This window comes from Lissotriton helveticus, chromosome 4_1 (genome assembly GCF_964261635.1).
Source record: "Lissotriton helveticus chromosome 4_1, aLisHel1.1, whole genome shotgun sequence".
NCBI classification, from domain to species: domain Eukaryota; kingdom Metazoa; phylum Chordata; class Amphibia; order Caudata; family Salamandridae; genus Lissotriton; species Lissotriton helveticus.
The window spans coordinates 1622357036-1622429124 of record NC_136063.1 but is presented as its reverse complement, the minus strand read 5'-3'; positions in this window follow the sequence as shown (position 1 = coordinate 1622429124).

Sequence of the window (72089 nt, the reverse complement as noted above, 5' to 3'; positions counted from 1 at the left end):
GTTCACATTATTGATTCTACTGAGCACAAAACAGATATGCTGCTACCACTGTGTTTGTGTCACTAACTCCAGGTAAGGACAGTAGTCTTCTTACTTCACAAGGGTAGCGGTTGGTGCACCCTTCCAGGTCTTAGAAAACCACATTCCAGTGAGATAGGCCTAGATCATGCCACACATGCATGATCCATGTTCAACCATGATCAAAAATCAGTACCAGGGAACCAAATATTGATGCAGTTGGGGCACTCAGGGTAGGGGTGCACATCCATCTCCAAGCAGGGGGGATGTTTCCATCCTAACAGGTATGGGCTTCTTTTCCCTGTAGTGCTTGCCTTTCTACCGCTCTGTAGGTATTTAAACACAGAATAGGGTGTGGATGATAAAAAATAACTTCCTCCACAGCTTTACGCTTTACTTTTTGCATGTTGAGAACAAAGAGCATGATTGGAGATCCTGGAGGAATCAGTGCTTCCACCACAAGTCTCCATCCGGTTTCCAGTCATCAGACTGGAAGGCAAAGCACACATCTAATTTAAAGACTGGGCCTCCAAAAGCAGCTAAGTGGGTGGGCAACTGCCTGATATAAGTGCTTCCAAAATGCAGACTGACTGCGCCATCAGGCAGGCCAATAATTTAGCAGGAGCTGGCCTTTGACTTGGAGTTGTTGGGAATGGCACACGAAAGAGTATGGCACCAAACTCTCTCCCTTGGTTGAGGCCACCCAAAGGATTCCATAACAAAGCATGTATGTATGGCAGAGTTGGTGGGAGGGTTGCTCACAGTTCATTAGGCCCCCTAAAGTTCATTAAAGTGGCAGGGCAGTAAAACATCTACTGCCTTCCACCAGTCCTTCTGCTCACCTCTAAAAGAGGCAGACACTGAGGGATAAAATCGATTCTCTATCTTTATCGTAATCTTTTGTGTTAGCATGATGTATCTATATATCTATATATATATAAATGTATATCATAGTGTAGACTAAGCAGTTATGTCAATACAAGAACTCCTTTCCATCCTTGCATTATATTTCTCTGCAACGCAAACTAAGAACCAAACGGACTCCATTTTGTCTGTACATGTATTAGACTTGGACAGTGGTCACGCGCCACCCTCCAGCAGCCGAGAAGCCCGGTTAGTAGAGTTAGACAGACAGTGGAATTCTTACTATTCTTGCCTGTTCTGAGACCCAAGGTCGCATCTGGTTTCAGAGGTGATAAGCGCATTCCTGGAAGCGCCGTACCCGTGCTCCCACGCACCAAGACACAAGGGAGTCACCCCTTCTGACCCTCCCCAATAATAGCAGAAGCAGACTTCTAACGAGCTTTGTGTGCCATATATGGCCTTTCCTTTAAGCTACTGTGCCTACCAGTATTTTTCCATGTACGGTGATCTCATGTAACGCAATTAAAGTATATATGCCATGAATTGAGTGTGAATCGGCAGTCTTCTCAGCGCACTGGCTGGGTGACGTCAGAGAGACTCCTCTATAGAGTATTGGCTGTCTAATAAACGATTGACTTTCCTTCACTGCCAACTGACTGATTATTTGGTAAGACGATAATTGGGGGCTATTGGTAGGTATAGCTCCATAGATCATTTTTGCAATACGACAGACACCTTGTTCAATGATGGCAAGGAGAGAAAGGCAGAGAAGGTACCACCAGTCTGACTCCCATGTCCTGATGTAACTCTATATCTAACTCCAAGAGCAGAGCCTACCGTAGTGAGAGGATACTAAGACATGTTTCTCTCTTTTATCAGAGTTCAGGTGAATGAAATTCTAAAAGTGTGATCATCATCAAGAGCTTCTCTTTCTATCCATATTTAGAATGCCTCATTATAAAACCTTATATATAAAATGTAACCCTCTATAAATGCAGAGCTCATTTGACCTTCCAGTGGGACAAATCCTAGGCTCTATAAGCTGTTATGAGCCTGCTCTACTGAAAAAGGTGAAACCATTCATCCCAGAAGGTAACTTCAGAACTGCAAACAAGCCTTTGCATTCATGCATCAAGAAGGGGACAATGCCCTGCTTCATTTCTTCTCAGACTCCACATTTGCACGTCATAAGGGCATTCTACATGGAGCACCACACCTCATCACACACCATGATGGAACTCACTGAATGCCCTTGCTGGCCCACACTGCTTTCAAAACCACCTGTACAAAACCATCACGAGTGGCTGCCCACCTGGCAAGCTCACCACCATTGATCTAAAATTGAATCTTTGTAGGCATCAGGACTGTTTGAACCCGGCTCTAATTTAGGAAAGATTTGAAGGCACATCTCTTGAAAGAACAGTAAATCTTGACAAAGTAGCAGTCACCGCCACTCTCACAGCCCAATTTCCCCTCCAAATATTAATTGATAACATCTTTGCCTTTGACCATGGCCGCGCTCTGCTGCCTTTTGGCAAGGTTTGTGCTATAGAAATACTCCAAGCATACATAAACACATATCTAATTTCTTACCCCAAAGAACCTTTGAACCGGCGGGGCCGGTATAGGTAAGAGCGGTGGGGCAGTAGGAAGTCAGAATAGGAAGGGATAGGGAAAATAAAATGAATAAATGGAAAAAAAGTACCTTGTGCTCGCCGCAAGGTAAATGGTTTTATTTATTTATTTTATTTCCCCTATCCTGCCGTATGTCGATTTGCCCGCCCTGCCCCGCCCCACCACTCTTACCTGTAACGGCCGCAACTGCCTTTGAATGGGGTTCACCATCTGTTGCATCCACTAAGAAAGCACCATACATGTGTATATATTCAATATTTATTTTCCTGCTGTTTAATTCTCAGTATTATCTATTAAACTGTGATAATGTTACAGCAGAAGAAGAAAATAAGATAAAGGCAATGAAGAATGCAACCCTTCCACAACATTTAAACTTCAATATAATAAAAAGAGATGTGGTACCGTTCTATTTTCATGTATAGCTTTCCAAAGCTCAAAGCTGAATATAGAAAGAGATGGTGGGATTTCGGGAAATAACCTACACAATGCCAAACTATTAAGAGGTAAAAAATGTAATGTCAAAACAAAAACATTCTCAAAGCGTATGAAATTATTAACTTAAAACTAGCATTGGTCAGAATTATCAATATTCAACCCAGGATAAACACAAGCTTAACCATCCTTTAGAGCTTGAGGATTAGGATCTTGTAATGAAGGCTTATTGAAAGTGCTCGTGCCATCATCCTTTATTTCAGCCCATTTCCAGACATAAAAGGTGCCCAACACACTTAAAACAAAATAATTTTTACATACATACAGCCAGGGCCATCTTACTTAAAAACAACAAAAACTTCTAAAATTTCAATACGATTAATGTAAAAACAGAAGACTTAAACGTCCACCTATGACTAGATAAAAAAGTTAACATTTTCATTTCAAGAAACATTTAATGGCACTCAGAATTACCGAGGGACACTAATCATTGGCCCTAATGCTTTCCTCCTTGAAAGCCGAATTGAAGACAAATAGCTTGCAACCACAAATACAACGAGGTCACAGGTGTCTGTCTTACATATCCTTAAAGCACTAGGTCGGTTGTTTAGACCAAAAGAGAAAAATAGTGAACCAATCCAGCGAGAGCGCTGTTTCTTAGACGGCTGGCAGACAAACAATATACGTTCATCATTCTCAATCACCTGGCAGCCCCACGGGCATACTTTGTTGTTTAGACTTCCTTTTTCCACCTGCAAGTAAAGGAAGGTTGGGGATATCGATAATGGTAGAAAGAGTTCAAGATATCTCTATGTGGGTGGAGGTATAAGTTTTGGGGCTACACTGGCTATGATGGCGTCTAGATGACATACGTCAGAGGCTGGGACTTGCTGACATGTTTTATCTTCCCACACAGCCTTTCTTGGGGGCCACAGTACCTTCAAGGTACATCTGGTAGGCTCTTTTCGGAGTTCAGAAATTCTTTGTAGTGGACTCCTGTGCAGGGGTTGTGTGACAAGGTCACATTGTTCTCAGCTGGGCTTCCATATATGTTCTGTGTCATACTTCAGAGTTTATAGAAGAGATGGATTTTCATACTCTATCTTTTCATAGATTGTTTTGTCATTCAAGACATGGGTTGCAAAATGTACTGATTTCAGCCACCTCAGAATCAAATGCTGCTGGTCAATTTCTGTGTTCACCTGGCTGTTAGCAGCACTGACTCTCATGCCAAAAGACACAGACAACAGCTTCTGCCAAATTAGGGGAATATTCATTAGAAAATGACGTGGCACGGCCCTGCAAGCCATCTTGCTGTGCCAAGCTGCGTCATTAGGAAAGTGCAAGGATGTGTCATATTTACAACAATATGACGCATCCCTGTGCTTTCCTCTGCACTGGTGCACAATTGTCTGCCTATCACCAATGCAGGCACCCTTGCACAATGGTGCAAGGGTGACTGCGTTGCAGGTATGATTGTTTTTGTGCAGGCAGGAACACCTGCCTGTGCAACAAATAATAATTTATGGTGTTTTCCTCCTTCTATGTCTGCTACATTCAGCACACATTGAAAGAGAAAAAAACAAAGAGGAATAAAGTTATTTCTCCTTGTTTCATCACTTAAACTCAACTGGGGAGGCATTAAAATCGTACGCATCCCCAGGTTTACAAAACCTTGTAAATCTGGGAATGTGTCCTAATCCATGGGTGTTGAGTGGAACCACCCACAGGAACACCCATGGAATGCCCCTTTCACGCAGAGTAATGCTTGAAAGGGGCCCATATTTACAAGGCCATGAAAGGCCACGCAGGGTGGCTTTGTATTGTAAATATGGCTCAGTATAGTGTGCCACCAGAGCTTCAAAAAAGTGACGCACCAGTGGTGCAGAGGCCTTGTAAATATGCCCCTTAGCGTCCATCTTCATTTCCCAAGCAGCACCCTTAACTGTTGCCTCAAGGTATAAACAAACTTGGAGACAGAAGCTTCTAAAAAAGACACATGACTTAGCTTGACAAAGTCCGTTCTCCATCATGGATGCAAGAGTCAGGTTCCCAAAGAGATATTAGCTACCCTCCTCCAAATTTTCATTCTTGAAGCAGACAGATACAACAAGCCTGCAAATAAGTCATAATGATGTTGGTGACCCATCTGGAGAAACGTCAGTCTTGCATTGGATTCCTGTTACACCATATAAGGCAAAGGTAACTTTGTTGCCAATTAGATATCCAGATTTTAAGAATTTAACGCAACTAGCACATTTAACAGTAAAATCCCACTTTCTCAGACTTGTGTTTTTCTATACACTGAAAGTACCCACAAAGAATCCCTTGAAAGTGCCACAAAGTCTTCTAGAGATGGGAGGTTGATGGGAGGCTGATTATATACCAAAGGAACTTCCTTTTAAATATTGTGGTAGCCAGTTGCAGACACAAATGTCTTTCATTTTGTGGACAGCAGTGTCTCCATACTCTTTTTAAATAAACAATAGGAATCCGCCTAAATGGGTGATGTGTTCCCTACTGTGATGGGGAGCACATAGTTTTTTTTAAAATACCCCTCACACACCAAAAGGACCCTTGGTCTCATGCTTCATCATTGGGGTCTTTGCACCCCTCACGGGATGCGGCGTGCTACAACCTACGACTACGCGGGAGCACTAGATATCAAGACTATGCGTGGTGCATGTGAGGGTTGTGTGTGAGTATGTGGTGGAGAAATTTAATTTAAGTGAGTGAGTTGTTTAAAAAGTGCCTGGCTCGTGGGGATAGTCAATTAACTTTTAATGAACCCCAGGGCTGGTTCTGTTAAAAAAGGTGCAAGTCGAGGTGGTTAAGTGATATTAAGCACAACACCTCTTGGGTGCGTCGACATGTTTCGGAGATCAACTCCTTCTTCAGGACAACGTGAGTAAGTGGGGTGCACCACACCCCACCTTACTCACGTTTTTCTAAATAACTGTGTATTAACAAAAAGAAAAGAAAAGTAATGTAGTGCTACAATGTGCCTACAAATGATATGAAGTTTTTCGCTAATGTGCAAATAACCTAGGAAAAATAAAAAGAGAAAAGGCCACAACTTGTAGTTCTCCGCTTCTCAACCTTTCACAAGGTACATTAACCTGTAAAAAATGTGTATAATACATATATAATATATATATATATATATATATATAGTGTGGGGTCACTAGACAGGAAACGTCCTGCTAATCGTGCAGGTGACCCTGTAAAAAAAGGGGGACAAAGACATTACAGACACACACATAACATAAAACACACTCTCTATGGGATATGTCCTTGTTGTGCCCCTAGGACCTAGCTGTTAGCGTGGGAAAGAAATAAAGTAGTAATGATTTGGTAAACATACTTTATTTTGCAGGTACAAGGCCCCATGAGCCTCCGAACGCCCATCACCGCTAGGAAAACCCTGGCGGTAAGTGGCAGTGGAAACTGTCAAATTTTCCCCTTGTCTTTGGAGTTAGCTCAGATGGCAAAGGCGGCATTTTTGTTTATTTTCAAAAAGAATGCACTGCTTTGGGATTTCCTTTTTGAAATTAAAAAAATAAATGTTTTTTAGCTGATAGCTCTGTCATGTTGAAGGAGCTGTGGGTTAAACTAAAAAAAGAATTGATGGGAACAGTCATGATGGCGGTTCCTGCCAATGCTTCCGAAATGATCGCTTGGTGATAATTTCTAAATTTGGCAGACAGGGGCTTGTCAGGGCGATGGAGTAATTTACACCATCGGCTTGATGTGGTAAACTCAGTCTGTCAAAATTTAAAACACCCCCTATATTAATTAGAAAAATACAAATTTTCTATCCACATTGATTGAACTGAAAATCTTGCACTGTGCATAGACACCTGTAGTATCAGCAATCAAATAAAAATCTAATTTCATTTTCATTTCTATTTCATATATATTTTTTAGTGCGACTGCATCTGCTCTAACCTCTCATTTTCCCTCTCTCTGGGGCCAAAGATACACCTGGCTGTTAAAGCTCTCTTGCTCAGCTAAAACCCTTGAGAGTCATTAAACCCTTCCTTGGAAAAGAAGATTTTGCCCAGATGGTTGTAGCTCCTCTGTTGTAGAGGCTGGCTACTGTAATTCTGTCCATCTACTGCAAGATGCCACTAAGGATTTGATCTCTGGTTCTGCGCAGGGCCATCACGTCACTGGTGTTTCTAATCCTGATACAGATTAGAAAACAAACAATGTATTAGCATCACGACAGCCATTCCAGGTCACTTGAAAGAAACAAGCTAAAGAGAAAAAATGCTAAACACATAAACTTCCAAAGCAATATGTGGAAAGAACAAGATTTGTTGAAATTTGGAAAGGCAGTGAAAAGCTGGCCATATCAGTAAAAGCCCGGAAGCTTGTTTCCTTCCCAGTATAAGAATTGGCTTGGTAGTTTGGTTTGCCCTGTTCCCATCATGCACTGGGACAGGAACAGACTAATTTGCATATAGCCAGGTTCTGAGCTGGGATGGTGCATTGAGCTAAAAAACGGTGATGGATTAAAACCATGATCTCTTGACTTGGTAAGAGTATTCTGCATCATTCAGAAACTCTGTCCATCACCACCCCCCTTTTCCAAAATCGGTTTTATCCACACTATGTGTGGGAGGGTATGCTCAGACGTGAGTCCCTTGCTCATTGCACCATCAGGATTCAAGCAAGCCGGGCCGAAGAAGGCCGTGATGCCAGAAACCGGTAAAAAAAAAAAAAAAAGAAACCTGGAAGCTTGTTTCCTTCCCAGTATAAGAATTGGCTTGGTAGTTTGGTTTGCCCTGTTCCCATCATGCACTGGGACAGGAACAGACTAATTTGCATATAGCCAGGTTCTGAGCTGGGATGGTGCATTGAGCTAAAAAACGGTGATGGATTAAAACCATGATCTCTTGACTTGGTAAGAGTATTCTGCATCATTCAGAAACTCTGTCCATCACCACCCCCCTTTTCCATATCAGTAATAGTCATCAACAGTTATCCTATTTTTTGCTCCTCTCTCTACATGTAGCACCAATAAGCCCATTAGGTCTAAGTCAAGCTCCAGAAAATCAATACAAAAACAATATAAAAATGCAAAAATCAATACCATTTTATCCACGTTAGAAGCGATTAAGAACCTCCGTGATTCCTGGATTTTCCCCTTCAGTGTTCTCTTTCTTTGTATTTCCATATTAGGAATCATATTGATGGTGAGTACAAGGTCCGCCTTCTCAGGATACAAATCATTAAAATAAGATAAATGGTTTAGAGTAAGTATTTATGATGGTTTTTGGCTTTCCTTAGGTTATTTGTACCAGTATGTGACCGAGGCATCGAAATGCATCACCATCTAATGGGCACCAGGGCCGGACTGACTACCGGGCAGTTTGGAATGCTGCCGAGCTGGGGGCTGATTTCACTGTGGTGGGGGCTGATTTTGTTCATGGAGACCTGCGTGTGCTTCGAAATATTTAAAGCAAAACACATTTTGTTTAGCACTCGCAGGTCTCCATGAACAAAATCAGCCCCCAGCTCAGAAGCATTCCAAACTGCCTGGTAGCCAGTCCGGCCCTGACGGGCACAGGTCAACTGCCAGGTAGATCAGTACACAAATTGTTTGCTGCTGAGAAGTACTTCTTGTAGGAGAGTAGGGTCTGCAATCCTATGATCAACCCATTTTTTGCTTTTTGCTTCACTGGTTTTCGACTTAATGTGGCTGTGGGCGTGTTAATCAGACCCACAGCCCTGCTGTTCTCTCTCTAAATTCACAACATGTACTTTAGGTACATCACCAATTGGGATTGGGTCACCTTATGAGCCCCTGTACAGTGTACTATAGGTACCCAGGGCATAGGTGCTTTCAAGGCCTACCAGGGGCTGCAGCATATCTTTTGCCACCCCTGGCTGGTCATCCAAACTGACACAACTGGCTGATCACTCAGCTGGGGCAAGGTCGTGTAATCACCCCTTGCTTGGATATAGTATTCCTATGTCTAACCTTATATCTGGACACATATGCACCTATAAGTCACTCCTATGGCAGGCCTTAACAATCCTGAAGGCAGAGTGCTTGGTTTTATGTGAGATGGTGCTCTAGCATGAGCTGAGCCTGTCTGCAGCTTTCGGAACGCTGTCCTTATAGCTGTTCTAGGATAATGCCATACCATATACTCTTAAGTGCATTATGAACCTCGCGGTTAAATGCTATCTTTGGTTTGGCTTTATCAAAACATGTCGTGTAAGGTGTCATACGCTTTGGAATACTACCCCCTCGCCAGTTCTGGCAACGGGGGTAGAATTCCACCCTTCTAGAGGGAGACGACATGTTATTTCCATTAATCCCGGTTAAAGTTAACCAGAGCCTCAGCATCACAAAATGGATGCTGCTGCCACAGACACAAGTCTGACCTCCTGCTGCTGGGAGCCCTTCCAGCGAGGGAGGCTTGGACAATAGGTTTTCTGTCACAGGGAGGTGCTAGCACGACCCCAGACAAGAGATAGTGGATTGGGGTAGGGAGGGCTGAATGAAACTAGACACTGCCTGGGGCACACAAGGTGTCCTATGCATAGGCCAGTTCAAACCGGTGCTGGGGCACTCCAGCCCCAGCTCTGGCGCGAAACTGGACAAAGGGAAAGGGGTGTAACCACCCCCTTCCTGGGTCCCACCTATAGGAGGGACCTAGCAGGTAATCCAGCCCCTTGATTTGGAATAAAGGTAGGAGCTGTGTCCTTAAACTTTAGATAATCCTGACTGAAACTCTGATACAAAACTCTGGACCCTTCGACATCCTACTCGACGTAGAAGACTGAAGAATCTCCCTTGTGGTCAAGGAGTGACCACCCTGTGCAAGCAGGCACCATCAAGCGCTCAACAGTTTGCTTTATCGTTGCTCCCGCCGGAGCTCGAACAACAGAGCCTGACAAGAACCAGACTTCCAGACATCCAACAGCCCGATCCACAGCCACAGCAAAGCTGAGACCCGTGGAGGCGACGAAAGATGTGGGACCGGCCATCTTGGAAAGCCAGCAAAGTGCTTTCCGTGCAGCTCCTGAGGCACCCTCGAAACTGTGCATTGGGGATTTAGAAGCCCCAGCCCCGAGCATCCTTTGCACTGAAGATCGCCTCTCCACACTCACCGAGTGCTGAGTGGGGTCCTTTTACATTTTCATGCTTGACGCATCTGTCCGGTCACTTGCCCGTTGGCTAGTGGCCTCTGTGATGACAAACCTTTGATTTTCCAACACTGGTCTGGTTGCTCCAGACTGGCCCTTGCTCCCCTGAAAAGGAGCAGTCCATCAGACCTTGCTGGTCTGATCCAGAAGCCATCTTTGATTCCTGCGTGGGTTGCATTTGCCAAGGCCTGTTGACTCCGAATCGAGAACTGACACTGCCGACAGGAAGAGCCTTTGTGGGACAGTCGGTGTCCAGCACCTGGTTGTCGTCGACACCTCCTGGGCCACGTGGCAGCGGAGACCAGCTTCACAACATCACCTGATCGCAACCCGACATCGCCTGGTTCCTTCCTGGTTTCCATCCTGGTCACTGGCTACTGACCCAGACTCTGTCCCCTCTGCTTTCAGGTGCTCTTCATCCTCGATCCATTCTTGGATCCAACCGGACTCTTTTCTCCTGGTCGCCTGCAGCATCTTTTCTCCAAGGCTCCATAGAACTCCACGACGAAACCCGACGCACTTTGACACCTATGCACCCGCTTCCTGTGGGTGAGGTAACGCGAGTACTGCGGTGCTCCTGTGTAGGTTTACTCTCCTAGTACCCTAGTTTCAAGTGGTTTAGTTCTAGTCCAGTCGGAAGACTCTTAACTCTTTAACTTTCTAACTGTACGCACCCATTGACTTCTATAGGTGCACGCGTGTGCATTCAGACACCGCACCCGCATCCTGTGGGCCTCCTGCTCCCTAACTACTGTTAGTCCAGTGTAGCTCCAGCAATTCCCAAGGCCCTAGGCCTTACCATTGTTCGTGAAGTGGTTCTTATACCACTATTTTAGTATATGGTTTTACGGCCCACCAGGGCCTATTCATATTGTGCAACTTATTGTATGTTATATTAAGTTCCTTGTTATACGCTTGTGCTTCTGTGCTCATACAGAGTACAGCGGGTTGTTTAGAAATAAATAATATATATTTTGAATATATAACCTGTGTGGTGTCCTTTCATTTGGTATTAAAAGGTTTGCATATGGTAAAACAGCTGGCTTCACATGCCCTCATGAGTTTAGCCTAAGACTACTTTTGTCCATGCTACCACTAGGATAGCTGGTCTATAAGGTTGACTTTACAACCATCACCATAAGGGTTGTTTGGACTGGTGCAAGGTGTTCAATAGAATAGTGGACATCATATACCAGGCCAACTTCTCACACTTCTAACGGGTGCAAATCCAAGCAACTCTGAATCATCCTTTCATCCTCCTGAGAGAAGTAAAATAAGTGTTACCGCCCTGCAAGGTATATAACAGTATCTCTTGCTGTCTACAGCGCTATGGAATAGTAATATCTGTGGATTTATAAAAGCAAGTATTACTGGTGAAAACAGTGAGTGTGAATGCCGATGCCAACTCAGAAATGTCCAGCAGGAATTTGACCATGCAGCGATTTATTGCAAATTTCTAGTAAATCTGGCCAACAAAAATTAAGGTGATGTTGAGTGTTATGCACAAGGTGAATGTTTATTTATGTTTTGGTAACTCTGACTGTTGTGGTGCGTGGATTATAAGGTGCAAATAGCTTGGAAAACTATGAAGGAAGACATTAATTACCACAGTCTGGTAATGCATGAGACAGGTGGTGAGTGCAGTTTGTGTGTGAGAAGGAGCGACAGAAGCTTTGTTCTTTATGTGGGTTGTTGCATTGACTGATGAACTTCAAGAACATGAGTGTTATTGTGGTAGGGACGTGAGTGGGTGAGGGAGTTCTGTGTGGGAAGTGTTGATGGTGGTATTTGCATAACAATCAACAGTCACCAGCGAGGTCTCATAGAGTAGTTGCAATGACCAATGAACTTCAAGCAAAAGAGTCTGTTTGTGGTATTTGTTTTTGGAAGGTGTTCTTTGTGGGAAGTTTTGGGTGTAGAGCATGAGTTTGAGAGATGTAGTTCAGTTGTGTAACAGTAAACTTGGCCCTTTAGCTCTTCCTCGCATGGACACAGTGTGCCTCGAGATGTATGCTGCTTTGTATAGAAGTATAGGAAGTGTTCACTGTACATGAATGCAGGTGAGAATAATAAGGCCGCAATGGAGAGGCATTTTCCCTTCATGCTATGGACTTGAGGGCTGTGTGATTCAGTCCTAGTGGGGCCAGCGCTTATCTTTAGAAGGTCTCTGGGAGAGTGTTATTGCCAGCTTGAGGACAATCATTTGCAGCAATGGAACTTGTTCATGTTATGTGTTCATAGCGAGGTACAATAATGAAAATACGAATGCTGATATTATTAACACATGTAACATCACATAGCAGCACAATTATCAGTGTCTGTGATCAATCAGGGTACACCAAAATCAAAGATTAGGGAGTAAAGAGGTAGTACTCCTAAGAATACTGTGGTGGATACATCCTCCCAACGAAATTTAATGAAACAAAAGGAACCACCTCAAAGAGGATTATTGTATGTCTAGAAATGTAGTACTCCAGCGTAGTCGCCAGTCGCAGCACGCCCCGTCCCGCAGCGGGGCGGAAGACGCCGATGATGAAGCATGACACCAAGGGCCCTTTTGGTGTGTGAGGGGTATTTTAACAAACATTGTGTATGCCTTACATTTCTAGACATACAATAATCCTCTTCGAGGTGATTCCTTTTGTTTTTTCAATCAGGGTACACCAACTTAGTGGTCTATTAGGGTGGGGGGCCGATGGCCGCCACCGGCCGGCGGTAGCAACCACCAGACCAGCGGTGGACATCCGCTCGTGATCGCAACCCGGAAAACCGCTGGTCCCATTAGCATCTCGGTTACCCCCGCGGCGGTGAGATTTTCCTCCCGCTACTTTTCCACCGGTAGCAGTCCGCACGCCTGCCTAGCAGGAGGAACTGGACCGCCATCATAGTGCCGGTGCAGGGCCAAGCTCTGCCTGCATGATTATGATGCCGGCGGTAGCCAGCCTTTCTGCGGCGGTGGGACCGCCATGGAAAGGCATGTGGAGAATGTCTCTGGGGGCCCATTGCGGGACCCTAATGTGTTGGGGGGGTGTGGGTCCTCTGGAGGGTACCCATGGTACCCCCCTACATGTCCCTGTGCCAAGTGGCAGGCAGTGTGCAGTGCCTGCCACGCAGTGCAGGGACATGCAAGACATGCTGCATTGGACATCGCTGCGATGTTCCTGGCAGCAGCAACCGCCGCAATGTTATTTGCCATGATCCAACAACCGCGGTCGGATCTCGACTGCGGAGCATACTAATTGGACCGGCGGTTTTCCCGTGGTCCTTGCGGGTGGTGTTTTTCCGCTACCGTGGCGGTCGGAGTGATTTCCCGTCCGCCATCCTAATAGACTCCTTAGTGTGTGTAAGATTGTCAGTGTTCCGATCATTAGAGAAGGAACTGACTGGAGAATGGAAGACTGCTTCACGATGTCTAACATTCATAATGCACACCGAAGATAGGCCTCATTCACAACTGTTCCACTCAGCTGAGGAAAAACAACAATTTTCAGGAGTAAATCCCACATCATAATTCGCAGAAGTTGCAAATTGAATTTTCAAATACAGAAAATCTGCTAAAATAGTGACTTGTACATATTTGTGTTGTGAGAAAGTGGATTATTAGTTAGGGTGGATGGTAGTCCACTACAAGTAATAATGTCACTATCTTTTTTAGGCCCTGTAAAGATTTCAGTAGTTTAATACTGAACTCAACCCCTGGTAGACATGCACAAGAGAAAATATGTAAAGCACTTAGAAGTACCAAATCAGTAAAAAACAGTTGAAAGCTAAACACAATTAACACCCCAATCCAATGTATAAAAATAGGGAATAATTTAATAAACAAATGATACCAAAATGACAAAAATCTTAATAAGGGGACCCAAAGCTATGAATTTAAATATGAAAATAGCACAAAAAAGTGTTAAGCACCAACCACGGGCATCTAGTTGCAATAGGCCGGTGCCTTGGTGCAATTAATTGCTGACGCGATGGAGAAAGGGACAGGTACAGTAACTCAGTTCAACCAAGTCGGAAGTTTTAACTTCTGACTCAGTCTTTGAAATGGAAGTCAAAAATCATCTGTGGGGCAAGGTTGCAGGCTGTGGCTGACAAGATCTCCACAAGGTCAGATAGTCATTGGATGAGGTCCTGGTTAAGTCATTGACTTTTGGCAAGGAAAGCTCAGAGCATAAGAGCTTCACAATTCATGCCCAGGAAGGTCCCCTGGATACTTTTGGTGACCTAGCCTGGTGAAGATTTCTATGTTCAGTAACTTTTTTGGAGATCGGATTCCTCCGGTGGGGCAAGGCTGCAAGCTCCATGAGACCAGATAACCTATTGGTGAAGTCCCACTGAAACAGATTTGGAACTGGCAAAAAACTCGGAGAGAAAGCAACCTGAATCTTTGCCCCAACAGCAATGCACCTTCTGCGGATTGAATTTGCAGGTTTGTCCCAGTCCTCCAGAGGTCTTTGGAGCCAAAAAGTTTCTACGTCCCAGGTTTCTCAGAATGTTAGAAGGAGTACACTGTCACACAGCCAAGGGTGACCAGGGCTGGTCCAGTAGGAACATGTCAGCCCTGCTCTTCAGAAAAAAGGGCTTCTTGTAGCTTGTTGTATCCCTGTAGCTCAACAGGGGGTTAGCCACTGATCCTTGGAGTTCACTTCTCAGTCAGGGGTAGTAGTGGGAGCAGGTTCAGCTTTTCAAGTCGCCCCACAGGTCTCAACAGCAGTTACAGCCCTTCTTCTATCTTCCACATGTCCAGTAGTGTTCTGAAGATGGTGCTGAAGGGTGGCACTTTTATGCCTGGCATTACCCCGTGGTGGGGAGACTCCTGGCCTCTCCATAACCAATCTAGAAAAATTTACCAGGGTTAAGTCTACCCACATTTGCAGCACTTTCTATATGTCCTACTGCAAATAATCCCCCAGTGCCCCTCTCTAACTAAAACCAAGATGTCAGAACCCTTCTTGCCCTCTGCAGAGCTCCTGTGCCCACCCAAGAGGAGTGATGATGGAAATAAGTAACCCCTCTCATGTGGTCACTCTAACCGGTTCTAGGTGCAACTCTTCTCACACTGGGGTTAGTGCCTGGCCGACTATGTTGACAAAGGAAGGTTCTGCCTATATGTCAGCTAACATTTGTTTGTGATAGGGTAGTCCTCTTTGAAGTTAATTAAATGGCTCTCTTGTCAGAGAAACAGAGCAACTGTCCACACCCAGAGTCTTTGTCGCAGCTCTGGGAGTAAGTTCACACGTCATCAAGGGGGCTATTCAGCTCCTGGGTGACAGTTGGAAACTCATGCAAATGGGCTTCTAGGGGCTTTATGCACGGAAAGGGTAACTTTCTAAAAGTACGTTTTTCAAAATATTTGTTACAAATTTGATATTAACAGTCCATTGGGCTTATTATAAAGAAATGTGATAGTCAAAAAATAAACTCCGTAGTTGTTTCCTAGATGGAGGTAACATTAATATACTTAATATTGTATCCCAATGGTTTCCTGTGGAATAGCTAAGCATACTACAGTGAAAATAGCTTTTGGGGTCTTGTCACTGTAAGGACGTGTTTAACATTAAATGTTTACATGTTCTACTTCTAAATACCATGCAACTTATGGGCAGTCAGACCTATTTAGGGTAGCCTATTAATATTTGAAAGGAGGGTTTAGGCCTATCAAAAGGGATTATTTGAAATGTTTGAATTTGCAGTTTTAAAACTGCACAAACGGGCTACAGTTGTAGACCTGCAGTCATGTTTGCACTGTTTTTGTAGTGGGTGGTACAATGGGTGCTGCTGCCCACTAGTGATATTTAACTTACCATCCCAGTCCTTGAGTACACTTGGTACCATATACTAAGGGCTTATAGGTATGTTAAATACGCTAACTCTAGATAGGCCATAAATTGCTGGATTGTAATGCCGCTATATTTATGTTTTCTCTGACCGGTAATTTGGTATTGATTTGTAATGTATCTATCTACTTTCCATGTATGTCCTATTAAGCAATGTTTGTAATTGTCTGCAGGCAACAGATTCGCTATCCAAATTGTGGTTAACTGTAGATGAATGAAAAATCGTAAATACATTTTATTTTTAAACGCTAACTTGGAGTATAGCCAATTTGTATATGTTTTTAGGTGGCAAATCAAATGCACTGGGCAGTAGTGTCCCATTGTGCACAGTAAAATAAAGCAATAAACCGCAACTAAAATTGGGAGTTACCACGCAAAAAGGGGGATTTCCTACAGGTGTATTCTTGGTGGATGTTCTTGCAGATTGTAGTGAACACTAATTGACTTGTAGCTTGGGGAAAGTGGGGTACTCCAGATCAGTTTGCTGGTAGTTCCCTCCTTGGAACTAGAACTTGTGAAAACAGGTCTACATGACTTTCACATGTGGTGAAAGGGAGAGAGTACCACAATATTTAAAAACAGTAGTCTGAAAAACATCAATCTGATTTAGCTATCCGAGGACTGATGAACAATCCTTTTAGGACGGATGTATGACATTACAACGCATGCTTTTACCACGCATGCCTTTACAACGCAGTTTTTACAATGCATGCCTTTACAACGCATAGTGCTTTGGGGCGCTGGATAGTGAATAGTTTAATTTACTATTCCAACTCCAGTCCCCGTGGATAGTAGGGAAGGTGATGGATAGTAAATTAAATCTATTCCGTATCCTAGAGCGCCCCCCCAGCGCAATGCGTTGTAATGATTTGCGTTGTAAAAGTTGCGTCGTAAAGGCACTGCGTGGTAAAAGTTGCGTTGTAAAGGATGTTTCCCTTTTAGGACTACTAAACACGTTCTACATGAATTTATGGCTTTGGTGATAGGAGAGGATTAACTTAATAGGTGTTCATTAGGACCTAATAACACACAGTATAGCGTCATTTAAAGTGTTGTTTAGGAAACAAAAATATTTATGTTTATAAATGCATATTTCCTTTAATAAGGAAAAAGATTTGACACCAGGGTAATGTTGCATTGTCGATATCTCACAACAATTGAAAACCCGGATATCAACTATATCTTTAGCACTCAGGTGTCATATATATATTCAAAGTAGATGATAGATCAGAATGACACGTCTACATGTTCTGAAAGAGAAACAATTATCGAGAGAAATAAACCTTGTAACATTCACTGACACCAAAGCCTTTTTGAGCCAAACTAGTAGAATGGAAAAGATACTCCAAGCACAGTAAATGTTCTGCAAAAAACGCCCATACAACTGTAGTTTGGGAAACTCAAATATAGTGCCATGATCACTTGTTTCTACTGGCCTGGGGAAATATTAAAGGAAAAGCCACAGTTGTGTTTTTTATTTCACATAGAAGAGAGTATCTTTGTGGTATACAAGTGGGATTTTTTATTAATCAGAAAAGAGTTCAGTGACCCTCCAAACAAAGCCTTCATCACCTTGGATTTTGCAGGTTGTGTTCCGAGAGATAAGCAGCAGCAGCTCTTCCTTTATGGTGAGGAGCGTCGCCTCCGAGTGGTAGCCAGCCGAGGCAAACAGAAAAAATAAAATGATGATAAAACAATTTTATCATCATTTTATTTTTCACTGAGCCAGAGCCAGCCAAGTCTTAGTGAGGGGTGGGGCCATCCTGACTGAGAGTGAGCAGCAGGGAGGAGGAGTTGTGGGCACCATAAGTGCGCATGTGGGTTTGACCGGCTGTCTAAGGATGGCCAAACCGACTTGTGCACTTAGCATTTCTCCAAGCCCAGCTCTGTTGCACAGTTAGGTGGAGAACAGACACAGGTTCTCAGGCTCTGTCTGAAGGGCCAAGCCAGGACGCTCAGACCAATCCCAGCATTTTTCTTATGCATCTGGGAGCCTGCGCAGTGTGTCCTAGCCCGTGGACTGCTTTCTGGAATTGGGAGAGGAGCAGTGGAGCTAGGTGGCGGCCGGCTGCGGCAGGTAAGTACTGTTTTATATATATTTTTTCATTATTTTGTGTGTGCCCGTACTGCTCACCACTTGGCATTTAAAGTAGCCACACTAGAGAATTCACATCTCCAAAGCTTGGATGTGATTTTACTAGTGAGAAGGAGAAAGAGGGACTCATGCAGTACAGATGTGAACTAATGACATGCTAACCCTTCTTCCCAATAGCCAATTCTTGACCTTGAGCTTTTCAGTTCTAACCTTGAAAAGACGCCAGAAGCAAGGAAGTCTGGTTTGTCTCCTACAGGGAAGAGCAGCACAGCTGTCTAAACTTGCACTGGAAATCCTGCTTGAAATAACTTGTTCCATGAAAGGTGAGAACAGTGTCCTGAATGGTATGGCAACTGAATAGCGACTCAAAACTATTGTTTGACCATAATATCGTAACCACAAATAAATTGTGGACATAATATCGAATGTAGTAGGGGGTAGTGTTTTGTTGTAAAGTTACTTTTTGTTAATTTTAAATGAATTATACACAAATATAATTTAATTATTGAAATTAATGTAATGAAGTAAAATAATATTACATCAAAATATTGTGGCTTATTATTTGGTACTTTTTTACATTTGTTTCAACAGGTTGTGGATTCTATTGAGTGTTTTAAGTGCATAGTGATTTGTGTTAAGAATGACTGCTCATTCGCACAAATATTGGGGGATTAAAGTAGCATTAATGTATGTATATATTAGAAATATTGTGTAGGGCAAACTTAGGCAGCAAGAGCCCGCTGTATATTACAAGGGGGAGGGTTTGCAGACAATCCACAAGATAATGTACATCAAGTGGGGATAATATATTTCACACATGACTTCTCATTTTCAGGTACTCGGAGATTAAATGATTTGCCTAGAATCACACTATGTTCAGCCAAGCGCTTAGGCTGGGTCCCCAGGTTCCAAGAACAGCATCTCTAGCTACTTGGCCATGTCCCCTCTCCTAAAGTATTTGTAAAATGTTTCTTGTGAAATTTTTACAAATATTTTTAGGAATTGAAATTTGGAGTTCAATATTAAAATGGACTTCTCAGTTAAATAGAAGCCATTTTTTAAATAAAAAATATATTGCGGTTTATATCATTTTTGGCTAGAATATCTGTGTATATGTTTACTGTATTTATATTTAACTTACTTATACTTGATATAGGAAATACAAGAATAGATTAAAAAGTTTAATTGTAGTAATGAAAATAAATTGTTGATAAAATAAAATTAAAGATGTTTTTGTTTTTTTAATTTAATATTTTACTGTATAAAATAATAACTGTATTGGAGTTATGATATTTGTTGCTAATTCAATCAATCAATCACGACATTTTTAGAGCGCACTACTCACCCGTAGGGTCTCAAGGCGCTGGGGGGGGGGTGCCGTTACTGCTCGAACAGCCAGGTCTTGAGCTTCTTCCTGAAGGCGAGGTGGTCTTGGGTCAGGCGCAGGTCAGTCGGGAGGGAGTTCCAGGTCTTGGCGGCCAGGTGGGAGAAGGACCTTCCTCCTGTTGTCGCTCTTCGGATGCGGGGGACGGCGGCGAGGGCGAGGCTGGTTGATCTGAGGTGGCGCTTGGGAGCGTAGAAGTTGATTCGGTTGTTGAGGTAGCTGGGGCCTTGGTCGTGTAGGGCTTTGTGTGCGTGGGTGAGGAGACGGAATGTGATTCTTTTCTTGACGGGGAGCCAGTGCAGGTCTCTCAGATGTCCGGAGATGTGGCTGTTTCGTGGGAGGTCGAGGATGAGTCTGGCTGAGGCGTTCTGGACCCGCTGGAGTCTCTTCTGGAGCTTGGCGGTGGTTCCGGCGTAGAGAGCGTTGCCGTAGTCCAGTCGGCTGGTGACGAGGGCCTGGGTGACGGTCTTCCTGGTCTCGGTGGGGATCCACCAGAAGATCTTCCGTAGCATGCGTAGGATGTTGAAGCATGATGAGGAGACGGCGTTGACTTGTCTGGTCATGGAGAGGGAGGAGTCCAGGATGAAGCCCAGGTTACGTGCGTGGTCAGTCGGTTTGGGTGCGGTGCCCAGGGCGGGGGGCCACCAGGAGTCGTCCCAGGCGGAGGGCGAGGAGCCCAGGATGAGGACCTCCGTCTTGTCCGAGTTCAGTTTCAGGCGGCTGGTCGTCATCCACTCGGCTACGTCTCTCATCCCTTCGTGCAGGTTGGTTCTGGCGGCGGCGGGGTTGTTGGTCAGGGAGAGGATCAGCTGGGTGTCGTCGGCGTAGGAGATTATGCTGAGGTTGTGTTTGCGTGCGATGGCCGCGAGGGGGCTCATGTAGACGTTGAAGAGGGTGGGACTCAGCGAGGATCCTTGGGGGACGCCGCAGATGACTTCGGTGGCCTCTGACTTGTACGGTGGTAGGCGGACTCTCTGTGTTCTTCCGTCGAGGAAGGAGGTGATCCATTCCAGTGCCTTCTCCTGGATTCCGATGTTGCCGAGGCGCTGTTTTAGGGTGCGGTGGCAGACAGTGTCGAACGCCGCGGAGAGGTCAAGGAGGATGAGGGCCGCTGTTTCTCCGTTGTCCATCAGGGTTCGGATGTCGTCGGTGGCAGCGATGAGGGCGGTCTCGGTGCTGTGGTTGGCTCGGAAGCCAGACTGTGAGGGGTCGAGGGATCCATTCGTCTTGAGGAAGGCGGCCAGCTGTTTGTTGACGGTCTTTTCGATGACTTTGGCCGGGAACGGGAGGAGCGAGATGGGACGGTAATTCTTGAGTTCGGTGGGGTCCGCTGTGGGTTTCTTGAGTAGAGCGCTGAGTTCTGCGTGCTTCCAGCTCTCCGGGAAGGTGGCGGTGTCGAAGGAGGTGTTGATAATGTCCCGCAGGTGGGGTGCGATGACCGCGTCGGCCTTGTTGAAGACGTGGTGAGGGCAGGGGTCGGTTGGAGATCCGGAGTGGATGGAGTTCATTGTGCGGATGGTGTCTTTGGTGCTGATCGGAGTCCAGGCGCGGAGAGTGGTGGTGGGTGGCGTTGCTGTGGTCGTGGCGTGCGTCGGTTGGGTGCTGAAGCTGTTGTGTATGTCCGCGATCTTGTTGTGGAAGAAGGAGGCGAGGGAGTTGCAGAGGTCTTGCGACGGGGTGATGTCGTTGTTTCCGGCGTTGGGGTTGGAGAGCTCTTTTACGATGCTGAAGAGTTCCTTGCAGTTGTGTGCGTTGTTGTCAAGCCGGTCCTTGTATGCATTTTTCTTGGTGGCGCGGATCAGTTGGTGGTGTTTCCGGGTGGCGAGCTTGAGGGTAGCCATGTTGTCCCTTGTTTGTTCCCTTCTCCACACTTTCTCGAGGGCTCGGCAGTTCTTCTTGGAGCTCTTGAGTTCGTCGGTGAACCATGGGGCTTTTCTGCTGCCGGGTCTGCTGGGCGGGGTCCTCCGAGGGGCGAATTCACAAATAGGTGCACTTTCTATAATGTCTGTGACATTGGAGTTGGAATAGTAAATCTGATCCCTCACCCCACTGTCCTCACCATCCCACATACACACTTTCCCCAAGGTTTGTGGGCTGGAGTTAGTACTCCTCCAGCAATATTTACACTTTTCCCAGTGTCCGTGTGGGGCTTGAATTAGAATAATATATCTGACACCCCGATATATGCACTTTCTTTCCCCATGTTTGTGGGATTGGATTTTAAATCTTCGCTTTGTCGCACCACAGCTGTTTATTGACAGTAACGTGTTCCCTATTGTCCTTTCTCACACATGAGAAATAGGTCTTTCTTTGCACCACAGGCTAAATTAGATTAAACACCCCCATCTGTGAGGTATATTGGAATATCTGCTTTGGAAGGGGATTTCAGGGGCGCATTTTAGACGAACAGAGGGTTACAGAGACCCACTGAAAGGCGATGAGCAACTGTTCCACTGTACCCTCTCTACAATCACATGCATTAAAAGGAAAGAAATACCACCTAGCATTTGTTGAAAGGATAGTGCAAGTCACCCCAGAGTTCTGTGGAAATTGCAAAGATTACCCTTGAGATGCTTTAGCCCACTCGTAAAATTAGTGACATGCAAACTAATATTTTAAAATATTGGTCAATGTAGCCTTTTTAAGTATTGGGTCTAACACAGCAGTAGTCAACTCTATCAATTTAATGACAATACAATGGCAATTGCATTTGCAAACCTGCATTGCCAGGAAAATAGCTAAGTGAGTTTAATATTAACCACAGAAATCACCTCGACAATGGCTCGGATTCAAGCATATCTGACTCAGCTGTTCATCCTTTCAAGGTCCCCAAATTGGGAATGTAATATCAATGCTCTTGTTTTGGGTAATCATATCAAATCAATCAAAGAAGGCTTTATTCGATTGAAAAACAAGCAATCATAAAAGCACAGAATCACAGAATACATTCAAACATTTTGTGCAGTAAAATTATCATATAAATATTACATAAACTTCTATTCAAAGTTAAAACAGTATTACACTTACAGAAGCCCTCATTTTGTTAAAAAAACAATTAAATGAGCATATGTTTCCTTTGACTTAAAACTTTTTTCAGGAACATTATTATCCTAACAACACTGTGCTCATTATCTAGATATTGTAATGCCAAAAAAGCAGGACGGCATTGACGGAGCCCGAACTGTTTAAGATAGGAACTAAGAACAGGCTCCTCACAGGAGATTAAATCTACCAAAGAGAGTGACATGAATCGTGGATTGTGGGGAAGTATTATCGCAAGGGCATGGCTGGAGGTTTTGAGACCAGTCATTCATTGTGGGGAAAGTATAAAAGATCCCCAGCCTAAATCGGGTTATCAAAAACCTATCATAAGCACCAGGTACAATAGTTAAATAGCGTTGGATGTTAAAAGTAGTTAAAACAATCTGCTTGTGACGGAATGTCAGATGTCATTCTATTAGTATCCAAGAGCAGAATACTCTCTTTTCTTAATTCCTTCCTTGTTATTGCCCTGATAGTAGTAGGATCAATAAAATACTCTAAATGGACAAGATGTTTCAAGAAGTTATGGACATACCATAGCCATGGAATCCTCATTACATCTTCCAATTTCAGGATGCCTGTAAGGATATCTCTGTTCAATTTGGCCTCTTCTTTGGTCCTCTTCTCTGGCCTAGAGCCTGTGCCATAATAGCACAGGCTCGAGCCTAATTAGATAAGAGATAAAAGAAAGTCCTAACTCTGCATGACAGATGGATGCTGAGGTACTACCTGGGACAGACAGAATGTATCTTAGGAAATATTTTCTACCCTTTGAATTGGGAGCAAGTCAGCAAACTCCCAGACCCTGCTCCCGTATACTCCCACTGGGATGCACTTCGCCTTGTGCATTTTAATAGGCTCCTCAGAGGGTCTTTTGCCAGTTTTCTGGCAAAAGCAGTTAGAGCAGATGTAGAGCGTAAAAGTGCCCAGGTGTCGTTATGGGCAAAAAGAATACCCAAGTATGAGACTTTTTTGTGGCCCCAATCTTTTGTCCTGCAATAAACAAAGCCTTGTCTTTCTTAATCCCATTACCACAGTACATAATGAAAGTTTTGGAGCAGTTTACCTTTAAACCGGAGATCTTTCATAAAAAGGCAAAAACTGTCCATAACACGCTGAAGGCCTACTTGTGTGTGAGACATCAACACTGCATCGTCTGCACACAGGGGAGCTGGGATTGGGTGGCCGCCAACCTGGGGGAAGTCTTGATTATCTTTGAGGAGGGCTTCTCCCATAGCATTTATATATAAGTTAAATAGGATCGGGGCCAGGACACAACCCTGCCTAACTACGCTCTTAATTGGAAAGGCAGCTGCGCACACGAGCCTTGACATCACTATAAAAACGTTTAAGAAATGAAATAATATTTACATCCACACCCATAGCTTCTAGTATTGACCAGAGTTTAGTGTGGATCACACAGTCGAAAGCGGGTGTGAGATCCATGAATGCTAAAAATAAGTTCCCTTTCTTAGCCCTCGTATACTTCCCCACCAGAATGGACAGATTTAAGCCCTGTTCTACGGTTCCCAGACCGGCCCGGAAGCCATATTGTAAGTCGGACAGAATGAAATTCTCATCAGCCCAGTCCTGAAGGCGTTTCAGAATAATTCTGCCCACTACCTTCGTTATGGCATCCAACAGGGAAATTGGCCTATAACATCCCGGGTCATGTCGATCCCCAAGTAGGTAAAAATCAGTAATTCAATTGGCATTTAGCACCTGTGCCAGTAGGGGCACCCACAAGGAAATATTTGATTTAAACATGTCAATGCAGACCCCATCAGGTCCAGGAGCCTTGCCTCCCTGGCTTCCATGAAGAGCCCGCTCCACTTCCTCTAAAGTGAACATTAATTCCTTGGAATTAGAGGGACAATTTAAGCCATAAACCTCCTGGGCTTGGTTATCCATTGTATCAGAATTTCCCACGCCTTTATATACTTGGGCAAAGTGCTTAATACACTGTTCCTCAGTTATAGCTATCTCAATTGACGGGACACCCTCTTTAGATAGGAATGGTGCTCTGATTGCCTTCCAGAATGCCACGCTATCTTTGGCTACTGAAGCCGAATGTAGTGCCCCCCATGCCTCCTTCTTCAATAAAGCTTTCCTGTCTCTTAGTGCTTGTTTGTATGCCCCCCTAGCCGATCTTATAGCAAGCATATTTCTCTGAGTTTTATGCATCTTCTTCTTTAGCTGGGAATATGCTTGAGTACACCTCGGATCAAACCACCCTTTCTGGGATACGCTACTCTTTTTACGCCTGGTAAGGGACTCTCTTATTACTTTATTTATTACCGAAAAGGAAGCTAAAACTTTATCGGGGGAACCTTTTTGCTCAAACATTTCTCTATTTCCAGTGTACAGTTACCCACCACTGTTTTGATCAGTGCTACCTGATCTACCATAGCCCAACGAAGGGTATACCCATTAGTGCTCCTAATGGCTATATTTTCTAACAACTGTTCTGTTTTGCTATTAGGACTAGGTGTTTTACTGGAGGGTAATGTAATAGCCAGACAGAGGGAAAAATTATCACTAAGTGAATTCTCTGAGACATGTGCATAATTACTTGATATTAAGACGTAGTCAATAGTGGAACAAAGTCTCCTACTGTTAAAGGTCCGAAGGCAAAGGGACAGGTGTTGGGCATAATTCATTCACAAAACCCAAATCAAAACTAAAAATAAGTTCATTTAGCTGCTCCCCTAGGGCAGTATGCCTAAAGTGAGATGAGTATGCTCCTTCTTCTCTTAGAGCTCCGCATAAATTATCCCCAGCGTTCTCACTAGGGCTGGGCGTAGTTTGCAAAGTAACGCTACGCGAAGCTACGCAAAGTGCACTCCGCACTACCGTGAGCTACGCGTAGCACTATGCGAACTGCATAGTACCCTGTTCGCACTGTGGAAGATGCCGTTTTCAATGATTGCACAGTGCGGACAAGCATCCGGCACTGTGCAATCATTGAAAACGGATTCTTGCACAGTGCAAGCTGTAGATTTTTGCCGCTTGAGTAGATTCTTCCACGAGCTGCAGCTTTCTCAATGCGGACTGGTAGTTTCTCATCGCGAGCAGGAGAGAGCATACACGACCACTCGCAATGAGAAACCTGACCTCTCCGCGTTGAGAATCTCACCTGGAGGTTTATTTTCCACTCTTGCGATCGGCAACTTGGTGTTGCTGATCGCGAACGAGGAAAAAGTCTCGCCTGGATGTCATTTTGCTTGCTCGCCGTTGACAACTTGACGTCGAGGACCGCGAGCAAGCAAAAAATGACCACTACACTACGCTACGTGTGTTTGCACTGTGCCGCGTACAGTTTGCGAAGTGCGAAGTAGCGCAAACTACGCAAGCGTAGCGTAGTTCTTTGCCCAGGGTTAGTTCTCACATAACATACAATTAAAATCCCTTGCCAATATTAACATTATATCTTTAGTCTTCCTTTTAATTGCTAATTTCAGTAGTTGCAAGATACTTTTTAGAACAGATCCCACTTTTCCAAGGGGGATATTGTTGTAAAAATTTACCAAAACTATAGTGCAGGTTATGTTTAGATCCAATCTAACTAGTTGATAATAGTCATCACTGGCGAGCATCTTTATCTTCTTAGTGTTCATGCTACTCGATATGTACGTGCACAAACCGCCCTTAGCCCTGTCACTCCGACTCTCAACTGCTGAGGTGTGATAGGTCCTATACCCATTCAGGTGAATCGCTTATTTAGACCAAGTCCCCTGACAACAGAGTATCTCAAATTGCAAAATAAAATACCACCACAGCTGGAAATTTAGCTTAGAGCGGGTCCCAGCAATGTTCCATGAAACAATATTACAAAGGGGGGATTTAACATCAACGGAGCAATTTTGAGGGTGAGTTACGATCCCCGATAAATCCATATTAATGTGTCTGGGTGAGGAATAAGCACTTGGAGTCCCCTGGGGGTCAGCCTGAATCTCCGTCTTCGTGTCTGTAAACCCTCAAACCTCATCTCCATCGCTTCCGAAACAATGTTCAAGGATGGCGTCAGCATTACCCATCAGGATTGACCCATGATTACCCCCATAGTCATGGCTACAGATTACATGGTTTTGATTGGTAAATGTCCCAAAATCCAGTCATACAATATCCTCGAAAGAATTCAAGGCATCAAAACGGTTGTAAACTGGAATGGAATATCTAGACTGCCTAGTTCCCATATAGTTGTCTTCTTCAAAAATAAAACCTTGATGTTTTAAAAGGTTAGGCGGTCGGTAAAAGTATCCCAATGGTAAGAGGTTTATATCATTAGAATTGATGTACTCATTGTTACCCCTCTCAAGGATTGTGTGCATCAAAAGGGGTGACTTAAAGGTTAGTACAACACAGTCTCCGCATAATGATTTAGCAGAGGGACCAACCCACTGAATCCTTCCTACCATTTTAAAATCTGAAAAGAAGGGTTTTTTAGACCAATCCTAGGGTTGACCAGTGTTCAAAAACATTGTGAGGTAAGGGGGGAACATTAGCCAAGACCACCGTATACGGAGTTGCTTCTGGGGGCAAGTTTACGTTTTGTGAGGGAGTGTTAGGCTTGTCTGGTTGTTCCTGTGGATTTATACCTCTCCCTACTTCTTTATTTCCTCCATTAGCCCTAGCAGTCTGAGCTCTTCTTTCTGTGCACACAACATTTTTAGGAGCTGCTATAAAACGGTCATCCTTAGGTGGGTATTGCCCAGTACAAACAGGTACATTGACTGTGTTAGGAGTAGTAATGTCGATGTGGTTACTCCAAAGTTTTGTTTTATTAATGACATTGGAGCTGGAGGATGGTCCGGTTCCCATGGGTACCCACCTGCTAGGCAATGTTCGTTCATTTGAGTTAGTACTATCTGTCAATGTAGCTAGATGTCTGCTGCTAATCAACTCCTCTACCTTAGCCAACCTAGCTTCTACTTTTGTTACCTTCATCATGATGGGTTCCAGGAGAGTAGACATCAAAGTCTCATGTCTACCCCAAACATTTTCATCTTAAATATTATCAGCCAGCTTGTCAGTCTCATTCTGTTTTACACTATTTAATAATCCCTCGTTTTGTTCACCTGTGCTTGTAGCAATTTTTGCCTTCTTGCCATTTATTCTATGAACAGGTGTATTCTGTTTTTGTGTAGTTTTTCCTTTCCTTTGTTTCGGAAAAGGTTCCGTGGTGTGATCTGGCCTACATATAGCCTTTTGCCCTCTGGTAGAAACTTTAGACCTCACGGGACTAAGTTCAGGATCAGAGGAAGGAGAGGAAACAATATTTATTGGAAGCTCTATTACAGCTTGTGCTGAAGTACTAGCCAATGTAGGGGATAGCTCATTATTAATCACCGCATCTAATTCCATGAGAGCGGGCGCCATGGAAAGTCTACTCTGAGAAGGTATTGGTTCTAGGGACAGCCCTCGTTCCATAAGTTTTATTTCGTTTATGAGGCACGATTCCGCCCTTCGAAGAAAAGCGTCTAAAGTCCCTACAACATTCTGCCCTTTACTATATTTTCGCTTGCTCATGTTTTGCAATCAATGACCACCAAGTATAATGTATGTGGAGCAATATCAAGAGGAATACAATTATCAGTATCGAAGCCTAAATCTTGGGGGGATGGCCCAGTCCAGTCTCTTTCTGTCTCTGACGGGCTCAGACGGGCCTGCCCCTGGCCAGGGCTTTGCCCGGGCGTGTCCCGCGCCACAGGGGTAGAGGCAGCTCTTTATACCGCGATGGTCACGCCTCCCCCACGCAGCTGATGACAGTTAGGGAAATGCAATGCACCCTGGGACTACGAGTCCCACCAGGGTACGGCGATGTGACAGGCACAGCAGGGCTCCCTCCGGGCAGTAAAAACCAAGGCAGTTCAGCCCGCAGCCTTAGAAAAAGGAACATTTGAAGAACCATACTATTCAGTAGGACTTCAGGTTCAAAATATTCCAGTAATATTTATTACTGATAAAACCTATTTAAATAGATTTGGAGGTGTTGGAACAAAATGTTCTATTGATTGGATGGTCTTGTCAGTAGAAACGGCCCTAAGATTAAACGAGGAAGAACTAAAAGAGATTGAAACCTTAGAGAGAGACATACTTGGTGATACGACAATTACTGATTCCAAACAACTTCTGGAGTCGCTGGAAAAAACTATTGCCGATTTCACAGTACACAACACCAATTTGAAAACTAACAAAGTAGGAAAAGATATTAAAAATTTCAAATTAGATTAAGTATACCCATATTTAAAGGAAGATTTCTTTGTGAATAACAATCCAAGTGCCTTAAATCTACAGTACAGAGGCAGGTCGAGAAATAAATTCATCACTTTCTCAGAGAGCTCGTCAGACTCAGACCAAGGACCATCTAGTGGCCCGTACCCATATCCTCAATATCCCAGATCCTTTCCACCTTTTTTTAGGCAGAGGCAGGTATTGACCGAGGGGGGGAGGAGGCAGATGGAGAGGGCACAACCAACAGATGGGTTCGTTTCCGCCACAAGGCCAATTTCAACAGAGCGACCAGTATCAAAACCAGCAATCCGAACCATTCAGAACACGCAAGAAAACGTACAGACGTTAAATATGATAGAGAACAGACAGGAAATTGATACTGTCCCTATCTATAATTTATCAAAACATGTACCCACAAAGGCTGAAATCTCCATCCTATCGAAGGGACTTTCACTTGTGCCTACAGCTTTACAAAATCCGATAGAGACTAAAAAAGAAATTCTTTTGTTCCTCAGAAAGGTTAGATTAAAAGCCTTCTTCTTAGAACGTGAATCACAAGAGTCAAAAAATATCAGTGGCCTAAGGAATAAATCGAAATTTATCCCCGAAAGTGTGTTGCTACCTCCTGAAATCCTGGTTTTTGAGGATGTAGTCCTCAGAGAATTGGATGAACTGCAATCCCAAAAAATCTATTTCAATTCGAATTGCGAAAAGATTGAAAAAATAGCCCTAAAGACTTTATCTGATAACCCGTCACTAATAATTAAACCAGCGGACAAGAGAGGGGGAATAGTCCTCTGCGACATAGATAAATATGACCAAGAAGTAATCAGACAATTGTCCAATGTAACACACTATAGAAAATTGGATAATAACCCTACAATGAACTTGAGAGAAAAAATCTTAAACATAACCAAGGAAGGGCTTGAACAAGGTTGGTTATGCCAGAATGAATTTGATTATCTGAATACTGAACAGAATAAAATACCTAATATCTATGTATTGCCTAAAGTGCACAAGTCAACCACAGAACCCCCGGGCAGACTTATAGTGTCGGCTTGTGGCTCAATGTTAGAACCATTAGCTAAATATATAGATTTTTTCTTGATTCCTCTGGTTAAAGAAACTCAATCATATATAAAGGACACTATGGACTTTATATCGAAAATAGAAGAACTGCCTTTCAATTTGGAAAATCAAGTGTTAGTATCTTTTGACATAGAATCACTTTATACTAATATTCCTCAAGATGAGGCTATAGCTGTAATGAGATTTGTTTTGGACTTAAGGGAACGTCCACATCAAGTACCCACCGAGTTTTTGGTATCTCTGGCCACCATTTGTTTAAAAAATAGCTTCTTTAACTTCAAAGGCCAACTATACTTACAAATCTCGGGAGTGGCCATGGGTTGTAGTTTCTCCCCAGAAATAGCCAACTTAGTGATGGATCAGTTTGAAAAGCAGTGGATATATAGTGACACCAATCCCTTTAAGAACCAGGTAAATCTTTGGTGTCGTTATATTGATGATATTTTTAAGATTTGGCAGGGAAATGAGACAACACTACAGGAATTTTACAATTGGTTGAATTCCAGAACTTGTGAGTTTAACTTTACAATGTCCAGCAATCTGAGAAAACTTAACTTTTTGGATGTTTACATCCAAGAAGAGAATGCCCACCTTGAGGTTAGTCTGTATACTAAGTCCACAGACCGCAACACACTATTACATTTCTCAAGTTGTCATCCCCGCACACTTAAAGAGAATTTGCCTTATGGGCAATTTCTTAGAGTGCGGAGAAATTGTAGTAGAAAGGAAAAATATTTCAAAAGTGCAGAAATCTTAAAAAACAAATTGGTGGCTAGAGGATCCCCAAAAAGGTTAGTCAAGATTGCTCTGAAAAGGGCTTGGTTTACACCAAGAGAAACACTATTAACACCTAAAATCAAAGATGCAGATACACCGTTGACGTGTGTGCTTACATACGATCCTAAAGCGAATAAAGTAAAAAAGTTGATCCAAAAACATTGGAAACTCATTGAACATCTGGGAATTAAGAAGCCACTTTTCGCTTTCAAAAAAGGTAAAAACATTAGACAATCCCTGGTTAGAGCAATGAGAGAAGAAGACTCCTCACCCAAAGATTTGCGAGCACTTCGAAATTTACCACCTATAATAGGACATTATAGATGTCAAAATTGTGTGGCATGTAATCTAACAACAGATACAAAGGAGGTTGAAATAAATGGGTTCAAACATCATCTCAAAAGCTTTTCAAATTGCAACACAAAAATGCAGTATACTGTATTAAATCTCCGTGCAATAAGGCCTATATTGGACAAACAACCCAAATAGTGAAAAAACACATTCTCCAACATAAATCAAGGGTGAAATGCAAAGTCCAAGGAGCACCATTAGTGCAGCACTTTGAAACTTACCAACATACGGAGAATGATATCACTTGGACAGTTCTATGTGTGCTGAATAAGGGTAAACCAGAAGAAATTGAATCCAAATTAGATAGGTTAGAGGCCAGACTAATCGAAAAATACAAGACAGCAACTAATGGTTTGAATAACAGAGATGAAATTTGGTCACTGATATAGAATATTCTGGTGTTAGGCTGTATTTTGGTACGTTTATGTATTAAACCAACTGTAACATTGTTACTGAATACCAGGTGATACTGAATACTATGTGCAAAGGAGTTTGTGCGATTTGGTTTTTATTGTGAGGAGTGGCAGACCCTTCGTAATTGGTGTTGGTTTTCTTTATTTCACTTTTTAATTTCTTTTTAATTTGTTTTCTGTGCGCTGTGTTATTAGTTTTTTACTCTGCAATATAGTTTTCCATTACCAAGATACACGCGTTGTAATTAGTGAAAGATATCGGGAGGCACAGGTCTTCAGTAGTAGTTTGTTTAATCCAAGACCCCTTTAAGGAGTAGTCTGTTCTTTATGTCTGGGTCAGTGGGATTGTATTTCCGCACCACGGACCGACATTGAGACGCCACAGATCTAACATGGCGGGTGATTGAAGACTACGACAAACGAGCGCCACTGCATAACTAAAGTAAGCATTTTCCTATTAGTACGCGGCGTTTTAGGGTGAGGGATACTAGTTATTAACCCTAGTTATAGTATTCTATTATTATTCAGATACCCGTGTGAAATAAGAAAAGAAATCGAGTGCTCCTACGTATCCGGTTGGAGTTTGGCCCGCACATACTAGGTAAGAAACCCCGCTATTACGATTAGACCATATTTCTACATGAGTTGGTGTTCGTATAATAAGTAGGAATACTGATGAATGTCATTACATTCGTAACAGAGAGAGCGGCCATCGGAACCCCTCTAGAGGCTATTTGGACTGTACTAATTAATGGAAAATAGGAGCCCACACACTTTTTGTTCGGTAAGCAATAATTGACTATGACTGGGTTACTCCACCAATATGTACCAATGGAGAAACTAATATTTATAAGTTGCATTTTCCTGGTTTTACAGTTATTTATCAGTTCATTTGGAAAAGAGCTTCGCCGTTCGTTGTCTGCAAATCGGTTGGACACTAACTACGGTAATAGAGCCCCCGATTTTTAAGGTAACTATTTATTATATTTTGTAGCAGAGATAAGATATGAAGGTGGGGGTTTCTTTCTCGGCACTGTTCTTTATCACTTTTCTGGAGAAATGGTTCAGTGGTAGTTGCATTACGGAGAGTGCTAACTAGTAGGCACGTTGTTTGGAGTTGGTGTTGTCACAGCAGGGTGCCGCGTTATATTTGATTTCGCTTCTTGGGTTTGTGTCTGACCACTCCAAGTAAAACATATGTATAAAATGTAAAAATGTAAAATATGTAAATATGTATATATCCCTTATCTCTGAACCTGTTCACAATTCTAAATGTATGTAGTTATACATGATTTCCTAATATTTGTAGACGGATTATTATTAGCCCCTGTCCTGATGAGGCCCGTAGTCAATGGGCTGAAACGCGTCGACACCCACGAAGAGACACCAGTGTTAAAACATCTTACGTTGTGAAAATACATATTTAAAAGAGTTTAATAAGAAGATAGGTTGAAACAATATAGACCTTCCTTGCTCTTTGTTTGATTTCTGGTTAGATCTTGTTTTCTAGGAATGCTTAGTTGTACATGTTTATAGCATCCTCTTTTTCATATTTTGAAAGAGATACAAAAAATATGTGTGTATATATATATATATATGTGTAAAAAGTAATGTGTGTATATATATGTTTGGTTTGTTACTGTACCTAAATATTGGTTGGTAAATCAATAAGCCGTTGTGGTAAAGAATTTTTCTAATCAACATAAAAAATAAAGTACAAGTCAGAAATTGGTGTTATGTTTGGGATTTGGTATGGAGTTATATAAATGAGGTAGAATTTGTTTCATGAAAATGATTAGTTTCATTTAGGAGGAGACAATTTATATCATAAAAAGATTGTTTGAATCAGACCTAAGGCATCGTTATATTTTGGATTATATGTCATTTACCCAGATGCCGTTGGCTTACCGGGTTTCCCCTTGTTTGTTGTTAGTTAGAAAAAGGATTCAGCAGCAACTAGACTGCAGGAAAGTTTGCCAGCGCGTCCCGCGCCCCGGGGGTAGAGGCAGCGCTTTATACCGCAATAGTCACGCCTCCCCCATGTAGCTGATGACAGTTAGGGAAATGCAATGCACCCTGGGACTCCGAGTCCTACCAGGGTACGGCGATGTGGCAGGCACAGCAGGGCTCCCTCCGGGCAGTAAAAGCCAAGGCAGTTCAGCCCGCAGCCTTAGAAAAAGGATTCAGCAGCAACTAGAATGCAGGAAAGTTTGCCAGCGCGTAATCATCTAATCAGACTGCCCAGATGCGTATAGTGCCGTATTAATATTGAAACAATGATTTGAGGGCACAGTATCTAAAGTCTAGTCCAAAAACGGTTTTTGTCCCATTAGGCCAACACGTGTTTTGCGAATTAATTGTAACTAACCCCCATTATACTTCATTATTGCTCTGATCACTATGGGGGCCAAAAATGTGGGAGCAAATTCAGCACACGCTCACTTGCATTAGTGCAGGGTGCACAAAATAGCAGGTGTTTCATTTGCACCAGATTCAATTTCATATCTGGAGAATAAAGCGTCTAAGCATGGGCGTAAAATCCGTTCCGCTCGCGGATTTTGTGAATTTTCGGTAAATTCGCGTTCCGCGAACTCCCGCGAATTTGCCGAGAATTCGCAAATCCGCGAGCGGCGGATTCCGGGGGCAAAAGTTGAAGCCTGGCTGGCCTGTTGTAACTATTTTACGATGGCGCCGGCAAGCTCCAGCACCTGCTTTATTTTATCTATTAGAGCTTCCTGTTGAAGCTAATTTAGTAACTATTTTAGGATGGTGCTGGCAGCTTGCCAGCGCCATCGTAAAATAGTTACAACAGGCCCTTCCTGTTACTTCAGTGACTCATTCATCAGCCCAAAAACAATCGTGAGCGTCGTCGAGGCTGGGCATGTGTGCCTTCTTCCCAAATCTACCGTAGAAAATCAGCTGTGCCTGTGATGCTGGTTAGAGGCCTTTGCATCCTTGACTTTCACGAGCGCAATCCTCGTGCTGTTCCTGTGGCCAGGAGCTGAAGGGACCCCTGCACCCCTCGGGGCGATTGCATAGTAACACACACATGGTCACTGGAACTAGTTGAAGCTGAAATTCAGTGACTCATTCATCAGCCCAAAAACAATCGTGAGCGTCGTTGATGCTGGGCATGTGTGCCTTCTTCCCAAATCTACCGTCGAAAATCGGCTGTGAATGATTGTGCACTCGCATGGAAGCCCCCCCCCCACACACACTCGCAGTGTGCACGTCTTCCCGCCATTGACCCACTATGATGGACAGCTCACCCAAGGGACCCCTGCGCCCCTCGGGGGGATTGCATAGTAACAAACACATGGTCGCTGGAACTAGTTGAAGCTCAAAATCAGTGACTCATTCAGCACTGCAGCAGGGCAAATCCGCGGATCCGCAAATCCGCCGATTTTGCGGATCCACGATCCGCAAATCCGCAAATCGTGGATCCGCAAAATCCGCCCATGCCCGGGCACAAACAACACGTGCGCTAATTAATCCTGAGCAATTCTCAGGAGTGCACATTGGTGAACTGAGCGCACCTTGTAATTCCGATTTGGGTCCATACATGAGTTTGCAGGCCCCGTCGTATTTGGGACCTATGCATGGCCAGCAGTCAATAAAGATGCAGCTTAAGTTATTCCTTCCTGTGCCAGGGCCGCCTTTATCAGTACTAAAGAATGTTCATAAATCATATGCATTTTTTTCCACAAAAACCTTTTTGGTCGTAAACATACGTTTACTGCTGAAAATGTCTAGATGGGCGCTTTCTAGATAGTTGCAAAACATCTATCAGTGAACAACCATTTATATCTGTAATTGTACCCTAAAACGCGGGAGTAACTTCCATGCAGAGGGTGGGTGGTGGGTGTTACAAGTCGTGGTAAGCTTTGTGAGTTTAAACTTGCCCCAACACGTCAGTTTGCGATCATTTACGATCATTGCGAACAACCCGCTGACTCCTTGCCACCCTGGAAATGTTTGTGGATTTACTGTAGTCAAAGGTAGGGAAAGTCATTTTCCGATGAGTAAACAAAGAATGGAACACCCGCAAACTGTAAGTGCATGTAGGGTAAGAGGAAAATATAGAAAAATGAGAAAATAAATGTGTGATTACACAGCTGCGCTGTTTTTCCACGTCATGGAATTGTATAGTGTATCCAATTCCTTCTGTGTCGGTAAAATGTATATGGAACATGGCATTCCCAGGAGCATGTCGTGAAAACTGTGAGTGGCATAAAAATTCCAGACTTAGTACTGGGAGTTTTTATAACCTTGCAGAAATCGTGAAACTGCACACATCTGTAGGAGCACTTCCATAGGCTCAGCTTTACAGTACCCTTTGTGAAACAGTGCAGTCATAATAGGGATGTACTGTATGCAGTGAAACTTTATTATGTTCCAAGCTTTGTGTTTCTGTTTGCCACAGGAAGCTGCGCCATGATTATTTGTCAGCTCTAAAAGAGCTTGCCTCTAATTACATGTTTGGAGCTGTCAGAATGCGTTTCTTCATGATCAGATAATTATGCATTTTAATACTGCCATTATACGAAGAAATGTTTGCGGGTGAAGGGTGATGCGTCACTTCAGGACAGCATCGCTATTGCTCATGGAGCTGAATTGTTGGGAGGATGTGCACGTGCTGCAAAAGAGTATACTGGCACATGGGGGAAATACTAACAGAACTATCAAAAAAAATCAACCAAACTGCAGGGGCGCAAAGGAATACAAAATAAATATTGTTATGGGGAAAGAAGATCAGTACGAAGCAGAGGCGTGGTAAAGCATGGGCCAAGTGGACAATTGCCCAGGGCCCCCACCTTTCAAGGGGCCCCCGGGGAAAGTAAACTAACTTTCTAGCTCATATCTGTGTATATTTGTATCTCAACTTTTATTGTATAATTATAAAAATTGTTAGGCAACATAGGGCTTGAATTAGCAGAAAATGAGCTATACAATTAAACGTTGGTCCAAACGGCCTCACAAAATATTTCTTGACCTGGGCCCCTAAAATCCTTAAGATGACACCAATAAGAAGGAGAAGCAAACTGGTCAATGATACTTAGCACAGTTTTATAATATTGTCCTACCAGAGGGCAAACATTTAGTAAGTGCAATATGATATGCCATTTTGCTGGGTTACACAGAAAAGATAATGAAGGAAATAAGAAAGGCTGTGTAGAACAGATAGATTCTGAAAAGACGGTTCAGGAATGTGATTGTTTGCTGGGATAGAGCAGAAATGAACCAGAACACCAGAGTGCCAAAGGCTCAATGGTGGTGAGCCAATACAAAATTGATTCAGGTTTGCTTTATGCTATTATGTCATTGGAATTGAGGAAGAAGATGTTTTGGATAAGGTGGGATCACAATTTCCTACCACTCATATCAATCGAGAAGGAACCAATGGGTCTCTGATAAATAATACGGTATGTCTCGACATGGATACGTTAGGTCAAGGGGGTAATGGGTACGCATTAAGTAGCAAAAGGGGGCATTAGACCTACCTGGACGAGAACAGTAAATGTGTTCTTTAGGTATAACTCAAATCATGGAGAACAGGTTACAGTGGTAGATAACACATAGCTTATTTGTTAGAGTATCTATAAAAAAAGTGTAAAACAGTAAAATGGATGAATTTGTGCTTCATATAAGCTGACGGATGATGCACAACCTTGGGTACATAAAGTATAGAACATACCCATTTCAATCAGCTAAGAGGTGTAGAAGAAACTGAGCAAATAAAACAGTATTCAGAAGGACTGCTTGTTTCTCAGAGGACTGCCCTGCGGCTACCGGCGGACTGCCATGCTGCTTGAGGCATTACCTTGTTCTAAGATTAATGCCTTGCTGCTTGAAGGAGAGAGGACCATCTCCTTGAACACAGGACTACCACAGTGACTCCAAGGGTCAGGTGGCTGATCACTTGTTCTTAGCTACAGGGACACAACCAGCTCCAGAGGCCTTGCTACAACTTCCCAGCTGACCTGCTGCAACTGGTCCTGCCATGGCCTGCAACTGGACCTGCCTGAGCCCTGCTGGTATCTTCTGGAGTGAATTCCTGATCCTCAAGAGGTGCCTCCCCGGGTCCGGGACCACTGCTGACATCACTTGAGCTCCTCCTGTGAAATCCTAAAGTTTTGAACTCTGTGCACCGGACTTTGAAAAGGTAACTTTTCCACAGAGACTAACCTAGTCCCTGTAATCGGCCCGCACTCCATCCCGGTTGGTCAGAACTTTTGACTTTTCCCTGGTCAAGTGCTACCAAATATCCTCAGTTTGCACTTTCTGCTTCTTAAACCTTTATAATTGCATATCTCCAATACTTATTATTGGATTTTGTTGTTTTGGTTCCATTTTATGTACTAAAATTGATTCTACTTTTCTAAATTAATTTGGGATTCTTTTTCAGTTTTTACTTTAATACTATTTGCGTGCTGCAAAAATACGTAGACAAAGGGCCTCTGAACTAATCCTGACAGCTTTTCTGCCAAGCTACCAGAGGGTTTAGCCCAGGTTAATTTAGTCTCTTTTGTGGTTCACCCTGACAGATATTGTGGTTGTTGCTTGAGAAGGGTTTAACCCCCCAACAACCAATAACCCAATTTCTTACAGTGGCTGAGTCCGGAATGGATCTCTCAAAAGGATTGAAGTGTATATTGTATATGTGTGGCCACGCAAATCTAGTTTCAAGATTTGTTTTGGAAAGTATGCAAAAGGTTTTGTAATAATGGTTTGTTTTAGGCAGGGGTAATATAAAGTAGTTTCACTTTTGAGTTTATGGAAAAATAATACATTTAAAACATAAAGGCCCTGTGGGTTTTTATGGGACAAAGAGAAGTGTGTAATGTTTCTGAAGGTAGGACATGGACTTGCAGATTGCAGAGCTGCCTAAGAGCTGTAGATTGTCTGAGATTGCTGGTAAAATACAACATGCATTGAGAATGGCTTTAGTGTGGTGGCTTGGTCACGAATGCCACTGAAAAAATAGGATTGTACACTGCAGTGCTTATTCTGCAATGCGAATACTTCCCAATTTCATAATTTTATTTGATTGCTTTTTTAAAGTGGCTGCAATTGACTGTTTTGGAGTTGGTCAATAATTCAATTTGCTGTCTATATAGATTTTTGTATTCTTTGGGTGAATTTTTGAGAATTGCGTTCTCTAATATATTTGATATAATTGAGTTTCCCTTTTTTCATTGATCGTGGAAAGTTTGCCTGGTTCCTGTATGGTTCCAGTTTGCTTACGGGTGTTCAAACCTTTACAATGAAATATTAAGGAATAAATGGTTAAGTGTCAAATGAAGAATAAATCATGATATATTGTCAAAGTATACATTGCATTATCTGAATACAGGAAGAAGAAATACATTTTGTTTGATTTTAATTCTGTCAAACCGGATGATGGGTAGGTGACACATTTGAGAGGGTTTTTTCTAGTTAGCAGACCTACCCAGTCTAACTTAGCCCATAAGCAGGTGGGTTCGGAACTGTGTGGACAAAGTACGTTCAATAATGAGATGGAGAGGGGAATTTCTGGAGAGGAAGTTAGAAATGATAAAGTAGTTCAAATGAAGGTATTTCACTGGAGAGGTGAGTAATCTAACTGTTTGTGATAGAATTGTAGATCACAAAGGACCAGTAGAAACAGACTTTGTAGTTAATTTAGCGGGGTGTAAGCAGAAGTACCACTCTGGTAGATGTTAAAGCCAAATTTTGGAATTTTTTCAGAGCAAATTCTTTAATTCATTTGGCAAATATATTAGTAGAAGGACAAGTGTGTGTGCTACGTTTTGTACTATATGGCTATGTATTGATATTGTATATTCATACGGGGTGTTTAAGTGTGTGTGTGTGCGCGCGCCCTCATGTGCGTGACTTGTAGAGCTGGATGCAGGGTTTTGTGTCTTGATAAATGTTACGTTAATGATTGATAAAGCGCACAAATACTTCCTGTGAGTCCTGATGCTAAGTGGGAAGGGAACAGCAGATAATCACGAATAAAAGAGGCTAATTGAAAAGCCAGGTCTTCAATTTCTTTTTGAAGGGGCTGGAATCAGAAATAATGACATTTACTACCTTTAGACTGTGGTGAACGAACTGCTTAAGATTAGCTTTAACATCACAATAAGCATGTGATTCATGTTATTAAAAGGTTTCTCAACCTCAACTGCCTTCACAATTGACTCGGAAATATTTATTGTAGCAAAGGTGGACGGGCTTCTGTGGACTCCGAAAGGGCTTGCCGCTTTTATAGATAGTGTAATGACCACATCACAAATCCATACACAACATTGATTATGAACAATTGACCAAAATAAATTGTTAGACAGAATCCTCCTTGATTGAGGAAGTTTGGATCAACCGCCATGTGCTGGGAATGGAGAACTGGCACGTACCATGGATCAACCAGAGGAACCGAAGGGGAAACAACACTTACAATGCAACTTTTACAACGCACTACCTTTACAACAAAACTTTTACAACGCAACATCCATTACAACGCATGCCATTACAATGCAACCATTACAACGTATGTCACTACGACGCATACCACTACAACGAATGTCATTACAACGCAGTCATTACAACGCATACCATTACAACGCATACAAATAGTACCCTTACACTATCCAACACTTACCCTACTGTTGCACCCCCTGGAGTTAGAATAGTAATTTTTACCCCTACACTATCCAACACTTACCCTACTGTTGCACCCCCTGGAGTTAGAATAGTAATTTTTACCCCTACACTATCCAACACTTACCCTACTGTTGCACCCCCCTGGAGTTAGAATAGTAATTTTTACCCCTACAATATCCAATACTTACCATACATGCAATGTAATGGTATGCGTTGTAATGGTATGCATTGTAAAGGTAGTATGCATTGTAGTGGAATGCGTTGTAAAGGTAGTTTTTAAAGATGCGTTGTAATGGCATGCGTTGTAATGGAATGCGTTGTAACGGATGTTGCGTTGTAAAAAATGCATTGTAAAGGTATGCGTTGTAAAAGTATGCGTTGTGTGACATACATCCAACCGAAGAGGATGCCCGCACAGCAACACAGACATAACTCTGTGTTAAGCTAGAGGCAACCTCTATTTAATGCAGCAAATCATGCACTAGTAATTTGTTGTGCAACATGACTGTGCAGAGTGCAGTGAAACCTAGCCCACATCAACAGTCTTCAGTGAGGAGGAACTCACTCTCGGCTGTACACACAGTGAATGCATAGACAGAGGTATGCAATGACAACAGACCCCCATACATGCATTTATTTTCATATTGAGATAACATTAAAAGGACAGGGTAACACTTCCACAAAGTGTGACGTACTGTGAAAGGGGCTTCACGGAGAGCACGAAGCTGTCACCAGAACAGCAGTCGCCGTAATGTCAGTATCATAGACATGGTGGACAAAAGTATGTCATGGATTGCTTTCACTCTGCAGGTGCTTAGCGCGTGCACTTGAAAGATGGTAATCAGTCAATGTGATGCAACATGAGTGTTGATGCATTGCTTTACAAATTGAAAGGTTGGGGGGGGAGCCACAAACAGGATCTTTCGCTTGCAGATTACTAATAAAAATTTGCGCTGGCAATTATGATTTTTTTTTTAAGTTCAAGTTTATTGAAACAAAAAACATAGAATAGGGATAACATAGTAAACATAATCAATGAAAGACATATGAAAAAGTACAAAGGTATAATTGAGGAAGATATGATAAAACGGAGTCAATAAACACCCGTGTCTAAATGGGGGGGGGGAGAGAAACAAAGAAACAAAATGAACGAGCTAAATATGGCAATTATGATTTTTAACAAGCATTTATACATTGCGAATAGACAGTTTCCATTCACACGGTTAACGGTTAGGACTTGCGCTTTAAGTTACAATCGAGAGTGTTTTTATAAAGACAGGCTGAATACTTTACATAGAAAAATGTTTAATATTTCATTTCAACTTCAGAAGGTCTTCATTATGGCTGAAGTGGGGTGACCCACTGCCCTCTGCTGTATGATACGGATGGAAGCAGAGTGCTTTAGTCATTTGCTCTTTTGGCATTCGAGTGGCAGCATTTCTCTGATCACATGTGCATATTTAGCTGAGGGAGCTTCAGTGACAGAGCTAGTAGGCCAGTCCTTTAGTTTTATATATTTTTTCTGTTTATAGATTACATTTCACTTCTTTCTTTCACCTGTTTTCATTTTCATTACAGAGTATGTAGGCGTTTTTATTTATTTTTGTTTTACTACAAGATCTTATTAGGCCCTTTCGAAGACATTCTAGCAAGAATGATTACAGTGCACATATTTTGCCCCTACTTTGTCAAAGGGGGTAATCAATGCCAATATCCTGGTTACAAAGGTAATCTGTAATATTTCATGTAATAAAATACACATCTGCAGACTTTAACACAGTGTAATAAAAATCCACTGTTAAAGGCCTATTTGTTTGAACATATGTATTTCATAATAAACAAATGTAGCCCACTGCCTGGTTGTAACTTATGATAAACTGAGCAGACCTATGACATCTGGCATACCTTTTCTAAACGAACCACATAGGTCTATAACCTTTATCATTGACTTGTCACTATATTCAGCTAAGACCTACTGTACTGAGTGTAAGCCTTCTGACAAGGCAACCATACAATATAAAGTAATAACATTTATTTATTTTATTTGATTTATTTAAAACTTGTAATGCGCAACAGCTACCCGCAGTGGGTTTCCCGGCGCAAGGGATAGACTAAAGAAGAAAGAAAAACAACAACACTGCTGAGTATTAGCATCAGGAACTGCAAGGGATAATTAAAAAAGTAAGGTTTTCAGTTTTTTGCAGAAGCAGAGCATGTTAGTCTCAGTCTTCAGGGCAACAGGGAGAGCGTTCCAATGTTTGGGACCTAGATGAGAGAAAGATCTTCCCCCCATTTTCACCAGTTTGAATCTGGGAATGACATAGTCACAGTTAGCCGAAGATCTTAAGGTACGGCTGGGCCTGTAGGGTTGAACTAAACTCTGGAGGTACAGTGGGGCAGAGCCCTGTTTAATTTTAAAAAGGTAGCATAAGGCTTTAAATTTGATACGGTGAAATAATGTTATTAGTTCGTTTGATAGATTAATAAAGGATAGTTTATTCAGATGAAGTTAAAGCAATATCTATCTACAAGCCTGGGTCTCAACTGTCTTCCCTGGAATCTGGAACCCAGCAGTGTTCCCGATTCCAGGTATGACACAGCGATACCACACATTCCCCTTCGTAATAAATAATGAAGAAACATTTTAAACAGAAATCGAAAGAACATGAATTGGTACACAAAGTATAATTTGATTATAAAATTTAAAAACTAAAGTATCAATGACGAGAAGTTATATACTGCGATGAACAAATCAAATTATCTATAAAGATGATAATCTTTAAACCACACTGGAGTAAGACCTTTCCTCTGTGTTCGCTGCATAGTATTAGAGTCAGGAGTACAGGAGAACTTGACCACTGACGGGTGTTCAAACCTTTACAATGAAATATTAAGGAATAAATGGTTAAGTGTCAAATGAAGAATAAATCATGATATATTGTCAAAGTATACATTGCATTATCTGAATACAGGAAGAAGAAATACATTTTGTTTGATTTTAATTCTGTCAAACCGGATGATGGGTAGGTGACACATTTGAGAGGGTTTTTTCTAGTTAGCAGACCTACCCAGTCTAACTTAGCCCATAAGCAGGTGGGTTCGGAACTGTGTGGACAAAGTACGTTCAATAATGAGATGGAGAGGGGAATTTCTGGAGAGGAAGTTAGAAATGATAAAGTAGTTCAAATGAAGGTATTTCACTGGAGAGGTGAGTAATCTAACTGTTTGTGATAGAATTGTAGATCACAAAGGACCAGTAGAAACAGACTTTGTAGTTAATTTAGCGGGGTGTAAGCAGAAGTACCACTCTGGTAGATGTTAAAGCCAAATTTTGGAATTTTTTCAGAGCAAATTCTTTAATTCATTTGGCAAATATATTAGTAGAAGGACAAGTGTGTGTGCTACGTTTTGTACTATATGGCTATGTATTGATATTGTATATTCATACGGGGTGTTTAAGTGTGTGTGTGTGCGCGCGCCCTCATGTGCGTGACTTGTAGAGCTGGATGCAGGGTTTTGTGTCTTGATAAATGTTACGTTAATGATTGATAAAGCGCACAAATACTTCCTGTGAGTCCTGATGCTAAGTGGGAAGGGAACAGCAGATAATCACGAATAAAAGAGGCTAATTGAAAAGCCAGGTCTTCAATTTCTTTTTGAAGGGGCTGGAATCAGAAATAATGACATTTACTACCTTTAGACTGTGGTGAACGAACTGCTTAAGATTAGCTTTAACATCACAATAAGCATGTGATTCATGTTATTAAAAGGTTTCTCAACCTCAACTGCCTTCACAATTGACTCGGAAATATTTATTGTAGCAAAGGTGGACGGGCTTCTGTGGACTCCGAAAGGGCTTGCCGCTTTTATAGATAGTGTAATGACCACATCACAAATCCATACACAACATTGATTATGAACAATTGACCAAAATAAATTGTTAGACAGAATCCTCCTTGATTGAGGAAGTTTGGATCAACCGCCATGTGCTGGGAATGGAGAACTGGCACGTACCATGGATCAACCAGAGGAACCGAAGGGGAAACAACACTTACAATGCAACTTTTACAACGCACTACCTTTACAACAAAACTTTTACAACGCAACATCCATTACAACGCATGCCATTACAATGCAACCATTACAACGTATGTCACTACGACGCATACCACTACAACGAATGTCATTACAACGCAGTCATTACAACGCATACCATTACAACGCATACAAATAGTACCCTTACACTATCCAACACTTACCCTACTGTTGCACCCCCTGGAGTTAGAATAGTAATTTTTACCCCTACACTATCCAACACTTACCCTACTGTTGCACCCCCTGGAGTTAGAATAGTAATTTTTACCCCTACACTATCCAACACTTACCCTACTGTTGCACCCCCCTGGAGTTAGAATAGTAATTTTTACCCCTACAATATCCAATACTTACCATACATGCAATGTAATGGTATGCGTTGTAATGGTATGCATTGTAAAGGTAGTATGCATTGTAGTGGAATGCGTTGTAAAGGTAGTTTTTAAAGATGCGTTGTAATGGCATGCGTTGTAATGGAATGCGTTGTAACGGATGTTGCATTGTAAAAAATGCATTGTAAAGGTATGCGTTGTAAAAGTATGCGTTGTGTGACATACATCCAACCGAAGAGGATGCCCGCACAGCAACACAGACATAACTCTGTGTTAAGCTAGAGGCAACCTCTATTTAATGCAGCAAATCATGCACTAGTAATTTGTTGTGCAACATGACTGTGCAGAGTGCAGTGAAACCTAGCCCACATCAACAGTCTTCAGTGAGGAGGAACTCACTCTCGGCTGTACACACAGTGAATGCATAGACAGAGGTATGCAATGACAACAGACCCACATACATGCATTTATTTTCATATTGAGATAACATTAAAAGGACAGGGTAACACTTCCACAAAGTGTGACGTACTGTGAAAGGGGCTTCACGGAGAGCACGAAGCTGTCACCAGAACAGCAGTCGCCGTAATGTCAGTATCATAGACATGGTGGACAAAAGTATGTCATGGATTGCTTTCACTCTGCAGGTGCTTAGCGCGTGCACTTGAAAGATGGTAATCAGTCAATGTGATGCAACATGAGTGTTGATGCATTGCTTTACAAATTGAAAGGTTGGGGGGGGAGCCACAAACAGGATCTTTCGCTTGCAGATTACTAATAAAAAGTTGCGCTGGCAATTATGATTTTTTTTTTAAGTTCAAGTTTATTGAAACAAAAAACATAGAATAGGGATAACATAGTAAACATAATCAATGAAAGACATATGAAAAAGTACAAAGGTATAATTGAGGAAGATATGATAAAACGGAGTCAATAAACACCCGTGTCTAAATGGGGGGGGGGGAGAGAAACAAAGAAACAAAATGAACGAGCTAAATATGGCAATTATGATTTTTAACAAGCATTTATACATTGCGAATAGACAGTTTCCATTCACACGGTTAACGGTTAGGACTTGCGCTTTAAGTTACAATCGAGAGTGTTTTTATAAAGACAGGCTGAATACTTTACATAGAAAAATGTTTAATATTTCATTTCAACTTCAGAAGGTCTTCATTATGGCTGAAGTGGGGGGACCCACTGCCCTCTGCTGTATGATACGGATGGAAGCAGAGTGCTTTAGTCATTTGCTCTTTTGGCATTCGAGTGGCAGCATTTCTCTGATCACATGTGCATATTTAGCTGAGGGAGCTTCAGTGACAGAGCTAGTAGGCCAGTCCTTTAGTTTTATATATTTTTTCTGTTTATAGATTACATTTCACTTCTTTCTTTCACCTGTTTTCATTTTCATTACAGAGTATGTAGGCGTTTTTATTTATTTTTGTTTTACTACAAGATCTTATTAGGCCCTTTCGAAGACATTCTAGCAAGAATGATTACAGTGCACATATTTTGCCCCTACTTTGTCAAAGGGGGTAATCAATGCCAATATCCTGGTTACAAAGGTAATCTGTAATATTTCATGTAATAAAATACACATCTGCAGACTTTAACACAGTGTAATAAAAATCCACTGTTAAAGGCCTGTTTGTTTGAACATATGTATTTCATAATAAACAAATGTAGCCCACTGCCTGGTTGTAACTTATGATAAACTGAGCAGACCTATGACATCTGGCATACCTTTTCTAAACGAACCACATAGGTCTATAACCTTTATCATTGACTTGTCACTATATTCAGCTAAGACCTACTGTACTGAGTGTAAGCCTTCTGACAAGGCAACCATACAATATAAAGTAATAACATTTATTTATTTTATTTGATTTATTTAAAACTTGTAATGCGCAACAGCTACCCGCAGTGGGTTTCCCGGCGCAAGGGATAGACTAAAGAAGAAAGAAAAACAACAACACTGCTGAGTATTAGCATCAGGAACTGCAAGGGATAATTAAAAAAGTAAGGTTTTCAGTTTTTTGCAGAAGCAGAGCATGTTAGTCTCAGTCTTCAGGGCAACAGGGAGAGCGTTCCAATGTTTGGGACCTAGATGAGAGAAAGATCTTCCCCCCATTTTCACCAGTTTGAATCTGGGAATGACATAGTCACAGTTAGCCGAAGATCTTAAGGTACGGCTGGGCCTGTAGGGTTGAACTAAACTCTGGAGGTACAGTGGGGCAGAGCCCTGTTTAATTTTAAAAAGGTAGCATAAGGCTTTAAATTTGATACAGTGAAATAATGTTATTAGTTCGTTTGATAGATTAATAAAGGATAGTTTATTCAGATGAAGTTAAAGCAATATCTATCTACAAGCCTGGGTCTCAACTGTCTTCCCTGGAATCTGGAACCCAGCAGTGTTCCCGATTCCAGGTATGACACAGCGATACCACACATTCCCCTTCGTAATAAATAATGAAGAAACATTTTAAACAGAAATCGAAAGAACATGAATTGGTACACAAAGTATAATTTGATTATAAAATTTAAAACTAAAGTAAACTAAAGTATCAATGACGAGAAGTTATATACTGCGATGAACAAATCAAATTATCTATAAAGATGATAATCTTTAAACCACACTGGAGTAAGACCTTTCCTCTGTGTTCGCTGCATAGTATTAGAGTCAGGAGTACAGGAGAACTTATTTTCAGGAACACTGTTCATAGATGTAGGATCTGAGAACTTCCTCCAATTACAGGCACTGTTAGAAGACCTTGAGTTGGATGACATGTTAGTCTCTGAGGCTGTACCCTTAGGCCACAACCACTTGGGGATTTTTACCACTTTGGACATATTCCATATATTGCCATCTGAAAGTTCAACAACCTGTCGGCCAACGCGCTTGATTAATAAAGGATCCGAATATCGTGACTCCCCAGACCTGAATAGTCTGGACTTCTTAACACGCACCCAATCATTGACACTGAACAATAAAGAATTGGCATGTGAGGAACAATCCCTGTCAATGGACTTTTTCGAAACAAGCATTCTCATCCAAGGTTGACTCATGTTGGATACACTCCTCCTCCCCCTCATCTTCTTAAAAGGTGAGAGATCACCCATGCTTCTTGGCGTGTTTCTGTAGCACCACAGAATTTCACTAATGGTTTGTTTACAATCATTACCATTGTGTAAGGCTAATTGGAGACCCTCTTTAAATACTCTGATCCACCTCTCTACAATACCATTACTGTTGGGATAATAAACTGACACACGTTTGTGCCTTATGCCGTGACGCACCAAAAATTCTTTCATCTCCTGAGAGACAAATTGTACACCATTGTCTGTCGTGATAGATTCAGGGAAACTCTCTCTTTCGAATATTTCATTTAAAAACCTGATCACTACACCAGAAGTTATGCTAGAAACCATTTTTACCTCAGGCCATTGAGATAATTGATCAACTAAGATAATCGCATACATCATGCTCTTGTTGAATGACATGGGACCAGCAATGTCTAAGGATACACTTTCCCAAACCCGTGAAGGTCTAGAAACGGGAAGGCGTTCATATGTGACATGCTTTTGAGACTTATCACTTAAGCAGCAATCCACACAGTCTCTGACATATCTTTCTATACTCTTATCCATCCCTGGCCACCAGAACTCACTCCTGATCCTCCTTTTCATGGATGTCATACCCAGGTGACCCTCATGAGCCATCTCCAAAATCTTAGACTGCAATTCGCCAGGAACCACCAGTTGTAGACCTCTAAACAGTAACCCCTCAACAACAGATAGTTCTTGAGCAACATGAAAGAACGGTTGAATTTCATCAGATAACAAGTCTTTGCGTGGCCACTGAGTTTTCACAAAACTACATATTTCATTAAAAACAGGGTCACTTTTACATGCCAATTTCCATGTATCCTCCTGGATACAACCTTTGGATATCTCACAAATTGACACTACGTTATCATCATCATTGTCCACTTCCACTACATTGTCATCAGGTACGGGCAATCTTGATAAGCAATCTGCTAACACATTCCTAATGCCAGGAATATACTCAACTTTGAAATGAAAATCTTGAAGTTTGTATTGCCATCTGGCAATTCTTGATGTCGCTTTTCCACAACCTTTGGTGGTAAACAAATCTACTAGAGGACGATGGTCAGACCAGAGTTTAAAAACAGTACTGTATACATACTTGCGGAAATATTCTATGCCCCACCAGTAAGCAAGAGCTTCCTTTTCCAATGTAGAATATTTGCATTCAGCATCCCTCAGTGGCCTTGAAGCAAACCCAATTGTTACCATTTGACCCTTTTGACGCTGCATTAAAACTGCTCCTATCCCCACATTGCTAGCATCTGTAATGATGAATGAACCATGAGCAGTATTAAACATTGCTAGAGCAGGTGCAGATGCAATGTTTTGTTTCAACAACTCGAATTCTTTTTTACAACTTTCATCCCAAAGAAAATGAACATTTTTTTTCATTAAATTTCTCATATTTACAGTTTTGTCAGAGAACAAGGGAATAAACTTGGAGTAATATCTATCCAAGAAAGACCTAAGCTGATCTTTATTCATAGGGTCAGGAGCAGATTCGATAGCTTTGATTAAATTTAATTTTGGGGAAATGCCATCTTTACTAATAGTATGTCCCAAATAATCAACAGAAGACACCCCAAATTTACACTTTTCTTTTGTGAGGGTGAGACCGCTGTCTTGTAGCACATCTAATACCTTATACAGAACTATAGAATGGTCAGTCGGATTGGATGAAAAGATCAAAATGTCATCTTGAAAGTATAAGACATCATTAAAATCCTTACAAAGATTATGCATCACCCTTTGAAAGACAGAAGATGCCGATATAAGACCAAAGGGCATTCTCTTATATCTGAAAGCACCTTCTGATGTGATGAAAGACGTCAAATGCTTACTGTCTTTGTGTAATGTAATTTGATGGTAAGCATTTGACAGATCCAGCGTGGTAAAAATGGATGCCCCTTTTAATTTCGTAAACATTTCATTTATGTTAGGCAATGGATGTCTGTCCACCCATACGTTTTCATTTAGGTCTCTTAAATCTACACAAAGTCTAACTTTGCCGTTTGGCTTATGAGCGACAACGACAGGGGATAACCAAATCGAAGATTCTATTTCTTCAATGACGTCTAAGTCACACAATCTCTTGAGTTCAGACTTCACAGCTTCTCTTAAATGTAAAGGCACATTCCTGACTTTATGAACTTTTGGTTCAGCGTCGTCCCTAAGAATGATTTTGTGCTCAAAATATTTTAAGAGGCCTAACTCAGATGCGGAAAATACAGAAGGAAAATTTTTTTCACACTCATGGCCTAGATCAAACTCTACATTCATAACTAGGTCTGAATATCCTAGCACTTGATCAGGGTGGTTGGGATCCAATTTTATCATTAAGTCCCTTTGCTGCGGCCACCCCAATAAACATGAACCATCCTTTGCTACGTAAACCTTAGAATTAATGGTTTTCCCTTTAAAACTTAAAGATGTGGTGAAAAAACCAAGAATTTCAATGGGTTTTTTTTCCATACCCAATTAGTTTTATGTCAGGAGGAGATAATTTTAAGCCCGGAAATTCTCTCATATATTCCTCACCTATGAGAGTACGTTTTGCACCTGAGTCTGCCATGACATTGATATTCTTCCCCCCAAAATCCACAGTACAGTATGGAGAATCCTTATCACACTCATTAATTTCATATACAGCAAAAAGAAATTCTTCTTCTAAATTATCATCATCTATTTCATTGACCTGTTCATTTGAACTTTTCCTCTGCATAAAATTTTTACTATTAAATTTGTTCTTATTTTTACACATTTTACTGAAATGGCCTTTCAACCTGCAATATCTGCAAAATTGTCCAATTGCTGGACACTTTCTGTCATTCGCTAGGTGATCTGGACTTCCACACTTGAAGCATGCATATTCTCTCTTCTCTTGGAAAGGTTGATTTTTACTTCTAAAAGAATTCCTCTCTTCAGGATTAGATTTCCTAATAACGTTCACTTTGGTTGATCTCTTTTCTGCAAGTACTTTTACGCCCAGGTTCATGCTTTCAAAACGATGAGCGATATCTAACGCTTTGTCTAAGGATAGATCCTCCGTGTCCAAAAGTTTTCCTTGAAGTTTGATTTCTGCAATTTTGTGAACCATCTGATCTCGCAACATTTGATCATGAAAGGTAGAATAATTGCATTTAGATGCTAAAATCCTCAAGTCATTTATAAATGAGTCAACAGATTCACCTGGTAATTGACCTCTACTCAAAAATTTATGACGTGCCACTACTACGTTGACTTTCTTTATATACTGTTTATCCAATTGTTTGATGGCTTCTTCGAAAACATCTATGACTTGTTCGGTAGATGTTACGTTACGTGAATCAATAGGTAAATGACTGAGGACATGTCTTCCTTCAGCACCCAAACAGTGTTTCAGAATTGCTAGTTTCCTTTTGTCGGTGTAGTCTTCACCACCAATTGCTTCTATGTAAGCATAAAATCCCTCTTTCCACCTTTTCCACTCTAGAACAGGTTCACCGGGACACGGTAGGAAAGGTGGAGGAGCTGAGAAACCTTCCATTTGTTTAAATTAAAAGTACTGAATTTGGAAGCAAATATATTAAATGTTGAAAGCAAAGAAGAATGAGAAAAGAAGAAAAAAAAATTTTTTTTTTTTTTTACACTATATTCCACATATCATCAATGTTATTGTGATAAAATGTTTTTTCTGTGGTTTATTAAGGATATCCAGGTTATATTCGTCATGAATTACCTATTACGAAGTTCTCTTCGCGCATTTGCACATCCACAATGCTTTCTAATAGAATACAGCCCAAAAGATGGCCGCCATGCTTCAAACTGCGTGATATTACGCCGTGACGCGCATTCGCGCCAGCTGACTCTGCTTTACGCGCTGTTGGGCTCTCGAGCTGACGGGTTCTCGCGCTCTCGCGCAGCAATCACAGAAAATGCCCAATTTAGTTCAAATTCAATTCCTCACTCACAGAAGACCGTACATCAGCGGGATTTTCTCCAACGCGCTCCAGCTTCAGTCTCCAGCACAGCGCCGTCTTCTTTCTCAGGAACAACAACAGGACGACTCGTGATCCTCCTTATGCAACGCACCTCTAACGTCGCATGTAGGGACTCCAGGCTTTGGTAACTCGTTCTTCTTCCCAACGTCGCCAGTGAAATAATGTTATTAGTTCGTTTGATAGATTAATAAAGGATAGTTTATTCAGATGAAGTTAAAGCAATATCTATCTACAAGCCTGGGTCTCAACTGTCTTCCCTGGAATCTGGAACCCAGCAGTGTTCCCGATTCCAGGTATGACACAGCGATACCACAAAAGGTAGCATAAGGCTTTAAATTTGATACGGCTCGAAACCTTGAGCCAATGCAGATCTCGAAGAGCCTGGGAGGCCGAGGATCTCCTCGGGATGTTGCAGAGGAGTCGGGCTGATGAATTTTGCACGACCTGTAGTTTGTTAATAGTCGCAACATCCGCACCAAGGTAGAGGACGTTACCATAGTCCAGGCGAGATGTTACTAACGCCTGGACTACGGTTCTCCTGGCGGCGTGAGGCAGCATCCAAAGGATTTTCTGGAGCCATCTTAGAGTGGTGAAACAGATGGCCGCCACCTTGGTGGCCTGTTGCCTCATAGACAGTTTGTCGTCTATGAGGAATCCAAGGTTGCGTACCACCGGGACCGGTTGAGGGATGGGACCCATAGCACTGGGCCAGTGTTGCGGAACCCAAAGATCTTTATGTTTCCCCAGGATGACAATCTCGGTTTTGTCACCGTTTAGCTTGAGGAGATGCCTCTGCATTCACTCAGCCACTAGTGACAGACCGGTTTTCAGACCAAACACATTGTTGGCTTCAGTGCTGGAGAGGGAAAAGACAATTTGCGTGTCATCGGCGTATGAAAAAATGGTCAGCCCGGCATCCTCTGCGATGGTAGCGAGAGGTTTGATGTAAATATTAAACAGCAGTGGGCTGAGAATAGACCCCTGAGGGACACCATACGCCGAAGGACAAATCGCAGATGCAGCTTTCGCAGAAAAAACCTGGAAAGGGCGCTCACTTAAAAAGGAGGCAAACCAGGCAAGTGCGGGGCCAGCTATTCCAAGGGACCGGAGAGAGTTCAGTAAGATGGAGTGAGACACGGTATCGAACGCCGCGCTCAAATCCAGAAGGATGAGAGCAGAAGTTTCTCCGCGATCGATACCGTGCTGAAGCCTCTCCGTTACCCCAAGTAGTGCAGACTCGGTGGAATGGTGAGCACGAAAACCGGACTGAGAGGGGTGTAGAAAGCCCTGATTTTCAGTGAAATAAGTGAGCTGCGTGTTAACATGCCTCTCCAGTACCTTAGATAAAATAGGCAACAAGGAGATGGGTCTGAAATTAGAGAGGTTTGATGTGTCCGCACCGGCCTTTTTCAAAAGTGGGACCACCATCGCGTGTTTCCAGTCCTGCAGCACATGAGACTCACTCAAAGAAGCATTTAAGAGTCTCATGAGAGGGCGCCGACATTCAAGATCAAGCAGCTTTAGGATCTTTGCAGGCACCGGATCGCGCGGAGAGCCGGATCTTACACTATTCAGGCAAGCAAGGAACGAGTCATCATCAAACGGAAGCCAATTGGTTATCACTACCTTCGGAAACGGGGGTGCGTCCACGACCGTATGCCCCGGTTGGGGTTGGATTGCTATGATGGGGAGACTCATGGAGTTGTAAATACGCTCAACTTTAGCGATGAAGAATTCCGCAATGGAATTGCACTGAGCTTCTTCCAAAACCGGGGGAGTCGGTGTGGTGTCTGCTCCTGTCAATTTTTTAACTACCGCCAATAGAGTGCGGGGACAATTCTGAGCTTGTGCCACTGTGTTTACCGTATGCGCAGCTCTTGCAACTTTACACATAGAGTGATATTCCTTCAGGGCTTCTTTATAAACGATCTTCCGGGAAGCCGAGTAGGTCACCTCCATTTTCTTTCTAGAGCCTTGCAGTTAGTTCTCAGGGCCTTTAAATCGGCCGAGAACCATGGGGCCGGACAACTGTGGTATATAAATAAATAATACCGGATCTAGGTTTTACTGGACATAGTAATAACAGATAGCTCAATAAATAAGAGTCAAGATTCGAGGTAGTAGGAGTTTGCAGGTTTAATACAGCATAAAGGACAGGAACAGGACAACCTGCACAGGAATGGGATGGCAGCGCCGCCGGGGGCAGGATCAGGATCGGCGTAACATTTAATAACAGTACACAAGCATATATATTAAAACAGTTGCATTACAATGAATACAGTAGGCGGAGCAGTGGGTGTGGTCAATAGCAGTCGCGAAAGATAAGGGTGAAAGTAGGTGTAACAAGAGGCGTGTACATAGACATGTGATGTAAACGTAACAGAATATGTCATAAATGGGGCGGAAACATGGAGGGGGCTACCTAAGGAGCCGGGACCTCTAACCTAATGGTGCGCGCAAACTGACAATGACGTGTTACTAGGAGAAACTGGGGGCTATGAACTCTGTGCTAGGAGTAGAGACTGAAGTCTGGAGAGTCAGGGCGACATGTACCTAAACCCTATCTAGTATCTGATGTTTAGAGGACATGTTGATATAAACTAAGAGTCAGGAGGGGAGAGGCTAACGGACTCTAAGACTGGAGCATGCATTATTCTACATGTAGTGCGTGATGAAGAATATGAAATGACCATTAAATGCAGTATTTCTCTTACATGGAGACGTAAAGGCTAGACAATGACGGAAACTATTGATGCGATTCAGTAGCTTAGGAATGCAGAGAAGGAGGGCTGGACTGATAACTAGAATCATAACATACTCTTGGCAGACTCGTAGGCAGAGCCAGGCTGAGCCGGGCACTGTGAGGCAGGAAGTAAGTGAAGGGTCTAGGATACAGGTGGGGGCTGTATCGCTCCTCAGCGAGGGTTCAGGAGACAGGAGCTGAATCTGGTGTCCAGGCCCTTTTGAGGCCTAGAAACGGGGACTTTTCAATGAAATAACGTGCACACTGGGAAACGTGGCAACGTAACTTTACATAGGCCTGATATTCATAGTATTCACGAGAACTGGAAACTGGCATACTAGAGATGGACACAACTATAATTGCGTCTTTAATCGAACATGGGGAATACATATGCATATTAATCATGCACACATAACATAAGATGGAGGACACGTAGGGACACAGAACATGGCAAAATTTACTTTTCCACATTCCCTCCTTGTCACTACGTTTCCATCAGGAAACATCAATATTCATGATACCATCTATCATTTCATACAGTATCATTTGCTCGTCTCGAATTTTCTTGGAACGGGATTTAGAACGGGACTTGGGACTAGGAATACAAGAGGTAGCACAAATGCCGCAAATCGCAGGGCCACATTGTAAACAGAGGCAGCAACTGAATAAGATCGCTACTGCAATACCCAGAAATGACAATACTTTCCATCCCCAGGCGGAAATTATATTCCAGAACCAACCGGACCATGTCCAGGTGCCTGGATCTTGGTGTAACATATGGGCAATATTATGGAGTCTGGTTATAGCTGAATAAACAGACGGTGCGTTATTAGGAATGAAAATGCAGCAACTAGATCCGATGACTCTACAGGCCCCGCCCCTATCGGCCAGTATGACGTCAAGGACGAGACGATTCTGGAGCACGACAATTCTCATAAAGGATTGCTCTTCGGTTAAGTTACTTAGAGCAGAAGTAGTCTCAATCACTACTGCTTCAAGGGTTCTCGTTAATCTACGTATCAGTTTACTATTCACGACAGTACCTAAATAAGGGAAGACACCTTTATTGATATCTATATATTGTTCTAGAGCAGTTTCAGTATAATCGACAATCGGGAGATTTCTCTTGTGTCTCGTATGTACTAGGTGGGAATTCCTATGATAGTCAGGTGGGGCTAGAAAAACTGGTGGCAGTAGGAAGGCAATGTAACAGGTTCCCTCCCAATCGAGGGGCAGACGAACATATGCGGTCTGACCACAAACAAAATAAGAATGACGTGAAGCTTTGAAAATAGATTTCCTGCTGTCACTATACTTGACGATAGTAGTACAATCACTATGGCCTACATGTACGGAACCATTCTTTCGGACACATAATTCGCCTTTAACTGGTAATACTGATATAGCAGGGAAGTCTGGAGTAGTATCAGACTGAACATTCAGGACCATGAAATTCGAAGAATAATTACCTAAATTATAAACTTCATTTTCTAGATCTAACCCTGTTCTGTGGGGAAGACCTTGCTTGTCTGGAAAACATGTACTGTTAAGAAAAGACATATCTGTTGAGGATGACGTTAACGTGGACCATGCTCCACACGAACCATTATGTGAAAATGGATAAGGAAAGAGTGGCAGAACTCCCTTCGGTGTCTGGAAAGGGGGGAGTCGACCACACACCCAACAATTAGTGGCATTGCTGGTCTGGTGTGAATAATGTAACATGCGGATAAAAGAATTATTTCGCATAGCGAGACGATAAGAGAGTTCATGAGGAGGCAGATCACTAAACGTGTGCTCTACTGTAGCAATAGAAGACTTATTTACATGAGAAACTGGAAAATACAAATAAAAAGCATAACTGGTGCAGGTAGTCATAAGGCTGAAAAACAATATGAAACTTAGAAAAACGATACATCGGATTGAGTTTTGACTAACTCTCTCACTATGGGGGTCTATTTTATACATGTCAGAAACCGGTCTAACCGTTTCACCTAGGGGAGGACTTAGACAATCAAACTGGCTGACTTATTTTACTAGACCTTAATTTGAGCTTATACTCCTGTTGCGGAGTTTTCTCTAACGGGGAGGGTTCAATATCATTGTCTTTTGCGGGACAGTCCTTAAGAATAGTACTTTGGCAGTCCTTAAGATCCTCGGAAATGTTCTTAGAAACAGGCTTCAGTCCAAAAAATCTTTTCACATGTGACAGGTGGACCCAGCCCTTCCTGCCTTCCAGCTTGACGGCAGTACGGGTGGCCAGGAGGACCTGTCGGGGTTCCTTCCAGCGAGGCTCCAGCGGACTTGAACGATCAAAGTTCCGGACAAGAACCATGCATCCGGGAACGATGTCATGCGGTGCCACCTCGGTATTGTCTGGAAATGCGGCAGCAACCTGTGAACGACAAGAGTTGAGGGCAGACATCAAGGAAGCTAGGTAATCTGTCAGCATATTACTTGAAACATCGGTAATACTTCGAGGTCTAGGTGTACCCCACATGTTAGGGGGGCGGCCAAATACGACTTCATACGGGGACAGACCTGATCTGGAGTGTGCGACCATGCGCATATAAAATAAAGCGACTGGCAGAGCTACTAGCCAGTCCACACCTTTCTCTTTACATATTTTGGCGATGCGGATTTTCAGGGTCTGATTATGTCTCTCTACTAGACCAGCTGCTTCAGGATGGCGTACACAATGGAACTTCCACTGGTACCCTAACAAAAGGGAAACATGTTTCATCAACTCGGATGAGAATGGCTGGCCGTTATCAGAATATACGACTCTAGGGAGTCCATAACGGGGGAAGAACTCACGAACCAACTGCTTGGCAGTGGTCGCGGCTGTGTAATCTGGGACTGGATATGCCTCTGTCCACCTGGACAAAGCGCATACCACTACAAGGACATACTTGAAACCTCGACATCGCTCCATCTGAATATAATCCATTTGGAGGACTTCAAAAGGGTGGTCAGGGGGCTGGAAACCACCTTGTTCCACCGGGACACTTTTACCTGGATTAAACTGGCAACATATCATACAGGTACGGACTTTCTGCTTGGCTGCAGCTCGTAAATGCTTGTTGAACCAAATGTTCTGGATACTGTCTAACATAGCTTTTTCTCCTAAATGTGCTGGACTATGTGCGGTATTGATAATGACTTGAACCATGGAGTCGGGGAGAAACCATGTGGCTTTACCCTTCGTTACCCATCCCTGATCTGTCTGGACCCCTCCTTGTTCGGACCATTTCTTGATTTCATCGGGAGTAGCATGTAGCTGAATATCTATGACATCTTGAGTAGGGTCCTTAACTGTCATACAGGTAGTCGGATCTGGAGTATGTGTCTGTGTCTTGTTAACTGGAATGTCTGGAGTCTGTGCTGTAAGCTTGGCTGTGCGATCTGCTAGATCATTACCTTGGGAAATAATGTCAGTAACTTTCGTATGTGCTTTGCATTTCATGATAGCAATAGATGTCGGTAAGTGTATGGCATCTAACAGAGCTTGAATAAGGAGACCATGCTGAATCTTGGTTCCATGAGAAGTCATGAAACCTCTCTCCTGCCAGAGCACTCCAAAGTCGTGTACAACTCCGAATGCGTAGCGTGAATCTGTATAAACATTAACTTTCAGGTTCTTGGCGTGTATGCAGGCTTGTGTCAGAGCAACTAGCTCTGCTGCTTGAGCAGACAGGGTGTCAATACGGTGTGTTTCAATAACGTCAGTGTCAGTAGTCACTGCATACGCGGCTACTAGTTCTCCTGTACTTGTTCTCATACATGAACCATCCACATAAAGTGTCAGGTCTGGATCTGGTAATGGAATATCTGTCAGATCTTGTCTTGGCTTTGTCATAATGTTAACTACTTCCACACAGTCGTGTGTGGCAGGATTCGAATTAACTGATGGTAACAGTGTAGCAGGATTTAGAACGTTGCAGCGTCTGATATCTATGTGTGGCTGGAACAGTGTCAGTTCATAACCTGTTAAACGTGCAATTGTCAAGTGCTGAGTTTGTGTTCGGTTTAAAAGAACTTCCACGGAGTGTGGAACTTGTACTGTCAAGGAATGTCCTAATACTATGGAATCACTTTGTCTGATAGCTAGAGCTGTGGCTGCAACTGACTTGAGGCACGCAGGCAGAGCCTGGGCTACAGGATCTAATGTGCTCGAAAAATAAGCACAGGGCTTGTATTGTCCTGCTTGATCTTGTGTGAGAACAGATAATGCTGTACCTTCACGTTCAGTGACAAAAAGTGTAAAAGGCTTACTGTAGTTCGGTGTAGCTAGAACAGGAGCTTGGCATAAAGCTTTCTTTAACTCATTGAAACTAAGTGTATGTTCAGATGTCCAAGGGAGGACAGTCGATACGGCTGCCTCCTGTGTCGTTAACTGTATCAGTGGTTTAGCTAGAAATGCATACTGAGGAATCCATTGTCTGCAATAAGAAGTAAGGCCGATAAAAGCACGTACCTCCTTCTGTGTCTTGGGCTGAGGAAGACTCGCTATTAACTGGATACGGTCGGGTGTCAACTGCCTACCCCACTTGGACAGTAAGTGGCCTAAGTAGATCACTTGCTGGGCACAGAATTGAAGCTTCGAAGGGGACACCTTGTGCCCCATCTCGGCGAGAAAATACAAGACTGTAAGTGATGCTCGCTCGCAAGCACGTTCAGAACGGGCTGTGATCAGTAGATCATCGACATACTGGAGCAGGGCAGTGTCAGTTGGCATGTGAATGTTGTCTAGTTGTCTCTTAAGTGCTTGACTGTAAATGCTAGGACTTTCTGTGAAACCTTGAGGAGCTCGTGTGAATATATAGCTCCTTCCATTTAAACAAAATCCGAAAAGAAACTGGCTGTCTGGATGAATGGGGACACTGAAAAACGCGTTCTTGAGGTCTATGACTGTAAAAAATGAGGCCTCGGAATCAATGGCTGTCAATAGGGAAGAGATATCTGGGACAACTGGGTACTGGGGAATAATACATTTATTAAGTTCTCGTAGGTCAATCACTAATCGATATACTGGGGGTGCATTTGGATCAGTACGTTTCATGACTGGAATGATCGGAGAATTACATACATTGGAGTCAGTTTCTACAACTACTCCTTGAGCCATGAGCTCGTCAATAATTTTGGATAAGGCTGCTACAGCCTCAGGTGGCAATCTGTACTGTCTGATTCGTGGTAACACTACACCTGGCTTGAGAGTCACACGATGGGGTGTGATTTGCATATAACCTACATCAGTTGGACCTTGCGCCCATAGATGCTGCGGAACATTGGACAATCTCGGATCAAAATCTCGTAATACATAGTGACCCTTGAAGTCACGTAAAAACAGGCGTATTCCCTCTGGGGAGCAGCAAATAACTGCACCTAATTCTTTCAGTGTTTTAATGCCTAACAGATTTTCTGGACACGACTTTGTAAGTAACAGATCAGTAGTGCGGGACAATGGACCTACTTCTAGAGTAACTGGCTTAGATATCTCGTTTACAATAGGCTTTCCTGAAAATCCAAGGGAAACATTTCTAGAGCCTGAGAGCGGAGCCCCTGGAACTTCGGCGTGACTGATGGTTGTCCTACTTGCCCCTGTATCAATCAGAAACTTTCTGTCTTTCCCTAGTACTTGACTATGAACATAGGGACCTTCTTGATCTACAGGAATCTCGATGAGAGGCAAGCCTACCTCCCTCTCTAGGCTGTTTCATGAATATGGCTGATACTCTGGATACTCGGATTGTGCATACTGGTACATCTGCTGTGTTGCAGCAATAGGCTGCGGTGCTGGAACTGTCTGTTGTGCATTCTGTGGCTGAGAAGTCTGTGAAACTTGTTCTTGTCTAGGCGGACGTGGTCTTTCTTTAGTCTTACCAGTAGCTATATTGTGTTTCAGAACTGCACACTCGTTTATAAAATGACCTGGCTGTTTACAATAATTGCATGTCCCTTTAACGGGAACTGCAGGATGACTTGCTTGATTCGGACCCCTCTTCTGACTGTCTTGAGGAACAGATTGTGCAACTAGTACTTTCATTTTTGTGTCTTTCATACGTTTTCTTTCGTGATCTTGCTCTTCTCTGATTCTATTCTGGTGATACTGAAGCATCTGTAACATTTGGGACGGGGTATTAGCTTGCCAGGTACTTTCGACTTTCAAAACTCGATTCTTAACTTGTGGACTAGAATTCTCGACTAATTTAGTAACAAAAAGATGAGGGTATGACTCGCTACTTGTCTTGAGGCCACTGTTAATACTAAAGCATTTCTCAAATCTAGAATAGAAATCACTAGTGTCTTCATCTTGTTTCTGTTTACAGGCTGAGATTGCATCCCAGTCTTCCTTTTTAGTGGCTAATAATCTTGGCAAAACTTGTATCAATAATTCAGGTAATTCTTTACATTTCTCTCCAAGACCGGTACCTGGTACTCGTATCTTATCTTCAGCTTCTAGAACTGCCCAATCGATCTTTTTCTCTCCCACCTCCCAATCTTTTTCCTTGAGTTTTTCATATACCCCTGCGGGCAACAGGACTTTTAGCATTTTAATTATATCTGGATACGTGTATTCTCCCATACGGAGCATGTCCTTTAATTCTCGGTGGAACCCTGCTGGATCTTTGTCATGACAGGGAATTAATTTCTTCATCTCGAAGAGTTCCATCTTGGTAATCGGAGTGTAAACAAACACTCGTTGCATTTCACCATCTGTTGTCCTGACTGGGTGTACTTCTCGTAACGGATTCTGTCTATCTATGTAAAAGGGTTTACTTTCTGGGGGTGAGACATGAACAAAATGCGGGTTCAAGAACGTTCTATATTTGTGGCGCTGTTCTAGAATAACACTAATTAAATCGGTACCTAGACCTTTCCATCTATACTGGAGTAACTCGTTCAGGACATCGTGTAACGGACCTGGATCAGAATGTTGACCCTCATACAGAGTAATGAGGTGCTGGATCATATACATACCCACCAGTCGTTGCTCGGCTGGGGGCAATTTCAGAAACATTTGTGCCACTATTTCGTCTGGAAAAGTGGTAGAATCAGTAGCCCATCGGACTGCTGATCGGGCTAGTTCTTGTTCATGCATAGTACTTAACTCACTATAACCGATTCGTGATTTCAGAATATGATCGGTAGCTTGAAATACTTGTTCTAGAGAACCTTGTTCTGGTGCTGGATGAGGAACAGTTTTCTTGTAGTCTAGACGTGAATGTCGGTCTGGAAATCTAGATTTTCCTACATACGCTATTCTGACGGGATTCTCGTCCTCTACCTCTTCAGTAGAAGAGTCATTCTCTTTCTCGCTTACTTGTGCTGCTTTACGTTGTTCATGTAACTTTATTATTTCTTTACGAATTCTCTTGTACATACTCTCTATACTACTGATAGTCTTGTGCTTACCCTCGGCTATATTATCACTCCACCTTGTCAGGATTCTCATTTCGGCCGGATCTTTGGTCGGATAATCTTGTTCCCTTATTAAACAATTAATCAGAAACTTTAATATCATGAGCTGGATCTCAGCTTTCCTTTGAGACATGGCTTCACCAATACTTTCTGGATCATCCCCTGTACGGATGAAACGATATATTCTGTCTAGATCTCCTTTCATATCTGGTAGGGTGTCTAAATACCCGGTCACCCGTCTTACACTGATGGAATATATTACTGTACTATCATCACCTGCGACTGGATCATAGCGGCATTCAGTAAGGGCTCGTCGGATATCTGCAACGGACTTAAATTTGGGCGTACGTTGTAACGCACATTCATGTAACTCGGCCAACGTTCTACGTTGGTGTGGTGGCGGGGTACCAGGAGGACCTCCTCCTGCGGCCCCTATGCTGGAATCGTCGACTGATACTCTTCGTGCTGGCAGAGTGGGAAATTGTAATGTGGGCTGAACCGGGGGTACCGTGGCAGGTACTCCGGTGTCTGGAGGAGCAGGATTTACATTATTTACAGGGACTGGCGGAACAGGATTTGCATATTCTGGAACTGTGTCGTCCAAGTAGGACGAGATGAAAATATCAGCTGCGGTCGGTTTGTGACGTAGCTTGGTCGGAACTAATGGTGGCGGAAAATTACTGGATGCCTCCGGGGTCGCTTTTGGCAAGCCCTCGGCAAGAAGAGGATACATACCCTTAATGAGGGCATGCCTCTGTCTATCTGACTGTTCAGTTTTGACTCGTTCACCTATCTCGATTAGTTCCCTTTCTTGGGCTCGTTCTAAGGATTCTCTACTTAATTCTGACCTTCTGATTTCTTTTTCGGTTCTTTTATTAGATTCTTTGCGCCATAACTCGATGGCATCTTTCTGTGACTGTCTGGCTTTCTTTTTCCATAATGCTTCTTCTACTCGCATGATGCACTCGGCATCCCATGTGCCCGATACGGGCCATCTATACTTTTCCTCTAACTGTTTGGTATACTCTACCCATAAATCTAGATATAATATGGCACTTATGCCATGCTTCTGATACATAAAATGACCTGGACTGTCCCTAGGCGGGACAGGAACTGCTGCTTCTAACAGACCTTTTCTAGTTCTTAACTGACGTAGTCTGGAAAATAACGGCATGACTGAACTGTAATCTAGACACAATACAATACACAATGAACACGATAATTACTCCACATTCATACCACGACATCACAATACATGAAAAACATTTAAAATAACAGTTCGAACAGAATACTACCTGGAATACTGGAAACAGAATACATGAATTTCTCGAGAACAGAACTGACTAGAACAGAAACTAGATGCACTGCTGAAACAGTACGAAACTTACCGGTCTCATAAAGAGACACGTCAGGACCCGCATCCACCAGAGTGGACACTTCGTTTTGGGATCTGTGTACCACCAAACCCCACGGACCAGAGACAATTAGATTGACCCTGTCTAGATACTACCCCAGCAACGGTACTCACCGGGCAGCAAGAACGGAAGGCCTCGGACTGGACTGGACTGCTTTGACGCCGGACGGACGAACTTCGGACTTCAGTTACGGGTGGGCCTCCAGATACCTCGGACCTTGGACTCTCGGCTTGGGCTCTGGTCGGGACTCGCCGCGTTCCTCCACCGCCTCGTCTGGATGCTGGACCGCCACCTCCGTCTCCTCCGTGGGCCTGAGGGATACTTGAAGCAGAAATATCTGCACGTGCACGGTATGGTTCTGTCACGGCTGCAGAGGGTCAGGGGGCCGGCGTGGCTTCACTGGCGCGTGGGGAAAGGGCAAGTCCCTGTTCGGGCGCCATTATGTGGTATATAAATAAATAATACCGGATCTAGGTTTTACTGGACATAGTAATAACAGATAGCTCAATAAATAAGAGTCAAGATTCGAGGTAGTAGGAGTTTGCAGGTTTAATACAGCATAAAGGACAGGAACAGGACAACCTGCACAGGAATGGGATGGCAGCGCCGCCGGGGGCAGGATCAGGATCGGCGTAACATTTAATAACAGTACACAAGCATATATATTAAAACAGTTGCATTACAATGAATACAGTAGGCGGAGCAGTGGGTGTGGTCAATAGCAGTCGCGAAAGATAAGGGTGAAAGTAGGTGTAACAAGAGGCGTGTACATAGACATGTGATGTAAACGTAACAGAATATGTCATAAATGGGGCGGAAACATGGAGGGGGCTACCTAAGGAGCCGGGACCTCTAACCTAATGGTGCGCGCAAACTGACAATGACGTGTTACTAGGAGAAACTGGGGGCTATGAACTCTGTGCTAGGAGTAGAGACTGAAGTCTGGAGAGTCAGGGCGACATGTACCTAAACCCTATCTAGTATCTGATGTTTAGAGGACATGTTGATATAAACTAAGAGTCAGGAGGGGAGAGGCTAACGGACTCTAAGACTGGAGCATGCATTATTCTACATGTAGTGCGTGATGAAGAATATGAAATGACCATTAAATGCAGTATTTCTCTTACATGGAGACGTAAAGGCTAGACAATGACGGAAACTATTGATGCGATTCAGTAGCTTAGGAATGCAGAGAAGGAGGGCTGGACTGATAACTAGAATCATAACATACTCTTGGCAGACTCGTAGGCAGAGCCAGGCTGAGCCGGGCACTGTGAGGCAGGAAGTAAGTGAAGGGTCGAGGATACAGGTGGGGGCTGTATCGCTCCTCAGCGAGGGTTCAGGAGACAGGAGCTGAATCTGGTGTCCAGGCCCTTTTGAGGTCTAGAAACGGGGACTTTTCAATGAAATAACGTGCACACTGGGAAACGTGGCAACGTAACTTTACATAGGCCTGATATTCATAGTATTCACGAGAACTGGAAACTGGCATACTAGAGATGGACACAACTATAATTGCGTCTTTAATCGAACATGGGGAATACATATGCATATTAATCATGCACACATAACATAAGATGGAGGACACGTAGGGACACAGAACATGGCAAAATTTACTTTTCCACACAACGATGAGATTTGGATAGTCTCGGGGTAGGGGGAAGAACGATATTTACGGCATTCGTAAGCCAAGATGTTATCGCCAAGTTCAATTCTTTGAGTGGGGCCTCGTCATTCAGAGGGCGGGTGTCGAAGAGATACTGGTTAAACTTCGAGATGTCAAGTTGACCCCACCTATGGATTAGTTCACCCTTGCCCTGTCTGTTCGCAATAGGTTGTTTAATGTCGGATAGGGCAAAATGGACTGCAAAATGGTCAGTCCACTCCAGAGGACGAGCACTCTGAGAGCAGTCAAAGGGGAGGTTGGAAAGAATCGGATCCAATTGATGCCCAGCAGAGTGAGTAGGGCCCGAGTTACACAGCTTAAGGCTCAAGACCTCTAAGTCGTTTAGAAAACTCTTACTGATGGCGCATGATGGGTCTTCAAAATGTAAATTTAAATCTCCACGAATTGTGAAGTTTGCAGCCCTAAGGAGTAGGGGGGCTAAAGAATTGGCGAGCGAGGATGTCCAGGAGTGAGCATTGCCGGGGGGGCGATAAATCAGGAGACCAGATAGAGTGAATTGGGGATTGATTGCGAGTTTAAAAAGCGCCGCCTCACATCCAGACAAGGGGAAGGCCTCAAGTTTGCAGAAATAGCAAGACTTGAAGATTATTGCAATGCCCCACCCTTTCCGGAGTCTCTGTCCTGTCTCAGTATAACATAGTTATTAGGGATGGCAATCGCAATATCAGGGCCGGAGCTACCATGAAGCCAAGTCTCCGTAAGAAACAGGGCGTCTGGCTGCTCAGCGACCAAAAAATCAAAAATATTTGATTTATGTTTAGGGAGAGACCGACAATTAATGCTCCAAAACTGGAGAATAGGGTGTATAGAAGTAGATGTCTTTGTCCTTCTTCTTCCTCACGTTCGAACCGGTTTCATGGCCTTACAGGTGAACATTTTGCCTGTGCGAAATTTGCATCCTTCGCAATTGAAGTTATGGGTCGGTAAGGGACATAGGGAACAATCTAAAAAAGAAGGGGGACGTAAAGATTTAGGAAACTCACCGGTGTATGATAAAATAGGCACAGCTCGACATGCTAACGGAGGCATAGCAGCCGGGTAAATCCCTAAGCCCGGTCAGGCCCAGTCTGGCGCGGACGGGCGCAGACGGGCAGGACTCTGGGACGACTCAGGCGCAGGGAAGGCGCGACCGCTGCGCGTCACCGCTGCGCGCTAGAGGGAAGGTTTAAGAAGGGCGGGCGGAAGAGGTCCGCAAAACTAGAGCGCTCGGTCCGGCGCCTCTAGAGCGGCGCATCCACACCCAAGATGGCGGCCAAAGAAACGAGCATTACAACCATTTATAGAATGAAAGTTGGCAAAGTAATATATAAGCACTTTCTAATGTGCATTACAATGATTATCACAGTGAAAACCTTCCTCCCACAGTGTTTGGCAGAGGGGGTGACTAAAATCAAAACCCTTGCCTACTACAGTAATCTATTACAAACTAATGGGGTAGCCCATACGGTCAAAGGACCTAGGTACAATTTCATACAAGCAACTAATGGTCCTATTGGCATGTATTGCCAATAGAACCATTCACTACGGTAATCTGCCAGACTCCATGTAACAGAATTTTTTTTGTCTTTGTTATGGTTGTAATAACAATACTAATTTAAAAGCCTATTGCCTTTAGCACTGTCATTTCACAACAAGTAAGTCATTTCTACTGCCTTTTTCATAACTTTTCATAGTACACAGATCAAAGTTATGGAATCTGGCATTCTGATCCCAATTAATCAATGAGGCCTATATCCTTTACGAATGGCATGACACCATACCACCTCGCCGGACACACACTCGACGCCGTCTTCTCATCCAGCAAAGACATCGCCTTCAGCCACGCCACAGGACTCCACTGGACGGACCACAGCTGCGTCCACTTCACCTTCAAAAGAACGACGATCCACCACTACCAGCAACAGGTTGCCCGAAGAAGCTGGAACAAGATCACAGCCGACCAGCTCACCACCTCCCTGAGCCAGCACCCTCCCGCCGGCTCAACGAACCCCAGCCAGGCCGCCGACAACCTCACTAAGTGGATCAGCAACTGCGCGGGCGAACTCGCCCCTCTGAGGACCCCGCCCAGCAGACCCGGCAGCAGAAAAGCCCCATGGTTCACCGACGAACTCAAGAGCTCCAAGAAGAACTGCCGAGCCCTCGAGAAAGTGTGGAGAAGGGAACCAACAATGGACAACATGACCAACCTCAAGCTCGCCACCCGGAAACACCACCAACTGATCCGCGCCACCAAGAAAAATGCCTACAAGGACCGGCTAGACAACAACGCACACAACTGCAAGGAACTCTTCAACATCGTAAAGGAGCTCTCCAACCCCAACGCCGGAAACAACGACATCACCCCGTCGCAAGACCTCTGCAACTCCCTCGCCTCATTCTTCCACAACAAGATCGCGGACATACACAACAGTTTCAGCATCCAACCAACGCACGCCACGACCACAGCAACGCCTCCCACCACCACCCTCCGCGCCTGGACTCCGATCAGCACCGAAGACACCATCCGCACTATGAACTCCATCCACTCCGGATCTCCAACCGACCCCTGCCCTCACCACGTCTTCAACAAGGCCGACACTGTCATCGCACCCCACCTGCGGGACATCATCAACACCTCCTTCGACACCGCCACCTTCCCGGAGAGCTGGAAGCACGCGGAACTCAGCGCTCTACTGAAGAAACCTACAGCGGACCCCACCGAACTCAAGAACTACCGTCCCATCTCGCTCCTCCCGTTCCCGGCCAAAGTCATCGAGAAGACCGTCAACAAACAGCTGGCCGCCTTCCTCGAGACGAATGGATCCCTCGACCCCTCACAGTCTGGCTTCCGAGCCAACCACAGCACCGAGACCGCCCTCATCGCTGCCACCGATGACATCCGAACCCTGATGGACAACGGAGAAACAGCGGCCCTCATCCTCCTAGACCTCTCCGCGGCGTTCGACACTGTCTGCCACCACACCCTAGTACAGCGCCTCGGCAACATCGGAATCCAGGAGAAGGCACTGGAATGGATCACCTCCTTCCTCGAAGGAAGAACACAGAGAGTCCGCCTACCACCGTACAAGTCAGAGGCCACCGAAGTCATCTGCGGCATCCCCCAAGGATCCTCGCTGAGCCCCACCCTCTTCAACGTCTACATGAGCCCCCTCGCGGCCATCGCACGCAAACACAACCTCAACATAATCTCCTACGCCGACGACACCCAGCTGATCCTCTCCCTGACCAACGACCCCGCCGCCGCCAGAACCAACCTGCACGAAGGGATGAGAGATGTAGCCGAGTGGATGACGACCAGCCGCCTGAAACTGAACTCAGACAAGACGGAGGTCCTCATCCTGGGCTCCTCGCCCTCCGCCTGGGACGACTCCTGGTGGCCCCCCGCCCTGGGCACCGCACCCAAACCAACGGACCACGCACGCAACCTGGGCTTCATCCTGGACTCCTCCCTCTCCATGACCAGACAAGTCAACGCCGTCTCCTCATCATGCTTCAACATCCTACGCATGCTACGGAAGATCTTCTGGTGGATCCCCACCGAGACCAGGAAGACGGTCACCCAGGCCCTCGTCACCAGCCGCCTGGACTACGGCAACGCCCTCTACGCCGGAACCACCGCCAAGCTCCAGAAGAGACTCCAGCGGATACAGAACGCCTCAGCCAGACTCATCCTCGACCTCCCACGAAACAGCCACATCTCCGGACACCTGAGAGACCTGCACTGGCTCCCCGTCAGGAAAAGAATCACCTTCCGTCTCCTCACCCACGCACACAAAGCCCTACACGACCAAGGCCCGAGCTACCTCAACAACCGAATCAACTTCTACGCTCCCAAGCGCCACCTCAGATCAACCAGCCACGCCCTCGCCGATGTCCCACGCATCCGAAGAGCGACAACAGGAGGAAGGTTCTTCTCCTACCTGGCCGCCAAGACCTGGATCTCCCTCCCGACCGACCTGCGCCTGACCCAAGACCACCTCGCCTTCAGGAAGAAGCTCAAGACCTGGCTGTTCGAGCAGTAACGGCACCCCCCCTCCTAGCGCCTTGAGACCCTACGGGTGAGTAGTGCGCTATATAAATGTCTTGATTGATTGATTGATACCAACACAGGCCTACAGAAGAGAGCATAATTGAAAAATATTATGCATACAGCTATGGAATTAAACATATGTACACATGGACAGTTGGCAAAACAATGAAAACCCCTCTCAAAAGGGCCTAACAAAGATTATTATGATGGCAATCTTCTAACCCAAAAGTTTGTCAGAGAGGGTAAACAAAACAAAAAAAACCTTGCTGACAGTAATCTGTGAGATTTCATTTCACAAAATATCCATCTCTAGCTTATACCATAACGTGATAACAGTTCACTAGCTTTTCCCAACAAACAGCTCAGGCAGATTGTATTGAGTGTAGCCTTTCCCATATCCAACCATCAGACACACAATCCAAAAATTCCAAATGTATACAAAATTACGATTTGCAAAGCAAAATATCTCTCCCAAGAGGATCTAACAAGGAATCTTCAATACCCACGGTTTGTCACAGAGGGTAAAGTCTGGGATACTTTGGTCATCTGTAAATTCAATGGGACAAAATACCTCTTTGCAGGATTTAATACATAATAATAATCCACCCTTAAATGCCTATTACATTTTTTAACGTTTTTCACAATTAATACATCACACCCACTGCTTTTGTTATACATTTTTATAATAAACATATGCCACCAAAACAGCACAGTCCTGCTGTACTGGTCCTAACCTTTCCTGGAAGGAAAACAGTGTGATACAAGCACTCTTTTTCAGAAGAAGTACACAACATTTGCCGATTCAAATGCTGAACTCTAGGAAAGAAGCGTGTGGGCAGAGCATAACTACCCATCTCAGTAGTACTTCTGAAAGTCTTTTTCTGTTGATCACATAAGGTCTGGCGAAACGGCACTGTCAAGTCAGACCTACAAAGGACGCCTGGGACATTTCTTTGCATCATATTCATGTAACAATAATAATGGTACATTGTTTTTATGTCATAAAATTCTAAATATTGCCGTAATTTCACAAGAAGACAATAAGAAGGGTAGATGGATTATAGTTGATTTAAAAGCTAATATTATTCATATATGTATTCTGAATGTATATATGGGCCTATACACATATTGATGTCGACTTTAGGAAACAAATGTTGTGTAACCAAATGTGTTTTAATGACAATTTTAATCTGGGAGGATTATAATCAACTTTATGAACCATTATTAGACATGAAATCAGAAACTAAATATATACAAATTAATATGCAAAAGAAAGCAAACTCTCAAGAATCTCTTCGTAATACTTGTAGCCTATCCATGGCCAGTTCTAAAGAATATACATTCTACCGACCAACGCATGCCTGGCAATCAAGAACAGACTATATTATTGTTTGCAAGAGTCTGGTTCAGAGTATTTTAAAATCTGATATGGGCTTTCGTTTGATATCAGATCATGCACCAGAGTCTCTTGACATTAATGTCTTTCTAAGTTTACTAAAGTCTTATCAACTGAGATTTAACTCTCATGTATTGAAAGGTGTTCCATTTTGGAACGAGTTTCAAATGTTTGCTACTCTGTCATTTGAACTTAATGGCTCTTATTCTTTAAATATAAATTTTATCTTAGATACCTTTAAAGCTTCAGCCAAAGTTTTAATTATCGACCATTTTGTGGAAAAAAGCTTGCTGAAAACAAACACAAGAATTCTTTAAAAGACTGAATAGTTAGAAAATAAAGGAAGTTTAAATGATCCTGTTAAAGCTAAGGTACAGTTTAACAAACAGTGTACTGAGAATACATGTAATCATTTCTTGTAGTGGATGTTAGATTTTATAGTATTCAGAAAATACATATGTAATAACTTGTTAGCCAATTACTTAAAAGTTAGAAACAAAAACCTCATGTTTTTTTATCATACATGAAAAAGGTAAAAGTGTCTTTAAAGATAAACAGAAGTTTCTGTTGCTGAAGATACTTACCCCAAACTGCAATTTGCAAATAATCCACTTTAATTTCCTACATCAGATATACTATACGCCTGCAAAACTTTACAAGTATGGTCTGCAACCAGAGGATGACTGCCACAGATGTGGAGCTCCGGGTGCAGATGATTTGCATATGGCGTGGTCCTGTCCACAGCTTCAACCATATTGGTATGAAGTAACCAGTGCTCTCACACTTATGTTAGAAGAAACAATACCTCAGAATCCAATAGCATGCTTGCTGGGAACATCCAAAATAAAAATGGCCAGAAGGCGGACATTTTTTGGCAGTGGCATTGCTACTAGCCAAGCGTCGCGTAGCGATACGCTGGGGTAGCAAGCACCCTCCACGGTTCAAGGTCTGGATCACAGACATGACATAATGCAAAGAGACATTAGAGGCATATGCAGAAGGCTACCACACACCTCCAGACCTAAAGATTTCTGGGCACCCTTTGTACAATACCTTAGTTCCACACAAAACACAGATTGAAACTCCTTAACATATCCCTGGAGCTGGGATAAGAAGGATGACTTGTGATCTGCTGTGTTACCGAGAATAATGGAGTGAGATGTGCATGGTGGACTGAGGAAAGGTTGTAAGCATTGTGGCTTGCAGACGGCAAGCTTTGGAGCTATTCCAGTGAGAATTATACAGAAAGGATGCCAGGGGGTGGGCCATCCATGCTGTTGACTGTTAATAATCTGTACTTTGAATTTGTCTAATGCGATAGACTGCTGCTACTGTGTATTGATGCATTTTTCTTATGCTGACCAGAATAAATAAAAAATTATTTAAAAAAAAAGATAAACAGAAATTTTCTAAGTTTTTGCCAGTTTCTATAAAAACAGGAGAGTACTGCTGCTCTACTCCAACTGGATCTGTTGGCTGCTTTTGAAACATTCTTTATTACTTGCTCAGTTCTCATAGTGTGCTATTCACATCAAAGAATGAACCTGGCTCTCTCCATTTCTCACTGTATGTGCCCAGGCAGTTCATCTTTCTACCTATCACTCTGATTTCAAGGCTCTTGGCTGCAGGATTCTTCAGGGCACCTCACCTTTTTAATATCTATGTCTTACCTTTTTTCAAGATAATCAAATCCTTTGGTCCCAGCCTGCTGTTATATGCCAATGACACTAATATATATTGCTTCGGCTTGATGGCCATCCCCTCTAGGCCAAGACAAGCTTCAGGCCTGCCGCTCTGGGGTAACCGTTTAGATGACCTCGAACTGGCTCAAGCTAAACTCTGACAAATTTGAAGTCTTGATTGTAGGTGGCCATCTTCATCTACTTAACAGTTTGATGACCATCTA